General features: G+C 36.3%; 1 long non-coding RNA gene and 1 other non-coding gene across 7 annotated transcripts; both read left to right on the top strand.

Moving 5' to 3' along the window:
- The first annotated feature begins 24,783 nt into the window (after nt 1-24,783).
- On the top strand, nt 24,784-39,069 carry LOC127117663 (uncharacterized). Of its 6 annotated transcripts, none has more exons than XR_007802022.1 (5): nt 24,784-25,056; nt 25,182-25,253; nt 25,368-25,427; nt 25,523-25,598; nt 38,311-39,069. It is a non-coding gene; the product is annotated as an uncharacterized LOC127117663 (long non-coding RNA). The 6 variants fall into 6 exon arrangements; XR_007802020.1 differs by lacking the exon at nt 25,523-25,598 and adding an exon at nt 38,102-38,177; XR_007802018.1 differs by lacking the exons at nt 25,368-25,427; nt 25,523-25,598 and adding exons at nt 37,947-38,006; nt 38,102-38,177.
- Nucleotides 39,070-61,463: 22,394 nt separating this feature from the next.
- On the top strand, nt 61,464-61,570 carry LOC127116159 (small nucleolar RNA R71). Its single transcript, XR_007801138.1, has one exon. It is a non-coding gene; the product is annotated as a small nucleolar RNA R71 (small nucleolar RNA).
- Nucleotides 61,571-72,089: the final 10,519 nt, after the last annotated feature.

Genomic DNA, 72,089 nt, shown 5'->3' on the forward strand with positions numbered 1-72,089 from the left:
ACAATCTCATATCATGGTTCAGCAAGAAGCAGAACTGTGTATCTCTGTCCACTGCAGAGGCTGAATACATAGCGGCTGGAAGCAGTTGTTCTCAACTGGTGTGGATGAAACAGATGCTTACTGAGTACAATGTCTCTCAAAATGTCATGACATTGTTCTGTGATAATCTCAGTGCCATCAATATTTCCAAGAATCCCATCCAACACAGCAGGACCAAACATATTGACATTAGACATCACTTCATCAGAGATCTGGTGGAAGACAAAGTGGTTACCTTGGAACATGTAGCCACTGAACTACAACTGGCTGACATATTTACAAAGGCTCTGGATGCTACTCAGTTTGAAAACCTAAGAGGCAAACTGGGAATATGCCTCTCTGAGGACTTATAGCAACCAATGATGTTTGGGATGTATTGTTTAATATCTCAACCGATTAAACAATTGAAAGTGTGATATGACTAGACAACAGTTCACAGCTATGTTACTTACTGCAAGTATAGTAACAAGATGTTAAGGGGATATCCTAACATAGGTTGGCCTATGTGGCTGCTGGACTTCAAGAAAGTGTTCATGCAGGAGGGGTTCAAGATGTCAGACTCAAAGTCATGGCATCTGATATGGGTGTAAAGAAAGAATGTGTAACTACTTGATCAAAGCTGTGAAGCAAGATCAAGTGGATGATGCCTTGACCAAAGCTGTAAAGCAAGATCAAGAGGGGGTATGCTTGATTGAAACTGTGAAGTAAAATCAAGTCTGTAATTCTGTCATTTGTGTAGTTCTGTTTGTGGTATGTTAGTCTGTAATTTAAAGTGTTGCTTTGGCAACATTTTTGACAAAAAGGGGGAGTAACACCTGTGAGGCCCCAGGACAATAGATTGTTTTGTTAGACAGATATTCAAGATAGATATTCAAAATCCTCTAATCCATCAGAGGTTGTGCTGCAGCTGATGTTCCACTTCTATGAGAGTGAGTATGTGTAGGTGTGCTGCAATTAGAAGTTTTTATTTAACTTCTGTATATGTGCTGTTATGTGAAGTTTTTATTTAACTTCCATATGTGTGAGTGTGCTGCTACTCTGAGTGTATTAGCTAGGTTAATTTCCTGCTATATGTGTGTTTTCCGCTGCTATGGACTCTGTTGTGAGACCAAAGTGTTTTAGCCAAAAATTTGCCAAATGGGGAGTTTGTAGGTGTTTAATTGGCTGCATTGTATGGTAAAACACTAGCTGGATACTAATGTCTTGATTGATGTCATGACATGCTGTGAAGGTGTTTGTTTGACTGCATTGTATGTTAGAATATCTAGCTGTACTCTGATGTCTTGGCTGATGTCATGACATACTTGAGTAGTATACTGCAGGATTAGCTAATACAGGATTTATTGAATATCAAATTGGATGTTATGACATTCATCCCTGTCAGCAGATACTGAGGAATAGAACAGTTGGTGTTCTGTTAGAACTCAGCATTTATTTTCAGTCTGGTTATCAAGGAAATACCAGACCTGGCATAAGGCCTACTGTCTGAATGTCAAACTGGATGTTATGACATTCATCATTGACAGCATATACTGAACAATAGGCAGAGTGGTTTTCTGCTACACTTCAGTATGTATCTCAGTCTGTTCTTCAGGAGGATAACAGACCTGACATAAGGCTAATTGTGTAAATGTCAAATTGGATGTCTTGACATTTACTAATGTACGCTGATACTGAGGTATGGACAGATTGGTCCCGTACAGTTCAGCAAATTTGTACAGTTTATTTTCAGGAAAAACAGACTTAGCATATGGTCCTTGATTTGGATGTCAAACTGAATGGTGTGACATTCATTCCTGACAGTGTATGCTATATTGTAGGTTGTTTAGTTTTTCTATTTCAGCATTTTTCTCAGGCTATTCTTCAGGGATTCAACAGCTGAGAGAAAATCCAGGAAACCAACAACCAAGCTACAATTAATGAACCTAAAAAATAGCCTATTTGTTAGTAACCTAGATGTGGAATTTAAGGGAACTCGCGTGACCTTAATTTCAGGAAAATACAAGTACAAGGCCCAAGTGCTGCAATATAAAAGGATGGCAATCCTTCATTTAGAACTGGGGATTTTTAGGCGTGAAGATTTGGTGTGTCCATCATACTTCACTGCTGTATTTTTGTGTGTCTTGTATTAGACGTATCTTGTAAGCCAAGATATTATCACTGAGATGATTGCATTGGTATAGGGTGTTCATTGAGTTGTAAGTATTGTGTCACTCTAAGCTTTTAAGCGTGAGTGTTGTGTATCTTGATTAAAGCTGGTAAGCACAATCAAGAGTTGTTTGAAGTGTGACTTCACAAGTGTCTTTAATTTTAATTAAAGGTTGTAATCACTGAGGTGATTGAGGGGGAGTGAGTAGGAACTCTGATCTTAGTGTAAGATTGAAATTGCATTGGGTAGGTATTAAGTGGTAGGGTTAAACAGTTGGTTTAAGGTCTGAATTAATACTACTGATAGTGGATTTCCTCCCTGGCTTGGTAGCCCCCAAACGTAGGTCATGTTGGACCGAACTGGGTAAACAATTACTTGTGTTATTTACTGCACTTACATTTTAAGTTCTGCATAATTTTTGTCTGCACAGAATTTCACTAGAATTTCACTCTCGATGCAAACTGGTTTTGTTGTCAAGGGTCCATGATCTTCCAAAAACTACTTCTAGTATGATACGGGTGTCAGGAAACTAGTTGCGGGTTATAGACAGAGGATGGATGAGTTTTTGAATGATATGTAATGCATGCTGATGAATGCAAATGCAATGGTGTATGAATGACTGCAATGTAATGCCATGTATCTTTTTGATTTTTTGGTACATGGGTTAGAAGGTACGAGGTAATGCATGAATCTGATTATTTTCTATAATAGGGTTCTCATCAGGTATGATATAAGGTTTGTGAAACAAAAACCCAGAGCCATATATCCACAAGAATGTTTTCCGCTTATGGCAACTACATGTCATTCGTCAACTTCATCAAGGGGATCTATTCTGAGTGAGGTCTTCGTATCGACCCTTACGAGAACTACATCTCGGGGACCCGTACTACGCAACCATCAACTTTTGTTCTAGACATGGTTCCCATAGTCACAGATTCTCAAGAATGTTTTCCGCTTACAGCAATTGTATGTCGAGCGTCAACTTCATCAAGAGAACTTATTCTAATCGAGGTCTTCGTACCGACCCTTACGAAAACTACATCTTGGGGACCCACACTACACGACCATCATTTATAGTTGGCCAAAAGGTTATATGCTCTACAAAGGTACTTTGAGTCATGGATCCTCACGAAAACATCGAAGGTGATGATAACTACATGTTGGGTGACAACATTTTTAAAGGATCTACTCTAAGTGAGGTTCTCGTGCCGACCCTTACGAGAGCTACATCTCGGGGGCCCGCTCTACTCAACCTCGTCCTATCTCTTGTTTTCACTCTAGACTTAGGTAGAGAGTCTTTCCCACAAGATACACAATTAGAGTAACGATCCAATACCATAATATAATGGAACCAAAACAAACATACTATGTAAATATACAAAAAGAGATAATATGAGCAATAAATAAAAGCCATAAAAATAAATCAATCAAAAGGCACAAAAACAACCTAACTAGGCTTGACTCACTCAGGGAAACATTCCCCAACATATTCGTCATCTGTCGCACCTCAGAAAATGAGAACACGACTTAGCGAAGCACAATCACATGCTCGCGGGATGAACTAAACAGAGTCGCCACCGAACTTTATTTATTCCTAAAAAGGAAAGGGGAAATATTGATAAAAGCCAAGAAAGAAAGACAATGATATTGGTTTTCGCAACCAAATTAGGGTTCAGGAGTAGATTATGCAAGGGGAAGGTATTAGCACCCCTCACGTTTGTTGTACTCAACGGGAACCATTAAGTTTGTTGTGTGTGTTAGAGTTAGCTTAAAAATGTTAGGCTTCTCGAGTTATTAAAAGGGAAAGAAATAGCCTCCCTTTTTTTGTGTATGAGAGGATTTAAGGAAAATGTTACGTGAAGAACATCAAGGCTAATGAAGGATTTTTTTTGTTTTGTTCAAATTTTAAAAGTAAGAGAGGGCCAGTGATTGGAGATGCGCCGTTGTTGGCGTTTTTTGGTTGGTCATGCCTCTCTCTTCTTATCCAGCAAATTCAATATATATATAGGGTTCCAAATAATACAAAAATTCTCTTCTTAGTGATTTTAGTATAAAATAAATTTTAAATAAACTAAAATTAAAATAATTCAAACCAATCTAAATAAATGAAATAAAATTGAAATTAAAACATGGATAATTCTATTTATTTCTCACAAACACCTTGATGAAAAAAAGAAAAATAAAAGGGATTAAAATGAGTAAAATTTGAGTGCGAAAATGCTCGAAAAACTAAAATGAATGCACTAAAATAACCAGTGAGAAATAAAGTTCTTGGAAACATACAAGTTTTGATCAAATTTTGAAGTTTAAAATGATGGGTTAAAAGGTTCAGGCGGGTCAAAATATGACCGAAAAAGTAGTCAAAAAATAAAACGAGCACACTAGGTTAAACTACGCGAAACACAGATTAATAAAATTGATGTCTACAAGCTAGATTTTGAAATTTTTCACCCGCTGATTTGACACACATGTGAAAGTTGATTCAACTGGTCTGTCTGTAGATCCGAAAATTTATTTCGACTGACATTCTAGGAATTATGCGTGATGGAATGTAGCAAATGTTATGCAGAGATGCAAAAGCTATGACAAATGTACTACTTTGGCGATTCAGAGTCAAAATTAGGGTGTGGCCGAAGTTTATTAGCCCTTGGTTATGAAAGTTGTCCAGATAAATATGCTTCTGATGGAAGAGATAAAAAAGCTAAAGGAGGGCTTCAAGTATTTGTACCTGAACATAGCTAGAAGACCTTTATGTAAGCCCATGATCCCAAATATAGTTGGGAAGGAATAACTTTTAAATTCTTCAGGATGGCTACCTTAAATTCATAAAAACAATGTTGGATTCCTATCCTAGTAAATAAGAATTCATAAAACGGGACCATGCAGTTATCGAAAGAACTGCCACTACTACATAAAGCACCTCTCATAACGGTTGGAAAAGGGATACAACCATGTCCGACCAACCGTTGTGAGGTAAGGTGTGATCGTATGAATGATTCTTTCCACCATGGTCGTGTGACCGTGATTTCAAGTCAAGTAGCACGCAACCTATCATAATTGTACTTTAAACAACCATTGTTGTATGTCTCAACCTATCACAACTGTTACTTTAAAAAATCATTGTTGTATGTCTTTTAATAAATAAAAATAAAAATACAGCAGTAGAACAACAAACAAGAAGAACAAGAACAAAAACAAGAACTACAGCAAGAACAACAAGAATAAGAACAAACACAAGAACAACAACAAAAATAACAACAATAACAACAACAAGAGCAACAATAACAACAACAATAATAACAACAAGAATAACAACAACAACAACAAGAACAACACCACCAAAAAGAACAATAAGAATAACAACAACTAACATTGCTAACTTGAACCCATGTTTTCTTGTTTCATTCAAGTTGGAGAAGAGGTGATGGAGTTCTGAAATTTGTTAATGAAAGAAATGATGTTTTTGAGTTTTGTTTATGGAAGAAATGATCTTTTCGAGCTTGGCTTAGTTGAGAAATAAAGTGTCGTAAATGGAAGATGATGTTTGAAGGTAGAAGATGAAGTTCGTCTAAGTAGGAAGTTCTTCTACGTTTTAGGTTTCACGCGGATCACTAATCGTATTGTCTTGAGAATTGATACACACTAAATAGACGACAAAGTTTTGTTTAAGGACGGTGAAGAAACTCAATAAACACGCTGATATTTCCCCATGACTCTGAGTGACTTTTCACCACGGTGGGGAGTTCTAACCATGGTAAAAAGTGGCTTAAAAATAAATAAAAACAAAATTGTTGGTGCTAGGATTCAAACTCATCACCATGCGCCACTTTTCACTACAGTTGGAAGTTCCAACTGTGGTAAAATGTGGCTTAAAAATAAATAAAAAACAAAATTGTAGGTGTTAGGATTCGATCTCATGTCCATGCGCCACTTTTCACCATGGTTGGAAGTTACAATAGTGGTAAAAAGTGGTTTAAAAATAAATAAATAAAAAATTGTAGGTGCTAGGATTCAAACTCATGACCAGACGCTACTTTTCACCATGGTTGGAAGTTCCAACCATGCTAAAAAGTAGCTTAAAAATGAAAATAAAAGGAAAATGCCTAAGAGAATAGATTATACCACGTTGGATACTTTGGCGATAGTGAAATGGCATTATGAAAGGTACTTTTTATAGTAGTTTGCATATCCTCTTTTTCCTTGACAGTGGAAGGACCAGCCACTCCAAAGAATCGCTAACTACAATGTCAACATCGCTTAGGATGGCCTCAGTTCCCATAGCCGAGGAAGCGCCCACTACCTTTGTGTTTACCAGTCATACTTTGACACATCTTACTGATGTATAAGATTTAAATGCTCCAATACCTCAGTGTCGATAGGTTCACAACCTTCTTTCTATATACAAACCTAGATGAAATCTCTTACATGTTCCCTCCTTTTTAAATTGGCCCGTGCCCCCTCTTATGACAATACGCGGGAGGGCATGGGGACCTCGGCACAATGTTTTCTTCCACCAAATTTTATATGAGGGCATCTAACGATGCAAAAGAAGAAGTTTCTTCCTCCAAAAAATTCCCAGATACCCTTTCTGACCCAGAATCATCAGAGATGGGTATAATTTATGATCCTTCATGATCGCTACTAAGAGAAGGTTGGGTAGAATTAAGGGATGACCACAATGAAGTTTCCACTTCAAAAATGCTTACTAAGTCAATATTATTATCACTCATTCTGACTAGAAAATAGGAAATGTTGAAGGTAAAGATTGAGTTAAAAGGGTACTTGCTAAGGCGAGATTAACGAAGCAGGAGGAATGAAAAAGGTGAAAGCTTTAAGAAAATATCTAAATCACTTCTAATGATATTCTCGGGGAAGAAGGAACGAATACATATTTTTGGAAAAGTAACTGAAACTTGAAAGCTAAAAGGTTGTGAAAACTTCCAAATATTCAACTTGTTCTATTTATAAGAAATGACATTTGAAGGATCAACACAAACTATGAACAGAGACAGCAAAATCAGCAGCTATATTTCCACTCATGGATACACACAAACTTGAGTGCATCCAAGTACTCTTTAAACTGCGCCAGACTCTAGCTGGTCACCTCACCACATATGTCATGATTGGGTGACAAAGAATTTCATTGATGGGACCAAATTAAATGTGCATGTTTCCTATTACTTTTTCAAAAGAATGGTCCCAAAAAAATCAATTATATTCCACACCGGTTCCTTCATTACCCAACAAAGCCTTGGGGGAAACTGTTCTGGATTGGCAAAAAGGCCTAGTTGACCAAGGCCTAATCCATCTCAAGCCCACTCTACTCAACCCAATATATATATATAATAGTTCATATGCTATGAGAAGGTACACAATCTCTGATCTCCAATTTTACTATACTCATCCTGAATCTTGAGTTGACTTAACCATGCAAGTTCACAATATGTTGCCATAAAGGATATCGTAGCCACCATTCAAGGTCAATTGTTATCCAACTCTCTTCATTTTTTGTTCCTTCGTGAAGCTAGAACATTTATTTCTGGCATATATACATATATATATATATATATATATATATATATATATAACCCCTTCATCCCACATGTGCCTATCAACATGGTTTGTATATACAGGCAGTAGTGAAACTTCATAAGAGCCTCCTCTAAATAAATTAGGAACATCGGAAACATGTGCATCTACATATTCTGGTGGGGCTTTTAAGACAGACGCAAGTGACACTTGCCTCTAGAAAGACGAAGTTGGAGACACCTGAATTCTAGAAGTTGACACTTCCGCATCAAATGAACTGGAACCAGCCAGTGGTTGTGAGGGTCAGGTTTTATCCCTTCGAGTAAAAGCATGTGGGGACACTCTATTGTGCCTCAATCGTTCTTGGTTGTTAGACATTTTACCTATAATTAAACCAGACAAAGCAGACAATATTAAAGCCATATGACATAATCAAATAAGCAGACAAAGTAGACAAAATTAAACAATCCATAGAAAATACAGAAATGAACTTATGTATTTCATGAAAATCAAATTCAAAGAAAATACGGAAGTGCACTTTCATATTTTCCTAAAACGTATAAATCGAAGAAACCGCATAAATGCCTCTTGCATATGCTCTAAATATCAATGCATGCCTTAATAAACTACATATTATGAGTCTAACTACAATCTAATGTACCTTAATTAACCTATTTAGTAATGTATGCATTACAAATAAAAAAATAAGGGAAATGAGTTTTTTATTTATCAAATATGAGAAATAGAATCTCTTAGATTGAATGGACTTGAGTAGTGATTGATAAAGCTCTTGGATTATGCGCAATGCAATAGAAATTTGAGCAAGGTTGAAAAATGGTAGATTTGGGGGTTCTCACGCACAAATGAGGAAATTTTTCTTAGAGGAAGTTTTGTTGGAAATGAGGAAGGGGGAATGTTTGGCGCGTTAATATGACTCAAAGCCCTTCTAGAGATATATTTCAGTTTTTTTATGAAGAAAAATCTTTGTACTAATTTTTGGCAAAATGAGGATATGGTTAACTTACAAATGGATGTCGTGTGGACTTTCGGTGCATCCAAAAATGTATCTCCGTATTTAATGGGAATTTTTGATTTTTCATAAGGATGCATGAGCAACATAAGGGTGTAATAACAAATTCCCTAAAATATATGTTACATGTTAGGATAAGATATGAACCTTAAAATCAACTTTCTGAAGTGGAGAGACGTACGGAAAAGCCCAAAGGTAGAGAGTTGGATAATTTTCTTAGATTTGGGTCTATGTGTGCCCATACACATACACAAGCATACATGCACACACACCCCACATGCATACGCATACACGCGCATACACACATAATTTCCCTAACCCAAAAAATTACTAGGGAGTCTGGAGAAAGAGGGAAAAAATGAGATCATTGTCGCATGACCACAAAAGAGAGAGAGAGAGAGAGTACTACAAATAACACTTTTAATGTCGCACGTGAAAGAGATGTAACCTCAGTTACCGAGGCGACGTAACGAAGGGTGACATCAAAAGATGCCACTTAACACCCGGTTAATGAAAACCTGAGGGGTGAGATATCTAATCATGGATTTAAACCCCAACATCTACATTTTTATCATTTATAAAGCTAGATGGTGCACCCAACATAACATCTCGGTTTTATTTAAAAATCGAGGTAATAGCCCTATATTATTACCTTAGTTTTATTTAAAAACCGAGGGGTGAATTTTTTTTAATTTTATATATATTCATTTCTACCTTCATAACCATATTTTGCAGATTTCTAAAAGAAAAACATTGAAATTGCATTACAGAACCATATCACAAAAGAACAATAGTTTACAACAAATGCAAATTCAAAATTGAAAAAAACTTATAATTTTACAACAAAACTAAATCAAATGATTAACCAACAAAAGCAACTACCAAAATGGAAAGTCTTGTGGGTTGTCCAAAAGTTCTATAGTAAAATGAATAACAACATTATGAATAACAACACATATAATTTGAACAACAATTTAAACCAATTAGGATAATCAACAACAACATTAAATCTATAGTAAAATGAATAAAACAGAGTAAAATGAATAATTATAAATTACAAAGTGATATAAAACATTTACTTATTAATTTTCCTATATTCTCTCTTTATGATCACGATAAATAACATGCACATCATCTTAATCATTTTCTTCAGACGATTGACGTGCATGTGTTACGAAACAGGGTCTTGTAGTCAAAATCTTGATTTTCACCAGGAAGATATTTTCCTTGAAGTACAATTGACCATATAGTGTTAGAATGATCAGTGACATAAAAAACTTGTTTTGCTTGGGTTGCCATGATGAATGGTTTGTTCTTATAAGTTTCCTTTCGAAGATCAACCCGTGTGAGTCCTAATTCATCGGTTTCTACACCAGTGTTACTGTCAATCCACTTGCATTTAAATAAATTCACTTTAAAATAAACATAATCAATCTCCATAATCTCCTCAATAAATCGAAAGTACGCTCTAGATGCTAGTACAAGATTGTTATCTTTGGCACTAGAGAAGTACATGGATCCAACTTCAACTATAACCCCACTATTTTGACTGGTAATATGATCATCCTTTGATTTTGTATAGAATGAATATCTTGTAATGTCGTATGCACTCTAAGTAATTACATTAAACTTAGGCATACATGACAACCATTTAATTGTCTCTGATGCACAAGTACTCTCTTTAGAAACACTTTCATTAAACCAAGTTATGAATATTTTGTTATATTATATCAACAACCATTTTTCATTCATCTGGAGGTATTTTTCCTTTATAATACTTTTGTGAGCGGCCAAGTAAGGTTGAACTTCAACCAGATTATTCAATATATACAAATGTGCTTGAAGAAGTACATCTCAGCTAAAAGTTTTAACATTTAAACATTGAGTACCTCTACCATTATATATTCCCTCACGACGAGATTCGGGAATTCCTATAGAGTTAGCTTCTAACAAATACATTGTATAAAACTCAATCGCTTCTTTTATGATGTACTGTTCAATGATCGAAGCTTCCATACAGTGATGATTCTTTGTATACCCTTTGAAGATCTTCATGTAACGCTCTACAGGATATATCCACCGTAAATAAACTGGACCATAAATTCTAATCTCCCTTACTAGATGAACAACTAAGTGAACCATAATATCAAAGAATGATAGAGGGAAAAACATCTCTAATTGACACAAGATAATTGCAGCCTCATGTTCTAACTCGTCTAAATTTTCAGGATCAATGACTTTACTACATAAAAAATTGAAGAGTAAGCACAATCTGGATATAATTACCCTTACATTCCATGGTAAAATGTCACGGATAACCACTGGTAGAAGTTGTTGCATCAAGATATGACAATCATGAGATTTTAAGCCAATTAATTTGTGATCGTTCTATGACACAAGTTTCTTCACATTTGATAAGTACCCTTGGGGAACTTTGATACCCTGCAAACAATCATAAAAACTGTTTTTTCTTTTTTAGACAGAATGTGACAAGCTGGGGGCAAATATGTTATATTTCCTACTTCTTTTGGGGCTAACTCTTGTCGTATACCCATCACCATCATATTTTCACGGGATCTCTTAGTATCTTTTGTCTTTCCTTTAATGTTGATAAGTGTTACAGTCAAACTATCACATATATTTTTCTCCACATGCAACACATCAAGATAATGTCTTACATCAAGGCTAGACCAATATGGAAGATCAAAGAACACCGACCTCTTTTTCCAACTATTTTTCTCCATGGACCCTTTTTGTTTACCTTTTAGTTTCTTTCCAAAGACAACCTTAATATGTTGTTGTCTTTTATAAACTTCCTTCCTGGTTTAGGGCTTCAGAGTAAAATCAAACTCCGGCTCTCCATTAGAAGCCTTCCGCAATCTACGATATGGATGATTATGTCTTAAAAAATTTTGATGCTCAAGATAAACATTATTTTTCCATTTTGTAATTGGGGTGGCATGTATCAAATTCACATATAGGACACGCTTTATGTCCCTTGACATTGTACCCAGACAAATTATCATATACAAGAAAGTCAATGGTTGTGCAAAGCAACATGGCACGCAGCTTAAAGTTTTCACATCTATATGCATCATCAACATCAACGCCTTCCTTCCACAAAAGTCTTAAATCTTTAATGAATGAAGTTAAATAAACATCTATGTTGTTCCCTGGTTGTTTTGAACCTGAAATCATCATCGATAACATCATATATTTGCGCTTTATGCACAACCATGGAGTTATAAATTATGAGAAGAACATGGCATAATGTATGGTTAGTACTCAAATTACCAAATGGGTTTATTCTGTCGGTGGAAAGTCCAAGACTAAGGTTCCTTAGTTCTAGTGCAAAATCTGGAAATAAGGAATCAATTTTCTTCCATTATAATGAATCAGTTGCACGAAGAATTTTTCCATCACATACTCTTTCATATGCATGTCATTTAGTATTCTTTGTATCATTTGCATTAGCAAACAATCTCTAGAACATTTGAATTACCGGTAGATACCATATCACCTTGGAAGGATCACTATTTCTTGTTACACTATCATCGTCTTCAACACCATTGACCTTATTCTTGTAGTGTGACTCCCCAAATCTCGGGCACTCCTTCAAGTTTTCATATTCTTTCCTATATAATATACAATCATTACAACATGCATGTATTTTGACATAATCCAAATCCATTTGAACAATATCTTCTTAGCCTTATAACTACGGTTCAACAACGTGTTACCTTTTGGAAGCATTTCTTGCAACAACTCAAGCAACTCAGTTAAAATTTTATCCATCCACCTACCTCTTGCCTTAAGATTAAATAGTCTTAACCCAATTGAAAATCTTATAAAACTTTTGCATCCCGGATACAACGTCTCTTCAATGTCTTTTTACAAAGTATCTACCACATTAGCATTCTTGAAAGCATCTACCTCAATATCACGAATCATGTCTTTTATAGTATCATTCATAAATTCATTTTCATCTTCAACTGTAGGTGACATAGGTCTTTTTTTGTCACTTCACCATGACATACCCATTTCGTGTAATTTTGAATAATTCCATCACAACCTAAATGATTGAATATTTCATCCCTTGGATGTTTGTGCATATTTCAGAAAATTTTACAAGCACACAAAAAAATATCCTTCTCCTTAGGAACGTTTTTTTCCCGCAAAATCAAGAAATTGAATCACTCAATTCTCACACTCTTCACTTAATCTATTGACTCTCATACAACTACGATCCATATACAACTTCTGAAAATAAAATAAAAATACTACACAACCAACAATAACTACTAGAACAACAACAAATACCACAACAACATTATAGTAAACAACATCAACAACCACATATGGCAACAACATCAACGACGAAACAATAATAATAACAACAACAACGATGAAGATGATGACCTACGACTGCAACATCAATAGCGGAAATAATAAACAACAATAATGGATAATTTGTACATATCGGAAATGTGATGAGAGACTCAACGGAGAAGAGTTTGAACTTTTTTCCTCCTCAGAGAAGAAGGGTGGTGGTTCTGAGTATTGGGAAATTCCTTCATTCGATGGAGAAGAATGAGTTCCTTTCATTTTCTAGGATAAAAAAAGTGAATGAGACAAAATATTATAATTCTGAAGGAATAAAAACTGTCTTTAGAGTTTTTATCTCGATTTTCTTCAACAACCGAGGGATAATATTCAACGTAAAATGTATAAAAAATGAATGTGCATTTTTAGTTGTAAATAAAACATAAAATTGCAAGAGTTGTGAATCGAAGCTCAACACTGAACAACATTTTATGCCGGTTTTCGTAGACAATAGGGGGATAATATCTGACGTAAAATGTATAAAAAATAAATGCGTTTTTTAGTTGTAAATAAAACATAAAATATCAGGAGCTGAGAATCGATGCTCAAACATTGAATAACATTTTACGTCGGTTTTCCTAGAAAATCGGGGTTAAATATAAAGTTTCTTTTAAATAAAAAAATAACATATAACGCGTTCTAGGTCATTTGACCTTAATTTTTCAATAACTGAGGTAAAAGTTTCGTCATAAAATGTATTATTTGTAGGTGTGTGTGTGTGCGCGCGCGCGATAAATAGATAGATAGATAGGTAGATAGATAGATAGATAGATAGATAGATAGATAGATAGATAGATAGATAGATAGATAGATAGATAGATAGATAGATAGATAGATAGATAGATAGATAGATAGATAGAGAGAGAGAGAGAGAGAGAGAGAGAGAGACGTCACATCTTCACTTAAAACCTTAAGATATTATGTATATGTGTCATCTCTTGTAAATTCAACATTCTACACAATACAATGTGGTGTGAAACTTGATCACTCGCACTTGAAACTAACAAGAAAATCATTTAAATTGTTTTCAAATTTATTGTTGTTTATTAAACAATGTTATCATCCAATGGATTCTAAGATTTAAGTTTGGAGTTAATTTTATTAAATTTTAAAATATAAATTTTGATTGAAATTAACAATTTATGTGCAATATCTACGATTTTAGGTATTATTATTATTATTATTATTATTATTATTATTATTATTATTATTATTATTATTATTATTATCTTTGATGAGTAGATGCATATTTACACTCATTTTTTGATAAATAATCAAATATACAAAAAGAGGGGAAAAAAGTTATTTGTGATTTGTCCTTATCTTATGGTTATAAATTTCTTGGCTACCAACAAAAGATATAAATAACGCCAATTATTTCAACTTTGGAAAACAAAGTGGAGATTAAAGCATGGAAACAATAAATGTGTTTTATGTGGGGTTGTTAAATATAACCATAGAAGTATGAAGGTACAACTTTTCATTGTTGGTGAGTTGGAATTTGTTTTTATTGCAACTTTTAAATGCTTCTTGTCTATTGATTGGCCCCTCTAAGTTTTAAGCTACTGTTCCATTTACTTACTTGTAAATAATTAAAACACCATTGAAACATCATTACCCAACCAGAACTTAAAATAAATAATGTTTAAAGACAGTTATGTTTCTAGCATTTAAATTAAGCATTTCTATCTAGGGCTTTAATATTTCATGTAATAACAAAATATGTGTTGATATACTTTTATTTCTAATTCAACATGGATACAATTACACTATAAATTAGGGATGACAAAACTGTCCCGTCTTGTTTTAAAATTGTCAAAAAAAGAGTAGGACGAACTAAATCATCAAGTAAAATTATACTTAAAAAGGAGTGGGATGGATTAGTCTATCAAGTGAAATTAATAAACTTTTATATATATTATATTAGATTTTTTTCTTATTGTTTAGACCAATTTTTTATAAAATATCTTTTTAATAAATATATTCAAATAAATATATAAAATAAAATCATCAAGAATTAGAATCAACTAAATTGACAACTAAAAATTTAAAACAATAAAAAAAATTCACTTAAAATAGAACTATCAACAAAAAATTTAAAACTATACTTCAAGTATTAATCTTCAACCAACCGAAATAAATATTGAGTGTTTGATAATTAGATTTGCGGATTGACGGACCAATTCACCTTTTCTTTTTACAGAATTAAGGCATACCAGACTTATGACAGAAAGCTGAACAGATAGACAGATACAAAATTTTAACCCAACCTACTATTTTTGGCAGATAAGCGAGTCGGCTCAGCGGATCACAAACTTTTGAATATTTATTTATAGAGAATGATGTTTATGAAAATATCCTCTGTCTTTATTTTTTGGAGACTTTAGTAAATAAAATTTATTAAAATAAATAAATATCATTGAAATATAATTATTTTAAATTATTAATAGAATCTATTTAGTAATATTTGTTGAGCTGTTTGGTTTGAGGGATTTAGTGTTTATTAAGAGCTGATATTAAAATTTTATAATATGATTATGTGTATTAGTAACTCATTTAAACATCAAAATAAGAAAATTCTTACATTCTTGGTAATCATGTATTTTTAAATAATAAGTACAATTGAAATATTTTTATAAATGTGTTTAGTTTTTATCTAAATATTATTAAACTATCATTTATAAATAAATATATTTCATATTGACTTTTTACTTTTTAGAGTTTAAATTAAACTAATAATATTAATAAAATAACAAATAAATCTTTGTAAACTGTCTTATAAATTAAGAAAAAATAACATTGCGAGTAAACAATTATATCTTACAAATTAAAATTGATAAGCTCAGCGATAACATATAATTTAGCTTATTGAATTTATAGTATTTAATACAATTATTGGTTTGACTAATTTATAAATATAAAATAATATTAATAAATAAATGTAATTAATATTTGTTTTTTAAATTAAAATAATATAAATGAAATTGAAAAACAAAAGCATAAATTATATCAACTTTAAACAATAAATTACTCTAACTAATTTATCAAATAAATTATAAATAAATAAAAGAAATTATAAAGTCATAAAAAAATGTAAAAACATTGCCAATAAATTTTTTTAAACATATAAACTTTTACACTATAAACTATAAATTTTTAAAAAATAACATTATAAAATATTGCTTATATGTTTCAATCATGGGAAAATATGTGTAAGAGTTTCTTAATGTGTTGAACAACAGTTTGAGTCCAAAAAGGTTCCGTTATTCAGTCATCATAACAATTGAGTGTCATGGTGATGGTTGCCTCCGAAACTATTTCAGTTGAAAATTGTAAAGTACTATCATTACAAAGATCATAAGACAGAGACTTTATCTTGTTAGAAAAACAGTACACTCATTTTTTATTCATGAGCAAGAAAAAAACACTGATTTTATAATAATTAATACTGTTATATACCCAAATTACTTTATCGTATTTATTCCTTCAATGATCTTCATCTTTTTATTAAAAAAAATTGATGGAAACAAAAGAACTGTGAACAAAAATGTATGTGAAATTAATATTAATAATATTAATCAATTACTTTGTTTCTATAAATACGGGGAGGTTAGAGTGGTTGATTGTGATAGTTTATAACTTACGTGTAAAGATGACTGATTACTAATAACTTATAATTTATAATTGTTGACTGATGATTGATAGGATTACGTTGATAAATTAATTGAATTATTTGATAAAATTAACGAGTCAACTAATTGACAAATGCAAAAAGACATAAATATAGAACATGATCTTTGGTATTCTTTGCATTTAATACTTGATTGTATTATTTTTAATTAAAATATATTATAAAGGATAAAAATGATTTTAATTAAAATAATAAGGATAAAAGTAGAAGAAATACTACTACAGAAAACACATATTGTAACGGTTGTTGGTTGTACGTCCATTATTAGGTAGCATGTGATTCTATGTATGCTACTTTCTACCACAGACGTGTGACAGTGGTGATAAACTAGATAACATGCTACATATCACAACGGCTATCTTAAAAAACTGTTATTATACATATTTAGATCATTGGTTCGAAACTCAACATCTGCAATTTAAATTGAATAAAATTAACATTTCACCACGGTTATGAAAGATAATCATTGTGGTATGTACACGAGTTTATTATAAAATATGTGGATTACTTGTTTTTTCCTACACCGAACCACTGTTTTTTGAATTCCATGCATCTCGTAACTAATCTCTCGCTCTTTAACATGTAGAGTTTGGTTCAATGACCTAACTTCTTCAGAGCAACGGTTCCTTCGATTCTTGTTTATTTTGAAAAACATCAATTTATTGACAAATTCAGATTCATCATTATCATTGTCATCATAATAATCATCAACGTCATTTAAAATAAATAATGATATTGATAGTGACGATGATGTGTCAGAATTAGTCAACAAATTGATGTTTTTCAAAATAAATTAGAAGAGAAGGAATCGATGATATGAAGAACTTAGGTCATTGAACTACATTCTATACGTTAAAGAGCAAGAGATTAATTATAAGATGCATGCAATTCGAAAAAGATTGATTGATCTAAGTTGATTTTCAAATATAGGTTAATTTTTATATTATTATTTTATAAATCAGTTTAAATGAATGCATTTTTAATGAAGGGTTAGTGAAACAAATAATTTGCATACGATATAATAAACTCAATTGGATCTTCTATTAATCTGCATAAGAAATTAACGTTGCAAGATTGATAAAAACAAAGTATTGCTAAGTCACAAGAAGATTTTTTTCTTGTGACTTAGAAATGTTTTGTTCATGTTTTGAGAAACATTTATTATCAACAACAACATTTATCAATATTTATATAAAAAACAACAACATATCAACTCATAAAATGTTTCACAAACGTACCTTTTATTGAAAAGATTCGTGAAAAATGAAGACGAAGAAATAATCTACTTGTCTCATAATGAACTAAAATTGATCTACTTTGTGTTGCTATGAAGAAAAAAATACAAGGTGGTTGAAGCATCAACAATAACTTCATTCTTTTTGTATTGTTTCTCCATGGCAACATAAATCATTTGTGAACCACACTCATACTTTGTGACTTTGCAATGTTTTATTCTTATTATGAGAAACATTTATCAACAACAACAACATATAGTAACATTTATCAATAAAATCACAATAGCATACAACAACATATCAACTCATAAAATATTTCACAAACATACTTTTTATTGAAAAGTTTCATGGAAAATGAAGACGTTCTTCTTGTATTGTTTCTCCATAGCAACACATGGAACATATATGCTAACTGAGAGAATCCAAAAAACATGAAAATCATGTCAGGTGAAAGCGGAACAATAAAGAAGAAGAAAAAAAAGATATATGGAAGAACCTATACACCACGGCTGTTAACAAAAACCATAATAAAATGTAATTACTATTCACGACGATTTCTGGTAATAATTGTGGTAATAAGTATTTTAATATTAATATATTTATAAGACTATAAGGACAAGCCCTTTTTGTAACGAAAAATATATAAAATTGTTGGTGTTATGAATCAAAGTAAGTAACCTTTCATCTATCACAACAATGGTTATTTATGACCGCGATGAAATGTCTTTCAATAAAATAATAAACAATCCAAACGCGTGAAAATGAGTTATTACTATGATTTTTTAAATATAGTAATATAGTGTTATCAAAGGTATATTTTATAGTAGTGAAAAGATATAAGTTATAAGATATAAGGTAAAATGCTATTTGAAATAATGTATGGAAAATAAACTATAAGATAGTAAAATAAATTATAAATTTATGATGAAAATACCGTTACCAAACAAATTTTTTATTGTCATATGAACTTATAAACTATAAATTATAAGCCCCAAAATATATCATGTCAAACAAAGCTTTAATGTATAATATAACTTTGACAATAAAATGTGATTTTGATGTGTTGTAAATTCATGATAAAGCTTGATTTTATTTTTAGAATTGGTTTTAATTTATAATTATGTGCATTTCATACTTTTTAAGTACTTCATCCCTTTTGGGACTCACACTTAAGAGATTGTGTATATTTCAAAAATGTATGGTATAATCTTTCTAGACTATCTCCCTATTCGGGTGGGAAGTTACCTGCTTTGATTTAATCCGTGTGCGAAAAATGTTTGAAATAATATAGATTATCCATTACACACATGGGCAGAGCATTCATGTCACATAGATGGCTATAAATAGCCGACCTTGGACAAAAAGTTAAAGGATTTTATTTCCATTAATCGCTCTCAAACGGACCCAAAGGCATTAGCCATAATGATAAATGAATCAATCATTAAATACGAGATACTAGGGACCTTATGTAAACCAATTATCACCACATTGAGAAAGACGCAACTGAAAGATATCCTAGGCACATAAATGCTATTTGGTTTGAGATCCTCTCTTGTAGGTATAGTAACTTACGAAGGCTCATCTTATTTGATCCTTGTCCTTCGTTGGGTAAGAAAGTATCGGTTTGGTGGAAATATTTGTGTTCAGTAGAAGCGATGACGGACAATTCTAATTGGTTCAATGACTCTTTAGCTTGCAAACTCAGACAGAGAGTCTTTTGATTTTTAGAAAGATATTTGGTTAGGGGTTGATCCATTGTGCAATCTGTTTGGGTCTGTTTTTCAGGTGGCGGATCCGGATTGCTCCTGTATTACGAAAAACAGCTATTGGACGGACGACATCTGGTATTGGATCGTAGATTTGCTATTAGGACCTCTTCAGCAGGCCATCTCGTTGCAACTAGCATATTTGTATGCAATGTTGTCGTCGTTCAGTTGGCTAAGCAGCAGCCTGACCGGATTGTGTGGTAGTGAAACTCAACAAGTTTTTTCAGTTTCTCATTATTATGACAAAGTTGTTGATTGTTGTAGTGATGGTGAAATTTTGGAAAGGTCTGTGTTGGAGGCTCTTAGGAGTTTATAGCAGACGATTGTTCCTGTCGCTACCGGGGTTAAACATGATAACAAGGAACCGGGACTTTGAACTAATGGATGTCTCCTCGATCGAAGGGAGAAGGAAAAACAGAAGAGTCGCCACTGAATTTTATTTGAGTTCCTCTATCAGAGAGGCGAGGGGAAATGGTTGATAAAACCCTCGAGAAAAGATACCCGCACGGGAAGCGCTAAAAATGGATAAGGAATCCGGTCTCGCAACCAGATTTTTGGTTTGGAAGTCGGTTACGCAAGGGGGAGGTATTAGCACCCCTCACGTCCATGGTACTCCATGGGAACCATTTGGGTTGTTTGCGTATGCGGGTATTTATCACGATTATTGTTTTATTTTTAAAAAAAATGTGTGAAAGAGAGGGATTTTTTTTATAATGGTGCTCGCCAATGATTGTGACCCTTGTGCCTACGTATCACTCATCGGGGATGAGGAATCAGAGCTCCGTAGTTCGGAGTAGAAAATGTTTGTGTGTTTGATTGATTTTACCTTTGAGAAAAGAGTTTTCGGGATGGGTTCCCTAAGGTACAAAAATTAGGTTTGATGGGTTGGTTGGTTTTACCTTGAACCATGGTTTATGAAAAGAATGTTTGTGATTAGATTGCACTAAAGTCTAGGAGCGGAGGTGAATATTCTAGATAACAAGCCAAGCGTATTACATCTAAAATAATCAGAGTGAGGGTAAGAATGCTCCATTCTCACTCATTCTCCACCACTTAAGGCTCGTGGCGCACAATATTAATCTTAGTTACTAAGTATATTAAATTTGATAAGGAAAATGCCACTTGACATTGAATCAAGGGTTTGTTTATTTGATTATGAAATTTGGCTAATGCAACATGAATGCAAGGTAACCAACAAGAAAATAAAGGGTCTCATTATAAGGTAGCCCAAGAGAAAGCCTTATGTGTGCAAAAGTGACCTAAGCTAAACAAAGGATAATGTTCTTACAAACATGTCCCCCTAAGGTGGTGCCATGATGCCATTCTTCCAACCGGATTGTAAGCACAAATGAGACCCAAATTCCACCAAGTATCACAAAGGTAATGCAAAAGGCCTCTAAGCAAAGATCCTAGGATGAGATCCTCTAATTCCAACTTGTTAAGTGAAATGTATTATTTTTTGTCTTATAATTTTATCATGTTTTTGTTGTTTTTAAATTTAATGATAACAATAAAGCAAAGACAAATGATAAAGTATGCATGATGAGTTTGTACAATGATAATGGTGATGAGTACTTAAATGTAAATGACATAAAAGTAAATAACAATGATAGTAACAATAACAAAAGGTTAGTGGTAATAAAGTTAAGTTAAGTTAGTATTATGAACAATGGACCAACACTTGGGGATTATATATCCTTAAGTCAATAGATTCAAAATATGGCGTATCAAGGGATAAGTTATCACTGGTGCAAAGTATGGAAAATGATCAATGGATCAACTTACCATAGATTTGTAACAATGAAATTTATTCAACCCCAAGTCCATCTATCAATAGATTCACAAAAGGAAGACTATACAAAACTCAAGGTTGAAAGTTTAATGATTGATTAAGTTATTAAGTTAGTAGTGTATAAGGTCAAGGTATAATATTGACAAGATAGTAAGGGTTAGTATAAGATATAAACAAATAAATATAATATGTTAGTGGGTTAGTATGAACCAAAAGAAATAACAATGAAATCACAAGTAAGCATATGTACAAGTAAGACTTCAGCCACAAGTCAAATAACTCAAGTTGTTTGAAATAGGGGAAACCTATCCATGCTTCAAAGTACCATGTATGAACACTTTTTCATCCATTAGTAGTGTCGCACCTCGAAAAATACGGTTCCTCGCGATGGTCGCGGAAAAATTAGTTCGAACAGAGTCGCCACCGAACTTTATTTATCCCAATGAAGGAATGGGAAAATATCGATAAAACCTTTGAAAAATTAGAATAATGGTCGTCGCAACCATATTCGGGTTCGGGAGTCGATTACGCAAGGGGAAGGTATTAGCACCCCTCACGTCCGTTGTACTCAACGGGAACCTTTTAGTCTAGTTTGCTATTTGAATGTTAGTTAAATGTTATTTGCTTTCTTCGAGTAATTTAAAATTGATAATAAATATGGATGAAGACCTCAGGAGGGAAAAGGGGAGGTTTTTTATTAGTGTGCTCGCCAAGATCTCGCAATCTCGTGCCTACGTATTCCTTATGGTGTAATAAGGAAATCAGAGCATTCGTAGTTCGGGCAACTACGGTTTTTGTTGGTGTCTTTTAATGAACGACTGTGGAGATCGCGTTCTAAAGGCTAAACGCTGGCTTGTATACTCTCGGCGGAGGCTTAAGCATTGGTTTGTTATGCGCGTTAGAAAGGATTAACAGTGTTCTTTTGAAAAGAATTTTTAAGTTGTTGGTCGCACGGGGGCGAGGAATTAAGTTTGATTTGTGAAGATGTTTTGAATTTATCGATTGTGTTTTAATTTGATGACGAAGATTCGAGCAATGTGGCGTACGCCAATTATTCGAATAATCGAGAGATAATAAAGCGGAAGCTTACTATTCTCCTTTTCATTCAAAATTAATTATTAAAAATAAGGCTTTTAGAATTAATAAATAATTTGGAGGAGTGATATTAATCTTATGGAATTTTTAGGGTTTAAATTGAATGACGAAGATCCGAGCAATATGGCGTACGCCAATTATTCGAATAATCGAGAGATAATGAAGCGGATGCTCACTAATCTCCTTTTCATTCAAGATTAATTTAAAATAATACTTTTAGGATTTGTAATTAATCGAGGGAGTAATTTTAGTTAAGGAGTTTTGGGGTTTTAATTAAATGACAAAAATTCGAGCAATATGGCGTACGCCAATTATCCGAATAATCGAGAGATAGTGAAGCGGATGCTCACTAATCTCCTTTTCATTCAAGATTAATTTAAATAGTGTTTTTAGAATTTGTAATTAATTTGAGAAAATAATCTTAATTTTATAGAATTTTTAGGGTTTTTAATTAAATGACGACAATTCGAGCAATATGGCGTACGCCAATTATTCGAATAGTCGAGAGGTAGTAAAGCGGAAGCTTACTATTCTCCTTTTCATTCAAAATTACATTATTAAATAATTTTAAGAGAATATTAGAATAATTAAATTGGGAAAATGATTTTAATTTTATAGAGTTTTTTAAGGTTTTAATTAAATGACGACAATTCGAGCAATATAGCGTACGCCGATTATTCGAATAGTCGAGAGGTAGTAAAGCGGAAGCTTACTATTCTCCTTTTCATTCAAAATTACATTATTAAATAATTTTAAGAGAATATTAGAATAATTAAATTGGAAAAATGATTTTAATTTTATAGAGTTTTTTAAGGTTTTAATTAAATGACGACAATTCGAGCAATATGGCGTACGCCAATTATTCGAATAGTCGAGAGGTAGTAAAGCGGAAGCTTACTATTCTCCTTTTCATTCAAAATTAAATTATTAAATAATTTTAAGAGGATATTATTTAAGTATGGTGAATTAGGGTTAATGTGTCTGGATAAAGCCTATGTGGTATTAGATCGAGATTGACCTTATTTTAGGAAAAGAAATACTTATTAATACTAATATTTAATCTCCTATTTAATTAATATTCCAACGAAGTAAACAAAGATATGAATTAAAATAAATAATAATCAATAATCAAACTAAATAATATTTCTACTATCTTTAACTAATCATAGTTGTTTTAGTATTTTTTTTATAAAAAATAATACCTAAACCGAATAAGATAAATCAGGATGTATGAGGAATAAGGAGGGGGTGAAGCCCCGAAACACCAAACTATAGAGGCCCAACAGAGTTCTTAAACTAAGAGGGACTCGGAGTTGGCCCTAAGGCCCGCAACTTTCCTACACCAAAAACAATCAATCAGCAAAAAAAAAGAGTGGGCCTTAAGCCCAATTTTAACAATCTGTCTAGAAGCATGAGGAAAGCGAGGGGGCGTCGGTTGAGTGACCGTTTGGTCTTTCCCAAATAATAAATAAAAAAACGCACGCGTGCCTCCTTGAGAATTGCCAACCTTCGCTAATATCCATTAATTTGCCAACTGTTCTCATTAATTAAACATAAAACCAAAAAAAATAAACACTGCTGAAGGATCAGTCTTAAAGCGTAAAAACCAAAAGGGACGACACGTTTCGTCTTCTTCACTCGGCCTCTCGTGGATGCTAAACCATAAAAGGTCATTTCCCTGAACCTTCAATGAAAATCCCCAAAACAAAACTCTAATCTAAGCCTTAAACCTAAATCTAACGAGTAACCAAACATTCGTGTGCTACAGATTCAAACACATGCAAGCAAACTCTAAAGATTCATGATTCAACCACAACAAGCAAACAGCTCACAATGGTATGGTAAACAAGAAGATATACAAACAGAAATATGCAGATTAACAAAGGGGGAAAGTAATATAAAGCCCGCCGGAAAATGGATTTTCCGACGAGCTTACCGGCGATGTAACCGACCTTGAGGTATTTTGATTTCTTCTCCTTTTCTTCCTTCTGAACTTTGGATCCTCCTCTTCTACGCTTCCTCTCCTCTTCCGTTCTTCTTTATGATTTGGGTTTGTCTCGGTTTTGACAGGGATCTAGCTCGAGCTTGTTGAGCTTCGGTGTGAAAATCTCAACAAGTTCAAAACAGAGCTTTTTTAACTAGGGTTTTGGAATGATTTCTCCAGAGTAACGGCGCAGAAATTCGGATCCTTACCCTAACAATGGAGGGTCCTTATATAGAGCTTTGGATGTACGAGGTTTTGAATTCCTCTCTCATGAGCTTGGCAAATTAGTGGGAGAATCATTCCGTTAGGTAGCAGAATTTCTCAGAGTTAGTGGTGCTTCAAATCGGTGTGGTCCTTCAAATGGTAAGGTTTTGTCTGTAGTGAACTTACAATAACCCTCTCTTTTTACTTTTCACTGCAGTAATTGTTCTATTTTAACCACGTATGATATCCTTATGACAAGTTTTTTACTGGTTTGGATTTTACAGCTTTACTCTTCTCAATCTCCCACCAACGGTTCATGATGACTTGTGCATCACACTTCTGAAATGGTTATCAAGGTTGTTTCCATATCATGGGAAAGGAATTTGGTCACGTGTTGCCTATGCCCAGATTGGATCCGCTGTAAATTATGTTGATTTCGCTCTTTCTTATAATTTGTGGTTGTTTTGCAGGTTGGAACATCGCATCGGTTTCATTCACTGCAGTTAGCTTAATTAATCCATAGAGTGGAGGTGAATGACCCCATGACAGGGATACCGCCATGCTATTTTTGTACCATTTGTCTGCAATATTTTGGCTTGATGTAGGCTAGTATTGGCTTCTGCAGGTTTACAATATTCACGTATCGATGCGGTTTTGGCCAATGGTTGTAGGCTTGTGCTCCGTGATTCTATTACCATGAGGTTAGTCATATGCTGAAAAACCTGTTAACTTGAAATGTGATGTTGTTAGCTGTTGTGTTAGAATTTGAATGAAATTTTGCTATGGTAATGATTATTTTTGTTTTGGGTACTGAAATGAATTTCACTTTTGTAGGTTGGTGCTTTTGTAAGGATGCATTTGTGATATGCAGGTTTGGATATTGATTCCCATATCCTTGCTTGGAAATCTAATTTGACAATCTTATTAGCCTCAAAAACTGTTTCCAATGAATTTCCCTGGAAAGCAACCAATCAACAGAGCACACAGAAGCGCTTCAGCACTCTCAATATCAACCTTCTCAGAGTATTTGCCCGACAATACTTCGGGGCAACCTATGCAGGGCTTTCAGCCAATCCAGTCAAGTTTTGACCTTCCCAAATTCTCATATTGAGTTCAAAATCTGTAGGCTTTAACTTTCTTGATTTTTCAGGTTTGGTATCTTTGTGCACGACTCTTGCAAGTCTTTGTTGCTGCTGATGCATTGCTGGATGTTTGTTATGATGTATTTCGGCTAGTGGTTGTAGCACCTGTATCCGGATTCTACAGCAAGATTACGTCACAGCATGCACCTGTTGGAAAAGTTTGGATGATTGTGTGGTTTGTAAATTGACGACGTTATGTGACATGGTATGCTACATTATACCTGCAGCGAGCTGGTCTGTTTTGGATTGTGGCCGTAATCACTCAACTATGTTATGCCATTGTTTTATTTGGTCATGGATAACTTGGCATAGTAATAATGATATCATGCTAGGCGTTTTTGCAGGTTCAATGTCGCACAAGGGGCTTGGCCAAGGCTTGGAGAAAAAGCTGCAAAAAAAAGTGATTCTGAACTCTGGTGATGGAGCATGAACAATTGAGGTTTAGGTCTTTTTTTTTTAGGAAATGGTCAATAGCTGGTTTGTTGGAATTTGGCCAACCTTTGTAGAGGATTTGTCAATTCCTTATGATTTTGTAATGATGATTTTGTAAAATGGAATTTCTCAAATTAGTGTTGTATGCAAGATGCTTTTGCCGGAGGTTGAACCCGGCTGCAATTCGCCTTCGCCGCGACATCATTATTTCACAGCTTGCCTTGTGTTGTAGTTTGGATCATTTGTAGCCTCACCTTGATTTGGCTACGTTTGCTGGTGTGTTCATAGCAGGGCTCACGTTGGCGACACATTACACGGCACGATTACGTTTATGGCCGGATGGTTGGAACAAAGTGTCCACTCACCAATGACTTGTCCAAAGATTTCACTTTCAGAGGTGATTAGAATTAGGATGGATAATTTGGTATAGAGACGGGTTGTATTTTTTTGTAAATAATACCAAACTCCATATTTTTGTTTCAAATGATGCAACTTGACGGATTGTAATGATGTTTGTTTTTTTGAATGAAATTCTATTGGTTTTATTTGGATCTTGATATCTTTGCCACATTATGAACCATTGCACGTAGAGGGATCACAATAAACATGGGAATGGATCAACTTGAGATTTGTGAAGGACCAAAAAATGATGCGCTCACATACCAAACAAGACACTCAAACAAAATAATTTACAACTCGTACTTATAGACCACAGCACCATTTGAAATCAATCCGGGCATTTTGTGAATGGAGTGCGTGACAATATGTGGTGGGGCTATAACATGACAAGAGAGGATGTCCCACAAGCAACTAAGTTTTGTGCCGTGTTGATCATAGAACTTTAAAGGGTTTAGATTCCTATATATGACTTGGCCCAAGTCCATTACAAAGAGATGTGGAAATCAAGGTTTGCTGGTTAAAAATATGTCGTGGTATCCGTGAGAAAAATAAATCAGGACAAAATCGGGGTATGACAGCTGCCCCTATTTAATTACCTTGACACAGAAGGTAAGAATGACTGTAGTCTTCGTACATTCATGGAGGAAGATAATTAAATACGAAAATACCCGGATTTTGTCCTTTGAAATGTGTGGAGGAATGCAGAAAAAATAATGCAAGAAGAAAATGTGGTGAGAAGTATGGTAAGAAAAGGAATTGTCAGCACAATATCTTGGATAATTACAATCGAGGTATCCCATTAAAGGAATGATGTCCTAACTGTATCCAAAACTGTCTGGTAATAAATAGAAAAATGTTCCTAAAACTGAATGAGACTCTTCATGCTGATGAAGCAGCATCTCAAACAGCAAAAGATGAGATTCTCTGTATCGAGTCGAAGCAGCATCTCATATGATAGAATCAAGATATTCCGAACAAGGGAATGATACCTTGATTGAATCTGAGACTCTCCGAGGATACTAGAGCAGTATCTCAAAAGAAAAACTGGAATGAGACTCCTCATATTGACGAGACAGCATCTCAAACAGCAAAAGATGAGATTCTCTGTATCGAGTCGAAGCAGCATCTCATATGATCGAATCAAGATATTCCGAACAAGGGAATGATACCTTGATTGAATCTGAGACTCTCCGAGGATACTAGAGCAGTATCTCAAAAGAAAAACTGGAATGAGACTCCTCATATTGATGAGACAGCATCTCAGACAGCAAAAGATGAGATTCTCTGTATCGAGTCGAAGCAGCATCTCATATGATCGAATCAAGATATTCCGAACAAGGGAATGATACCTTGATTGAATCTGAGACTCTCCGAGGATACTAGAGCAGTATCTCAAAAGAAAAACTGGAATGAGACTCCTCATATTGATGAGACAGCATCTCAGACAGCAAAAGATGAGATTCTCTGTATCGAGTCGAAGCAGCATCTCATATGATCGAATCAAGATATTCCGAACAAGGGAATGATACCTTGATTGAATCTGAGACTCTCCGAGGATACTAGAGCAGTATCTCAAAAGAAAAAACTGGAATGAGACTCCTCATATTGATGAGACAGCATCTCAGACAGCAAAAGATGAGATTCTCTGTATCGAGTCGAAGCAGCATCTCATATGATCGAATCAAGATATTCCGAACAAGGGAATGATACCTTGATTGAATCTGAGACTCTCCGAGGATACTAGAGCAGTATCTCAAAAGAAAAAACTGGAATGAGACTCCTCATATTGATGAGACAGCATCTCAGACAGCAAAAGATGAGATTCTCTGTATCGAGTCGAAGCAGCATCTCATATGATCGAATCAAGATATTCCGAACAAGGGAATGATACCTTGATTGAATCTGAGACTCTCCGAGGATACTAGAGCAGTATCTCAGAAGAAAAACTGGAATGAGACTCCTCATATTGATGAGACAGCATCTCAGACAGCAAAAGATGAGATTCTCTGTATCGAGTCGAAGCAGCATCTCATATGATCAAATCAAGATATTCCGAACAAGGGAATGATACCTTGATTGAATCTGAGACTCTCCGAGGATACTAGAGCAGTATCTCAAAAGAAAAACTGGAATGAGACTCCTCATATTGATGAGACAGCATCTCAAACAGCAAAAGATGAGATTCTCTGTATCAAGTCGAAGCAGCATCTCATATGATCGAATCAAGATATTCCGAACAAGGGAATGATACCTTGATTGAATCTGAGACTCTCCGAGGATACTAGAGCAGTATCTCAAAAGAAAAAACTAGAATGAGACTCCTCATATTGACGAGACAGCATCTCAGACAGCAAAAGATGAGATTCTCTGTATCGAGTCGAAGCAGCATCTCATATGATCGAATCAAGATATTCCGAACAAGGGAATGATACCTTGATTGAATCTGAGACTCTCCGAGGATACTAGAGCAGTATCTCAAAAGAAAAACTAGAATGAGACTCCTCATATTGATGAGACAGCATCTCAAACAGCAAAAGATGACGAAATTCTCCATATAAATGAAGTAATATCTTTAAAGAATGAATGTTTGTTGGGGAGATATTCTTAGAAAAGATTCCTTTTGGAGGAAATATGCTGAAGAAGCCCTGCAGGGGAGAAGCTCATAAGAGACTTTTATGGTAACCTCTGCTTGGGGAGCAACGGTAGCAAAGAAAATGTTGGGAATATCACTATCACCCACGAAGTTGAGAGAAATGACTGGCCAGGAAATGATTCCATGAGCGTATGTAGGGTAATTACTTTATTTGAGAAAATGAGGAAAATCTTGGATAGATGTGAATGACCTTAGATCCTTATCATATTATGTTTGATTTTCGCGTGATGTTCCACTTTGGGTGGGAATGCCATGCATGGGAGGATGCCTGAGGTGTATGCATTATGCATTTGCTGGGGATATTCAACTGTGCATATAGGAATGCGAATCGTATGAGGTTATGCATATGGATGCCAATGATTGATATGATTACTTCTTGGTGAATCTTCCTATTTGGTAGGAAAATTATGTATGTAATTGATGCATATGGCGCATGTGATGCAAGTGGGAATGCAATTGGGTAATTGGAATATTTCTGGATTGATCTCCCTTTTGAAGGTGAGACTTTCTGGGTACCAATGTTGATTGGATTTGAGTTTATGAAGATGCCAGCAAAATGGACTTTCAATGGTCGCTAATATGGACTGGACTTTGGTTTTGGAGGATGCCAACAAAGTGGACTTTTATTTTGGTAGTTGCCAATATGGATTGGACTTTTTTTGGTAATTGCCAATTTGGATTGGACTTTGGTTTGTGAAAGGTTTTGACTTCCCGACATCCGACCTTTTGACGATGTGATGATTGAATGATAGATGTGGATGCTTTTGGTGCCCCAAGTTTGATCATTTGCTGATAGACTCTGTGCTTGTTCTTGAGAGAACCTCAACTTCTTTGCCTGATATGCCTTGATGGTTTATAAATAATTTTGTGAGCGTAGCGACGTAATCAATGCACGATGATTATGCTTTTGCTCTGCCCCAAGGCTCTTTGGAACTTGTCTGCCCCGACCTGTAGGGTTTTTGAAGGAATTCTCCTTTGAAAGGAAACCCTGGGAATGACTATACCATGGACTGAACCAAATTTTGCCCCAGTGTATGAGTCTTGCAGTGTTTTGCCCTTGATTGAGATTTTGAAAGGTGTGCCCCAGATTGACTGAGTATGTCGTAATAATTTGCCTCCTTGATCCACTGATGCTTGGAGATTTCTTTCAGTCTGATCAGTTTCTAATCATTGGATACCATGCCCCTAATCCATAGGGTTAGGAAGTAGTCTTGATTCGGGTCAACATTTGACAAATGATCAAGTTCTTCTCTGATTGCTTCTTTGAAGCTTCTTGACGTCAAGTACTTACTTGCAGTTAAAATTGTTTATTTAATCAATGGTAATTTTAATGCGATATTCATGCAGATTTGAAAAATCATTTATTGAGGTGATGTGATAGTGTGTGACGAATGAACCATTAGTTCAAACGCATTGCTGATTTAGCTAGTGCGAAAGATACAATGAGAATATGATGCCAATACAGGTGATTAGCAAATATTTAGGAGTCAGTTTACGCAACCTTGTTGTAGTATGCTTTCAGAATAAACCCTACCTCAATTAGGTCTTTTGAGGGTTGTAACGTGGCTTGGTTCATGGTTATTGAAACAAAGGATGTAAGGCTCAATTTTTTAACCCACCCCTTCTTCATGATGATCTCCAATCCTACGTTCAGTTAAGTGAACACACACGTTCGACTTTTGGCAGTGTAAAGATGAGGGTCCAAGATTCGCTTGAAATGGCAGTCACCTTATTTTGCTTTTCATGAATGTTGGTGACCCTTTGATTCTTGACATGGTGGTCATTGAAGCTTGTTTTATTTCGTTGAGGTTTTTCATGACCTCTTTTGATTTTCCTTTGATCCCTAACTTTTGCCTGGACTGCTTTTTGAAGCTTTTTAGTCCATCGGGATTGCCCTAATTTTTGCATAAGTCTCCTTTTTGGGTGTTCGACTTAGCGGGCTATTTCTTTGATTTTTTTTTATTATGATTGCCAAGTCAAGGGTCTTTCAAGAACAACCTACATCAATCTTGGGATATTTCAAGGTTCCTTCGACATTTTAGGAAGTGTACGAAGTATGGCATGTAGTTGATCCATATATAAGATATTTTGTCTTGTAATCCAAATGTATAGTTAGATTAACTGAACACTACCCTACCCCGGGTTAAACATAAGGTTTTGTAAATCCGAAAGAACTCCTACTTCTAGGCTCGAAGTGGTTGACTAGGGATTAACTCCTTATCTCTCCAGTGTTTGGGGATTTGAAACAATGCCTGTACATCATCAGCAAGGTTTTATCCGAAAGCATACAATCAACAATTATGGGTATTTCGTTTTCGTCATTCTCCCTTCAATCTTTGCTAAAACAACAGTTTGATAAGTGGATGGGAGAAATATTTTTTATATCAATGGAAAAAATGAGTGAATACGAAAGGATTCGTTCAAAACATGCATAATAATTTCATTAATATTACCATTAAAGGAAATCAACAATACTTGAAAGCAGATAAGTACTTAACATGCAAAGAAAAATACAAATGAAATGCGATGAATAGCCAAATGATTGCCAATGTAGAGGAATCTCTCTCATGCCTGGTTCACTGTTGGGCTATCCTTCTTCATAGTGGTGGTAGCTCTGCTCGTCGAGACTAATATGACAATCATCTTCAGACCTATTCTCGAAAATCTCTTCCACAGTTTGGACTGATGGACCCCCATAGCTAGGCGAAAAAGTATTATTGATTTGCAAGCTTCGAGGCACAAGTGAGAACATCTTGGAATCAATCAGATTTTGTATCTTGCTTTTGAGCACCTTACAGTCTTCAGTTGAATGCCCTTGTGCCCCAGCATGGAAGTCACATCGGGAGTTGGCGTCAAAACTTGGCGGATATGGAGGACTTACTGTCTTTATCTCCTTTGGCACTATCAATCCTCTCTTGATCAAATATGGAAGTAATTGACTGTATGGCATTGGAAGCGGATCAATGTGTCTCTCTGGCTTCCTTGGCCTTTGTTGAGCATGCTGACGATGCTGATGCGGAGTATTCTGCCGTTTGTATGGCTGTTGAGGTGGAATCCATCGTTGATATTGAGGAGGTCCTTGAGTTGTAGGATACTGACCATATGGAGAGAATGTTGTCTGGTGTGAAGCTTGTGGAGCTTCCCAAACTGCATTAATTTCAGCCTCTTCTTCCTTTTGGGAACTGGGAATAGATTCACTCTCTATGCTCTGGCTATTTGAGGCGCATTGGATTTTTCCACCTTTAAGGCCATGCCCGATGCGTTCTCCAATTGATACCAAGTGAGCGAAGTCTGATGCTGCACTGCTAATCATCCTTTCGAAGCAAGGACTTTGCAATGTATCCCTGAATAATTCCATTACTTCTTTGTCTAAGAGTGGTGGTTCAACGCGAGCTGCTAACTCTCTCCATCTTTGGGCATACCCTCTGAAGGATTCGTTGCTTTCCTGAGATAAGGCTCTCAACTGCCTGCGATCGGGAGCCATGTCCAAATTGTATTTGTACTGCTTCAAAAAGGAGTTAGCTAGGTCCAACCATGACTGAATGCGACTCCTTTCTAACTTCATATACCAACTCAATGATGCCCCAGTCAAACTGTCCTGAAAATAATGAATCATTAGCTTATCATCGTGGGCATGAGAGGTCATTTTTCGACAAAACATCACCAAATGGTGCTTTGGACAGCTATCCCCTTTGTACTTCTCAAATTCTGGTATTTTGAATTTTGGGGGTATAACTAGGCCAGGTACCAAACACATGTCTAAGGCACCCTGTTCAATAGTATCTCGTCCTTCTAAGGCTTTGAGCTTTTTCTCTAGCACACGGCATCTTTTAGCAATCTCATCATCTTGTGGTTGTTCAATATTAACCAATAGACTTGTTCCATGTGAATCTGGCACAGAGAATGCAAAGCTATGATACTCAACACCATCATGATATGAGGAACCCTTATCTCGAACAATATGACGTTCTTGTACAACCGAGTTATTAACTGGGGTTTGCACAGGCCGAGGTTGGGTAAGATCATTTATTGGAGGCGGAACTTCATTCTCAATAACTGCGGTCTGTTGAACGTTGTCATCTCTCTTTGCTAAAGCTATCATTGCCTCCACAAGTTGGTCTACCTGGTTTTTTATTGAGTCCACATCTCCTCTCAAAGCAATGTGACTTTGCTCTAATGGATCCATAAGCTTTCCAGAACTACTTCAAGTCTGATACGAATGTCGGGAATCCAACTTGAGGTTATGGACAAATGGTGGGATGAGTTTTTTGTTTACGGAGATGATATGCAATTCATGCTGATGAGATGAGAATGCATGAAATTTTGTATTTAGGTATGCAAAGGAAATGTAATTCAGGTATAGTTAGGATCCAGGATATCACGAGTATCATATGGTACACCCTATAAAGAGGTTCTATGTTCTCTACCCCACACACAAGGATTGCTCTAAGGTTATCCATTTTCATGATAAGAACTTAGAGTCATGGACCAAGTTCAGTCTTCCATCGCAATAATGGGCTAGCCACATTGAAATGGAAGTTCTGAATCGGTCTATTCTAAGTGGGATCCTCGTATTGTACGAACAGGGTGTACACCCTTCGGTTCAATACTACACGATCGCCAATCATGAAGATGGACTTCAGTTTAAGATGAGGTTCCCAGAGTCATGGACCATGTTCAACGTTTCCTCGCAATGATGGGCTAGCCACATTATGATGGAAACCCTGAACAGATCTACTCTAGGTGGAGTTCTCGTATTGTCCCAATGAGGTGTACACCCCCCGGTTCAATACTACACAACTCCGGGTTCTAAGTTCTTCTCAAAGTTCGGGTACGGAGCTCATCTCACGACATATGCCAAGTACCATAGATCACCCAACACAATAGCAGAATAAATTATATAACATAAATAATACATCAAGATATACAAAAGCAAATGAAAGCGATATTCTAACATTCATAGCAAATTGACTAAGTTAGGCTTGGCTCTCTCTAGCTTGGAGCGATGTCCCCAGCAGAGTCGCCATCTGTCGCACCTCGAAAAATACGGTTCCTCGCGATGGTCGCGGAAAAATTAGTTCGAACAGAGTCGCCACCGAACTTTATTTATCCCAATGAAGGAATGGGAAAATATCGATAAAACCTTTGAAAAATTAGAATAATGGTCGTCGCAACCATATTCGGGTTCGGGAGTCGATTACGCAAGGGGAAGGTATTAGCACCCCTCACGTCCGTTGTACTCAACGGGAACCTTTTAGTCTAGTTTGCTATTTGAATGTTAGTTAAATGTTATTTGCTTTCTTCGAGTAATTTAAAATTGATAATAAATATGGATGAAGACCTCAGGAGGGAAAAGGGGAGGTTTTTTATTAGTGTGCTCGCCAAGATCTCGCAATCTCGTGCCTACGTATTCCTTATGGTGTAATAAGGAAATCAGAGCATTCGTAGTTCGGGCAACTACGGTTTTTGTTGGTGTCTTTTAATGAACGACTGTGGAGATCGCGTTCTAAAGGCTAAACGCTGGCTTGTATACTCTCGGCGGAGGCTTAAGCATTGGTTTGTTATGCGCGTTAGAAAGGATTAACAGTGTTCTTTTGAAAAGAATTTTTAAGTTGTTGGTCGCACGGGGGCGAGGAATTAAGTTTGATTTGTGAAGATGTTTTGAATTTATCGATTGTGTTTTAATTTGATGACGAAGATTCGAGCAATGTGGCGTACGCCAATTATTCGAATAATCGAGAGATAATAAAGCGGAAGCTTACTATTCTCCTTTTCATTCAAAATTAATTATTAAAAATAAGGCTTTTAGAATTAATAAATAATTTGGAGGAGTGATATTAATCTTATGGAATTTTTAGGGTTTAAATTGAATGACGAAGATCCGAGCAATATGGCGTACGCCAATTATTCGAATAATCGAGAGATAATGAAGCGGATGCTCACTAATCTCCTTTTCATTCAAGATTAATTTAAAATAATACTTTTAGGATTTGTAATTAATCGAGGGAGTAATTTTAGTTAAGGAGTTTTGGGGTTTTAATTAAATGACAAAAATTCGAGCAATATGGCGTACGCCAATTATCCGAATAATCGAGAGATAGTGAAGCGGATGCTCACTAATCTCCTTTTCATTCAAGATTAATTTAAATAGTGTTTTTAGAATTTGTAATTAATTTGAGAAAATAATCTTAATTTTATAGAATTTTAGGGTTTTTAATTAAATGACGACAATTCGAGCAATATGGCGTACGCCAATTATTCGAATAGTCGAGAGGTAGTAAAGCGGAAGCTTACTATTCTCCTTTTCATTCAAAATTACATTATTAAATAATTTTAAGAGAATATTAGAATAATTAAATTGGGAAAATGATTTTAATTTTATAGAGTTTTTTAAGGTTTTAATTAAATGACGACAATTCGAGCAATATGGCGTACGCCGATTATTCGAATAGTCGAGAGGTAGTAAAGCGGAAGCTTACTATTCTCCTTTTCATTCAAAATTACATTATTAAATAATTTTAAGAGAATATTAGAATAATTAAATTGGAAAAATGATTTTAATTTTATAGAGTTTTTTAAGGTTTTAATTAAATGACGACAATTCGAGCAATATGGCGTACGCCAATTATTCGAATAGTCGAGAGGTAGTAAAGCGGAAGCTTACTATTCTCCTTTTCATTCAAAATTAAATTATTAAATAATTTTAAGAGGATATTATTTAAGTATGGTGAATTAGGGTTAATGTGTCTGGATAAAGCCTATGTGGTATTAGATCGAGATTGACCTTATTTTAGGAAAAGAAATACTTATTAATACTAATATTTAATCTCCTATTTAATTAATATTCCAACGAAGTAAACAAAGATATGAATTAAAATAAATAATAATCAATAATCAAACTAAATAATATTTCTACTATCTTTAACTAATCATAGTTGTTTTAGTATTTTTTTTATAAAAAATAATACCTAAACCGAATAAGATAAATCAGGATGTATGAGGAATAAGGAGGGGGTGAAGCCCCGAAACACCAAACTATAGAGGCCCAACAGAGTTCTTAAACTAAGAGGGACTCGGAGTTGGCCCTAAGGCCCGCAACTTTCCTACACCAAAAACAATCAATCAGCAAAAAAAAAGAGTGGGCCTTAAGCCCAATTTTAACAATCTGTCTAGAAGCATGAGGAAAGCGAGGGGGCGTCGGTTGAGTGACCGTTTGGTCTTTCCCAAATAATAAATAAAAAAACGCACGCGTGCCTCCTTGAGAATTGCCAACCTTCGCTAATATCCATTAATTTGCCAACTGTTCTCATTAATTAAACATAAAACCAAAAAAAATAAACACTGCTGAAGGATCAGTCTTAAAGCGTAAAAACCAAAAGGGACGACACGTTTCGTCTTCTTCACTCGGCCTCTCGTGGATGCTAAACCATAAAAGGTCATTTCCCTGAACCTTCAATGAAAATCCCCAAAACAAAACTCTAATCTAAGCCTTAAACCTAAATCTAACGAGTAACCAAACATTCGTGTGCTACAGATTCAAACACATGCAAGCAAACTCTAAAGATTCATGATTCAACCACAACAAGCAAACAGCTCACAATGGTATGGTAAACAAGAAGATATACAAACAGAAATATGCAGATTAACAAAGGGGGAAAGTAATATAAAGCCCGCCGGAAAATGGATTTTCCGACGAGCTTACCGGCGATGTAACCGACCTTGAGGTATTTTGATTTCTTCTCCTTTTCTTCCTTCTGAACTTTGGATCCTCCTCTTCTACGCTTCCTCTCCTCTTCCGTTCTTCTTTATGATTTGGGTTTGTCTCGGTTTTGACAGGGATCTAGCTCGAGCTTGTTGAGCTTCGGTGTGAAAATCTCAACAAGTTCAAAACAGAGCTTTTTTAACTAGGGTTTGGAATGATTTCTCCAGAGTAACGGCGCAGAAATTCGGATCCTTACCCTAACAATGGAGGGTCCTTATATAGAGCTTTGGATGTACGAGGTTTTGAATTCCTCTCTCATGAGCTTGGCAAATTAGTGGGAGAATCATTCCGTTAGGTAGCAGAATTTCTCAGAGTTAGTGGTGCTTCAAATCGGTGTGGTCCTTCAAATGGTAAGGTTTTGTCTGTAGTGAACTTACAATAACCCTCTCTTTTTACTTTTCACTGCAGTAATTGTTCTATTTTAACCACGTATGATATCCTTATGACAAGTTTTTTACTGGTTTGGATTTTACAGCTTTACTCTTCTCAATCTCCCACCAACGGTTCATGATGACTTGTGCATCACACTTCTGAAATGGTTATCAAGGTTGTTTCCATATCATGGGAAAGGAATTTGGTCACGTGTTGCCTATGCCGAGATTGGATCCGCTGTAAATTATGTTGATTTCGCTCTTTCTTATAATTTGTGGTTGTTTTGCAGGTTGGAACATCGCATCGGTTTCATTCACTGCAGTTAGCTTAATTAATCCATAGAGTGGAGGTGAATGACCCCATGACAGGGATACCGCCATGCTATTTTTGTACCATTTGTCTGCAATATTTTGGCTTGATGTAGGCTAGTATTGGCTTCTGCAGGTTTACAATATTCACGTATCGATGCGGTTTTGGCCAATGGTTGTAGGCTTGTGCTCCGTGATTCTATTACCATGAGGTTAGTCATATGCTGAAAAACCTGTTAACTTGAAATGTGATGTTGTTAGCTGTTGTGTTAGAATTTGAATGAAATTTTGCTATGGTAATGATTATTTTTGTTTTGGGTACTGAAATGAATTTCACTTTTGTAGGTTGGTGCTTTTGTAAGGATGCATTTGTGATATGCAGGTTTGGATATTGATTCCCATATCCTTGCTTGGAAATCTAATTTGACAATCTTATTAGCCTCAAAAACTGTTTCCAATGAATTTCCCTGGAAAGCAACCAATCAACAGAGCACACAGAAGCGCTTCAGCACTCTCAATATCAACCTTCTCAGAGTATTTGCCCGACAATACTTCGGGGCAACCTATGCAGGGCTTTCAGCCAATCCAGTCAAGTTTTGACCTTCCCAAATTCTCATATTGAGTTCAAAATCTGTAGGCTTTAACTTTCTTGATTTTTCAGGTTTGGTATCTTTGTGCACGACTCTTGCAAGTCTTTGTTGCTGCTGATGCATTGCTGGATGTTTGTTATGATGTATTTCGGCTAGTGGTTGTAGCACCTGTATCCGGATTCTACAGCAAGATTACGTCACAGCATGCACCTGTTGGAAAAGTTTGGATGATTGTGTGGTTTGTAAATTGACGACGTTATGTGACATGGTATGCTACATTATACCTGCAGCGAGCTGGTCTGTTTTGGATTGTGGCCGTAATCACTCAACTATGTTATGCCATTGTTTTATTTGGTCATGGATAACTTGGCATAGTAATAATGATATCATGCTAGGCGTTTTTGCAGGTTCAATGTCGCACAAGGGGCTTGGCCAAGGCTTGGAGAAAAAGCTGCAAAAAAAAGTGATTCTGAACTCTGGTGATGGAGCATGAACAATTGAGGTTTAGGTCTTTTTTTTTTTAGGAAATGGTCAATAGCTGGTTTGTTGGAATTTGGCCAACCTTTGTAGAGGATTTGTCAATTCCTTATGATTTTGTAATGATGATTTTGTAAAATGGAATTTCTCAAATTAGTGTTGTATGCAAGATGCTTTTGTCGGAGGTTGAACCCGGCTGCAATTCGCCTTCGCCGCGACATCATTATTTCACAGCTTGCCTTGTGTTGTAGTTTGGATCATTTGTAGCCTCACCTTGATTTGGCTACGTTTGCTGGTGTGTTCATAGCAGGGCTCACGTTGGCGACACATTACACGGCACGATTACGTTTATGGCCGGATGGTTGGAACAAAGTGTCCACTCACCAATGACTTGTCCAAAGATTTCACTTTCAGAGGTGATTAGAATTAGGATGGATAATTTGGTATAGAGACGGGTTGTATTTTTTTGTAAATAATACCAAACTCCATATTTTTGTTTCAAATGATGCAACTTGACGGATTGTAATGATGTTTGTTTTTTGAATGAAATTCTATTGGTTTTATTTGGATCTTGATATCTTTGCCACATTATGAACCATTGCACGTAGAGGGATCACAATAAACATGGGAATGGATCAACTTGAGATTTGTGAAGGACCAAAAAATGATGCGCTCACATACCAAACAAGACACTCAAACAAAATAATTTACAACTCGTACTTATAGACCACAGCACCATTTGAAATCAATCCGGGCATTTTGTGAATGGAGTGCGTGACAATATGTGGTGGGGCTATAACATGACAAGAGAGGATGTCCCACAAGCAACTAAGTTTTGTGCCGTGTTGATCATAGAACTTTAAAGGGTTTAGATTCCTATATATGACTTGGCCCAAGTCCATTACAAAGAGATGTGGAAATCAAGGTTTGCTGGTTAAAAATATGTCGTGGTATCCGTGAGAAAAATAAATCAGGACAAAATCGGGGTATGACAAGTAGGCTTTAAGTATGGAAGGTTTCATCAACCCTAAACCAAACAAATCATGACCTAGGTGGATTTCATTAGCCCATAAGTTCAAGACTCCATAATTCCCTCAAAGAAAATCCAAATGACATGAAATAAGACAAAATCAAATACTAGAGACAAAAATAATATGGGTCCATGTTGGAAATATGTTTAGAATAATAAAAATAGGTGGTCTAAAAAATAAAAGAAATTGGAAATAAAATATGATGAAAATAAACAAAATATATTTGAAATAAAATAAAATGTGACAGAATGCAAATGCGTATGCGGGTATTTATCACGATTTTTGTTTTATTTTTAAAAAAAATGTGTGAAAGAGAGGGATTTTTTTTATAATGGTGCTCACCAATGATTGTGACCCTTGTGCCTACGTATCACTCATCGGGGATGAGGAATCAGAGCTCCGTAGTTCGGAGTAGAAAATGTTTGTGTGTTTGATTGATTTTACCTTCGAGAAAAGAGTTTTCGGGATGGGTGCCCTAAGGTACAAAAATTAGGTTTGATGGGTTGGTTGGTTTTACCTTGAACCATGGTTTATGAAAAGAATGTTTGTGATTAGATTGCACTAAAGTCTAGGAGCGGAGGTGAATATTCTAGATAACAAGCCAAGCGTATTACATCTAAAATAATCAGAGTGAGGGTAAGAATGCTCCATTCTCACTCATTCTCCACCACTTAAGGCTCGTGGCGCACAATATTAATCTTAGTTACTAAGTATATTAAATTTGATAAGGAAAATGCCACTTGACATTGAATCAAGGGTTTGTTTATTTGATTATGAAATTTGGCTAATGCAACATGAATGCAAGGTAACCAACAAGAAAATAAAGGGTCTCATTATAAGGTAGCCCAAGAGAAAGCCTTATGTGTGCAAAAGTGACCTAAGCTAAACAAAGGATAACGGTCTTACAAACATGTCCCCCTAAGGTGGTGCCATGATGTCATTCTTCCAACCGGATTGTAAGCACAAATGAGACCCAAATTCCACCAAGTATCACAAAGGTAATGCAAAAGGCCTCTAAGCAAAGATCCTAGGATGAGATCCTCTAAGTCCAACTTGTTAAGTGAAATGTATTATTTTTGGTCTTATAATTTTATCATGTTTTTGTTGTTTTTAAATTTAATGATAACAATAAAGCAAAGACAAATGATAAAGTATGCATGATGAGTTTGTAATGATAATGGTGATGAGTACTTAAATGTAAATGACATAAAAGTAAATAACAATGATAGTAACAATAATAAAAGGTTAGTGGTAATAAAGTTAAGTTAAGTTAGTATTATGAACAATGGACCAACACTTGAGGATTATATATCCTTAAGTCAATAGATTCAAAATATGGCGTATCAAGGGATAAGTTATCACTGGTGCAAAGTATGGAAAATGATCAATGGATCAACTTACCATAGATTTGTAACAATGAAATTTATTCAACCCCAAGTCCATCTATCAATAGATTCACAAAAGGAAGACTATACAAAACTCAAGGTTGAAAGTTTAATGATTGATTAAGTTATTAAGTTAGTAGTGTATAAGATCAAGGTATAATATTGACAAGATAGTAAGGGTTAGTATAAGATATAAACAAATAAATATAATATGTTAGTGGGTTAGTATGAACCAAAAGAAATAACAATGAAATCACAAGTAAGCATATGTACAAGTAAGACTTCAGCCACAAGTCAAATAACTCAAGTTGTTTGAAATAGGGGCAACTTATCCATGCTTCAAAGTACCATGTATGAACACTTTTTCATCCATTAGTAGGCTTTAAGTATGGAAGGTTTCATCAACCCTAAACCAAACAAATTATGACCTAAGTGGATTTCATTAGCCCATAAGTTCAAGACTCCATAATTCCCTCAAAGAAAATCCAAATGACATGAAATAAGACAAAATCAAATACTAGAGACAAAAATAATATGGGTCCATGTTGGAAATATGTTTAGAATAATAAAAATAGGTGGTCTAAACAATAAAAGAAATTGGAAATAAAATATGATGAAAATAAACAAAATATATTTGAAATAAAATAAAATGGGACAGAATGCAAATGCTAAGGGTTGAACCCCTGACCTTGGGGTCAAGGGGGATCAACCCCCTCTCCCACTGGGTCAAGCGCTCGGTGGTGTTAACCAAACGCGCTCAAAGGAATAAAGAATGAAACAATAATTAAAAATGAAAACGCGCGCTAATGAACCCATCAGAACACAACAACATAAAAATTCAAATTTAAACGCGGGCATAACTTCATCTTCTATCCCGAATCAACTCAAAATCAAAATCACTAAATACAAGTTTTTCATTGGATTTGATTAGAGAAATAGCTTGCAAGCACATATTCGAACCAACCTTCACACTCAGGAGCCATTGGTTGGATTTGAGTGTGGATTATTTCAAAAAAACCTAGATGAACAAGTTAACCTAATTTAAAAATTAAATGCTGGATAAGGGTTAACAAAGCTTAAAGTGTTGGTGTAAGTCCTAAAGTCCAATACTTTTGGTACTTGTATCAAATTATTTATTAATAATAAAAGGCTTTTTCTTTATTATATTTGTTTAATAAAGTCCCTAGAATAGCTAGTCTGTTTAATGTATCAAGTATGACTTAATCATGATATCCCATTAAACATATGGACACTATTCTTAAAGTATCCATAGTTGAGCTTTATTATGAAGTAAGATAATATTAAAGCATTAAGACTGTTATGTATATAGACTGATGATCACATCTCATGGATCATGGATAAGGAGTTATCAAGTCTTAAACATAGGTATGAATATTAGGAGTAATATTTATACTGGATTGAGCCGTTATGAGAATACTACATAAAATTTTATGCAAAGTGTCATAAGTTATTCTCATGGTGATAATGGTGTATACCACCCTTCGACCTGAAACCACTATGGATCCTAGATGTAGAGCCGAGTGCTTTATTGTTGATCAAACATCATCCGTAATTAGATGACCATAAAGACAGTTGATGGGTACTCCACGAAGCATGCTGAGGGACATGAGTGACCTAGATGGAATTTGTCCATCCTGCGTAACAGGATAAATGTCTATGGGCCCAATATTGAACTGGACAAGGATGACACAGTCTATGCTTTGTGTTCAATATAGACATAAGGGCAAAAGGGTAATTGTACACACAAGTATTATCACAAAAAATGATTTGTCAGATCACATGACACTTTCGTGTCTTGCGTAGCAGTGATGTGTTGCTAGATATCGCTCACTGTTTATTATGTTAAATACGTGATTTAATATAATTTCCAATGTCGCGAAAACCTACAGGGTCACACACAAAAGGATGGATTGATGAGAGATAGAGTAAATAAGGAACACCGTAAGGTACGATACACTTAAGTGAATTATAGAACATCGTAAGGTACGGTGCACTTAAGTAGAATACAGAATCTAGTAAGGTATTAGGTGCTTAAGTGATTTTCAGTATACCATAAGATATGGGCCACATACACTTAAGTGGACTTTTTAGCTTGCAGCCCACACAAGTAGTACTATAAATAGAACCCTTGTGCAAAAACATTTCACTTGATAAAAATTTGTTTCTCTCTTTATCTCTCTCACTCACTCACTCAAAGCCTTCATTCATAGCAACTAGTACTGAGATTGAAGGAATCTGTTTGTGTGGACTGAGTAGAGGCGTTGTCACCATTCAACACCCGTGACCACTCCTTAGATCTGTATCAAAGGTTTCAATCGCCACAAGAGGTAACAGTTTCTATCACTGATCAGGCCCATTCGCAAGGATCACTAAAGATATTTTTTTTTAATTTTCCGCTGCATTTTGGATCGTAATTTTCCTTCAGTGGTATCAGAGCCACTTACGAAACCATGCATCTGATAGCTATTTATTTTATATACTAATACGATTAAAAGACAGAATGAATCAAATAATAAATGAGTAATAAAATTTGGCATCATATGTGTATGATTTGGATGATTGATGTTGACTATGTTTCGGAATCTGACGTTAGTATGGCGAAGTAGCGATATATCGATCGTCCATAGGTTACACAAATGAGATCGATCAATTTATATATATGATATAAGTAATTCTGATGCAAAATATGGTATATATGATATATTGTTTCTATTTCGTTTATTCAAACACTTAATGATTGTTATTCCTTTTAGCGATCAATGGTCATTTACTTCGGAATCCGACATTAGTATGGTGAAGTAATGACGTGTTGATCAATCATATTGAATTATCAATCGAGGTGTGTTTGACGGTATGAAATTGCTGCATTAGGGTTCATGATGGTACATAGGTTGTGTTGTCAAAGAGTTATGTGATTAGGATTGTGACTGCGCAAGAGTTGTGCTTTAAAGTATCAAGTGTTGATGAAAAAAATAACATCGATTTCAAATGAATTGTTCATTAAAATTTTGTGTCGGGGCGCTGTCACCGGCTAACTCTGCGTAGTGTGATCAATCGCCGAAATTTAATTTGGTTTGTTTAATTAACAAAATTTAAATTAATAATAATATTCTATTTATTATTATTGTCTTGTGGTGATCGGTTATGGCCTTAGTTTTCCTTTATTTTGTTTTTGGAATTTTAAAATACGCCCTGTGTGTCATGTGTAAGACCCTAATTTGACCCTAAGATCCCTAATGCAATCTCATCATTTGCATTGGCTTTGGGATCACAACTTGGCACCCTCCTCACCCCTCATTCATTGGGTTTGCATTGGAAGAGATTACCAAACATATTTGATTGTATCATAATTTATTTTCATTTGTTTACTAGCCAAAATACCAAAAATATGTCTATGTACGTCTTTGTTCCTTTTGTAGGTGTGTGTGTCCATCTGTGCCTCATCAAGCTCATACTTAGGGTTTGAGACCCTCAATGCAAAGAGATCAATCCAATAATGGTCCACATTGGTTATAATCATCATATATGGATCCCCATGTTATTTATTTGTCAATTTGATCAAGAATTCATCAAGAGTTTAAAGCTTGTTTGCCTTGGAAGCTCTAATTCATCTAGGTATCTTGTGTGACTTCCTCAGCAAGCTTCTTCATCAATTGGTCAAAGATATCAAGGGATACTTCATTTTAAATCATATAAAGCATATATGATTCCCCATGAGTCCCAAAGATCAAGATAACTTCAAGTTTGCTAGTTGGTTCAAGGAGGTTGACCAGAGAAAGTCAACTAGTCAAAACTAGGGTTCCTTACACCCTATCTCCTACACGTTTTTGTTGGTGTAAGCCCTAGAGGCCAATACTTTTGGTACTTGTATCGAATTATCTATTAATAATAAAAGGCTTTTTCTTTATTATGTTTGTTTAATAAAGTCCCTAGAATAACTAGTCCGTTTAATGTATCAAGTATGACTTAATCATGAGATCACATTAAACATAAGGACACTATTCTAAAAGCATCTGTAGTCGAGTTTTATTGTGAAGTGGGATAACATTAAAGCATTAAGACTATTATGTTTGTAGATTGATGATCACATCTTATGGATCATGGATAAAGAGTTATCAAGTCTTAAACATAGGTATGAATATTAAGAGTAATATTTATATTGTATTGACCCGCTATGAGAATACTATATAGAATGTTATGCAAAGTGCCATAAGTTATTCTCATGGTGATAATGGTGTATACCACTCTTCGACCTGAAACCACTATGGACCCTAGATGTAGAGTCGAGTGCTTTATTGATGATCCAACGTTGTCCGTAACTGGATAACCATAAAGACAGTTGATGGGTACTCCACGAAGCATGCTGAGGGACATGAGTGACCTAGATGGAATTTGTCCATCCTGCATAACAGGATAAATGTTTATGGGCCCAATATTGAACTGGACAAGGATGACACGGTCTATGCTTTATGTTCAATATAGACATAAGGGCAAAAGGGTAATTATACATATAATTATTATCACAGAAGGATTTGTCAGATCACATGACATTTTCGTGTCTTGGGTAGCAGTGATGTGTTGCTAGATACCGCTCACTGTTTATTATGTTAAATGCATGATTTAATATAATTGCCAACGTCGCGAAAACCTACAGGGTCACACACAAAGGATGGATTGATGAGAGATAGAGTAACTAAGGAACACCGTAAGGTACGGTGCACTTAAGTGGAATACGAAATATGGTAAGGTACCACACGCTTAAGTGATTTTGGGCATATTATAAGATATGGGCCAAAATACACTTAAGTGGGCTTTTTAGCTTGAAGCCCACACAAGTGGTTCTATAAATAGAACCCTTGGGTAGAAGCATTGTCTCTCTAATTGGAATTTCGTTTCTCTCTCTCACTCAAAGCCTTCATTCATTGCAGCTAGCACTGAGATTGAAGGAACCCGTCCGTGTGGACTGAGTAGAGACGTTGTCATCGTTCAACATTCGTGATCGCCACAAGAGGTAACGATTCTATCACTGATCATGCTCATTCGTAAGGATTACTAAATGGAGAAATTTTTAAACTCCGCTGCGCCTTGGATGGCAATTCTGCTTCAGTGGTATCAGAGCCACTTACGAAACCATGAATCTGATAATTGTTTTTTTTCTGTATTAATATGATTAAAGACAGAATGAATCAAAGATTAAATTGAGATCGATCAAGTTATATATATGATATATGTAATCCTAATGCAAAATACATTATATATGATATAGTGTTCTCGTTTCGTTCATTCAAACACTCAATGGTTGTTTTCCTTTGAGCGATCAATGGTCGTTTGCTTCATGATCCGACATTAGTATGGTGAAGCAATGACGTGTTGATTAATCATACTGAATCAACAATCGAGAAGTGTTTGACGGTCTGAAATTTGTGCATTAGGGTTAGTGACGGCATAAGGGTTGTGTTGTCAGAGAGTTATGCGATTGGGGTTGTGACTGCACAAGAGTTGTGCTTTCTAAATACTTTTTCGAACAGTGTTAACCGGTTAACGCATATGGTTAACCGGTTAACGCATATGGTTAACCGGTTAACGCAAGACGAAATACAACTTTCTAATTTTTCAAACAGTGTTAACCGGTTAACGTATTTGGTTAACCGGTTAACGCAAGACAGAAAACAAATTTTGAACAGATTTTCAAATAGTGTTAACCGGTTAACGCATTTGGTTAACCGGTTAACGCAAGACAGAAAGAAAATTTTCTAATAGTTTTTCAACAGTGTTAACCGGTTAACGCATTTGGTTAACCGGTTAACGCAAGGCAAAATTCACCCGTTCGGCTAACTCTGCGTAATGTGATCGATCGTCGAGATTTAATTTGGTTTTAATTGATTAAAAGAATTAAAATTGATAATAATAATAATGTGTTTATTATTGTCTTGTGGTGATCGGTTATAGCCTTAGTTTCCTTTATTTTGTTTTGGGTTTTAAAATACGACCTGCGTGTCGTGCCTCTCTTTTAATCTCTCAATGTAACTTCTTTTCTCATCTCGCTCCCTCGTATGTAAAACGAGTTTCTTTATGTAATGTAATGTTATGAAGAAAGCAATAAAGTCAGTGCCAAAGGAGGACAACCTTGAAGATCTTGCTTGAAGAAGCTTAGATCGTTATTAGGTTAACTTAGGTTCTCTCATTGGCTTGGGAGAAAAATTGCGCTAGGGGCCATAACTGTTTCATTATGTATGTATGTATGTTGATGCATGTGAATGTATATTGATGCATGTGAGAGACGATTTATATGATAAATAAGCCGGTGAGATCAGAAAAATTGCAATTCCCTCAAATTAAATATTAAGTTTACGCTTTCCAAGTTTTAACACTCATCAAGACTAGTATCGGATAATTTAGGTTTCGCCTACGCGAGGTGCATGTTCTATATTAGTAAGGTGCGATGGGATAATTGTAATATTCAATTGTTAAAACAATGGGTCAAACTTAACTAAACAAATTATAATAATATTATATATGTTTGCTTTCCAAGTTTTAGCACTCATCAAGACTAGTATCGGACAATGTAGGTTTCGCCTACGCGAGGGGCATTTTCTATATTGGTAAGGTGCGATGGGATAATTGTAATATCCAACTGCTAAAACGATGGGTCAAACTTAATTATAATAATATTATATATGTTTAGAAACAAGAGTTGGGAATGATCCATATGATGGATTGGAATAAGGAGTTATTCACCCAACTGAAATTTTTGAGAGTTGTATGAGATACAACTGGAAGGAGTTCCTACCTAAATAACCTAGTTTTGTGTAATCCGCCTACGCGGACTTAGAACGAAGTGAAGTATGGATCTCGACCCACTAGAAAATCTTCCAACGGGATTTTCCGAATCAAATGATGAGGGTCATTTGTTTTGAGTAAAATAGTGGGAGCATATTTAATTAAAGGCCTAATTAAATATGTCAATGATACTTATATTTTCATTAATCCTTATGTAGATTACCATGACAACAAACACCTCTAACAACATCTTGCGATCAATCCTTGAGAAGGAAAAATTGTCTGGGACAAATTTTCTGAATTGGTACCAAAACATGAGGATTGTCCTCAAACATGATAAAGGGAAAGGCAAGGAAGTTGTCAAACCCAAACCCACTATTGCTGCTTTGAAGCCTAGTGGAGGCATAGCAAAAGAAGGCACCTGCTTCCATTGCGGTAAGATCGGACACTGGAAGAGGAACTGCCCAAAGTACCTGGAAGATAGGAAGAATGGAGTAGAGACTTCAACTTCAGGTATTTTTGTTATTGAAATTAATTTATCTACTTCTGCATCATGGGTATTAGATACTGGATGCGGTTCTCACATTTGTACAAATGTGCATGGACTAAAAAGGAGTAGAGATTTGGCAAAAGGTGAAGTCGACCTACGAGTTGGTAATGGAGCAAAGGTTGCTGCTTTAGCCGTAGGAACTTATGTATTGACTTTACCTAGTGGTTTAATAATTCAGTTAGAGAACTGTTATTATGTACCTGCAATTAGCAGGAATATTATTTCCGTTTCTTGTTTGGACAAGTTTGGTTTTTCATTCATAATAAAGAACAATTGTTGTTCAATTTATTTGAATGATATATTCTATGCTACTGCCCAAATGAACAATGGACTATATGTCCTTGATCTTGAAATGCCTATTTATAACATTAATACTAAAAGGATGAAACCTAATGAGTTAAATCCAACTTACCTTTGGCATTGTCGATTAGGCCACATAAATGAGAAACGCATTTCCAAACTCCATAAAGATGGACTCTTGAACTCTTTTGATTATGAATCATATGAGACATATAAATCTTGTTTAATTGGAAAGATGACAAAGTCTCCATTCACAGGAAAAGGTGAAAGAGCTAATGATCTTTTGGCCCTCATACATACTAATGTATGTGGACCACTGAACATACCAGCCAGAGGAGGTTTTCAGTATTTCATCACATTCACTGATGATTTCAGTAGATATGGTTATGTGTATTTAATGAAACACAAATCAGAGTCCTTTGGAAAGTTCAAGGAATTCAAGAATGAAGTACAAAACCAACTAGGTAAGAATATTAAAACTCTTCGATCAGATCGAGGTGGTGAGTATTTAAGCCTAGAGTTTGATGACCATCTGAAAGAGTGTGGATCCTATCCCAACTCACTCCTCCTGGAACACCCCAATAGAATGGTGTATCTGAGAGAAGAAATCAAACCCTATTAGACATGGTCCGATCCATGATGAGTCACGCCGATCTTCCAAACTTCTTTTGGGGACATGCACTATTGACAGCAGCTTACACACTTAACCGTGTTCCATCCAAAAAGGTTGAGAAGACACCATATGAGATACGGAGTGGTAAGAAACCACATATGTCTTACATGAAGATTTGAGGTTGCGAAGTTTATGTGAAACGACAAATTTCAACTAAGCTTGAGCCCAAATCTGACAAATGCTTATTTGTGGGGTATCCTAAAGAAACAAGAGGGTATTACTTCTACAATCCTTCTGAGGGCAAAGTGTTTGTCGCTCGAACTGGAGTTTTCCTAGAAAAGGATTTTATTTCCAAAGGAATCAGTGGGAGGAAAGTAGAGCTTGAAGAAATTCAAGAATCACAAAGCATCGATACACCTATGGAGGAATTAGAGCAGGAAACACAAGTGGTTGTGGAAGAGCAACCTGCTCAAGTAGAACAAGACCAACGTAGGTCAAGCAGGATACATCACCTACCTGAGAGATATGGATATCTCATAACAGATCAAGGTGATGTATTACTCATAGATCAAGATGAGCCTGTTGATGTGTGCTTTTCGCAAGTATACGAACGCGTCAGAGTAATATAAAAGATTATCGAATCCACAGAGACCAAGTGTCAAGCTATCGTTATCTATTGTTATGGTGTTTATCAAAGGTAATTGAAATAGGTGTTTTCAGAGTGTGCGCTGAAAATTAAAGTGTTAAATAAAGATTAATTAATAAAGACAGGGTCGAATGTAATTCACATAATTAATTGATAATCCAAGTACTTGCTAATAGAGCTACTTATGGGCAGTGTTTCCTACTTTGAAAAGAACTAATTTAACGGGAACTGTCGCTTTCGCGTATTCAGAACCGAGTTGTACTCCCTAATCGAACCCTCTTATTGTCACTTATAAAAAGGCGCGCATTACGTTAGAGTATTAAACCTATTTTTAAGAAATATAGTATCTTGACTAGGTTGAAAAGTATTATAACTTGGATTTCTTAACCAAAAGAGGTTCTTACGAACCAGACTCTAAACTTATAAACGCGTCCGAAAATAGTTTTAAAATCTCTTTTCTTCTTAATGTTAAAAACTCCTAATGAACTAAACAAAGCGCTTTCGCTGTTTTTGAAATAGTTAAAAACAATTAAGTTTAAATAGACGTTGGACGGCTTTCGATCTTACCCAACGGAATTGAAGTGCGGGAAAACTTAAGTTGAAAGTTAAAATAACCCTTAAGTGTTTCTACGAACAATTGTACGGATTATCAGTTCAATTATGATCCTCACATTCTAACCTTATAGATTTAGTTAGTCATGATAAAGTAAAAGTGCATTAATTTAAATAAAAATAGTGCGAGTGCGGAAAGTAAATAAAAGTAGTGCGAGTGCGGGAAGTAAATAATTTAAAGCGAGTGCGAGGAAATAAATAATTTAAAGCGAGTGCGGGAAATAAACAAAAGTAAAGCGAGTGCGAGGAAATAAATAATTTAAAGCGAGTGTGAGGAAATAAATAAAAGTAAAGCGAGTGCGAGGAAATAAATAATATAAAGCGAGTGCGAGAAATAAACAAAGTAAAGCGAGTGCGGGAAATAAATAAGATAAAGACAAGTAATAAAAACCTGCTCCAATCAGAGGGGTGAGTAAATTGCAATGTGGAAATGAAAATGGCGGCAGGATTAACTTCCTTCCAAAGTGCTCCAAACTCGATTACAGACTCTATCACAGACTTGATTACACAATTGTGGTAACACTCCAATGCGAAGCGATTACCACTATAAAATACTGAATATATGCCTAAGTGAAACAAATTTGCTTCTGAGTTTGCCTCTGTTCTATGTTTGGATGATTGTAAAAGTGAATTCGCGTTTCTATTTATAAGCAAGTAAAAAGATGGAAATGACTTGGATGCCCTTCAACTTGAAAATAGGAGGGAACCGTTTTTCCTCTTGTGGCGCCCGCCACAAGGCCATGGCGCCCGCCACAAGCACAATATGGGGCGCCTTAGTGGAAGTAGTGGGAAAACGTGGGAGTTGATGGAAGTTGAATTTGACACGTCATGGCAGGGTCTATGGCGCCAGCCATGGGGTAGGCCACAAGAACAAAATGCTGAATTTTAGGGTTTTTAGCCCTTTTTCACTCCTTTTCTCGATCAGGGCTCCGATTAAAGTAAAAACCTGAAAACAAAGGAAAACATAGAAATAACACAACAAAATGACAATAAAACAACTAGAATGCATGTGAAATCGGAGTCGAAAATACGTAAATTTCAGTGTTATCAAACTCTCCCACACTTAAACCTTTGCTTGTCCTCAAGCAAAACATTATAAAGCTCGTTAAAGAAAAACTGGTGTAAACGAGTGCTTCAGGTAAAAATTCTAAGTTCAAGTCGGGATGCAGTGATAGGTACTAACTGAGTGAACTAAGGGTATCATGATGACACTAATCCGCAAATACGGACATAAACTTCGTTCCTATATTAACCAACCCATATTATCCCACAACACCTAGGCTTGCCTCTTCATCTCTTTTTATATCCTTTTCATTCAGGCGCAATCACATTAAGCCCGTTATCCGTACATGCTTCTTAGTAGAGTGGCTTGTTAGTGATTATGATCTGAGCATGGGATTTCTGGCACATAATTATGTGTAAACCCTTTTATTGGACCCAACTGTAGTTGTGGGGGATCGGATCGTAATCCGCCCTACCGAGTTCAGTGCCAGATACCTCTGAACCAACTAATAGTGGGTAAGTTTTTCTTTTTCTTTTTTTTTTCTTTTTCTTTTTGTAGCAAATTTTTACAATTCTTTGGTTTAAATGACATTGTGAGGGTCACCTATACCGGAGTTGCCTTTTTGCTTTCTTTTATTTTTTTGTTTTCTGGATCATTCACTTATTTGCATCGATCCCCTACGTAGAGGATGCGTAGGCCGGAGCTGACTGCTGAGATAAACTACTGAGGACTTATACGGAAATGATGATTAAGGCCATGGTATATGGGGTTTCGGGAAAGATTCCTATATTTACGAAGCTTATGGTGCTAAAACAGATACTGATGTTTCGCAAAGTTCTCTCAAGTCACCGCATCCTTACTCAAAACATGTCTTTAAAACCTGAAAACTTTCGGAATAACACTATTTTCTTTTGCAAAAAAATTTGGTGGGGCTAAAGGTATGGGGAGGTAGGATTGTACTAAAGATCTACTGTATTTGGTGACTCGTCAGACTCATGCATTATACTAAGAAAGCAAAATAAACAACTAAAAGGAAATAACAATAAATAAACTATCTAAAAACAACAAATAAAAACTGGAAATAAAAGGAAAACGATAAATGCTCCTCCCACACTTAAATCGAACATTGTCCCCAATGTTTCGAAATAAGATAAGGGAAGAGTTACCTGGCAACCTATTGCTGACCACTAGTGCCCTCGCCATCCTGAGGTGGACGACGGGATCGGGTACGACGACGGTCTCTCTGATCCATCCTCGCCTGCAGAGCATCCTGAGCGGTTCTCACCTCTCGAAGGTTACCTAAAATGGAACCTTGAGTAGCTTCGATGAGTGCAATATGCTGATGGTGGTGGTGTTGTTGACGGGCCTGTGTATCTGTGATCGTTTGCAGGGACTGTAGAACAGTGTTGTAGGACCTGTCTGTCCTCCGCTGTGACTCTTGCATAAAGCTCTTGTTGTCCGCCATTTGTTGCTGGATGGTAGAGAGGAGGTCATCTCGCCTTTGCTCTCTAGCCATGTGGTCACACCACATCTCCTCTGTAATATAGAAGCCAGGAGTGGTACCTGAAGAAGAAGAAGATGGTGCGGTGTGTGATGGTGAAGGATGATGGGGGGACATATGGGGTATGGGAGATCTCTCTCTCCGATCATATTCATCATCAGTGTCTGGTCCCGCCTCATCAGGAATGTTAGGACGAAGAGGACCCAAAACAGGTGGAGCGTCTAAATCGTAGGTCCAATTCCTCTCATCTCGTATATCTGTACGTCTAGTGCAAGGTAGGACAATAGATGGGATGGCTACACCATGAACCATAAGTGTATAACCTCCTTATCTCCTTGAACGGAACAATTTCATGTCTCTTAGAAATTTTAGGTTAATTGTGCAAGGAGGTAAGGGGTCTAGGGTAGCCAACTCATTGTTTAGGTTAAGTGCCCGAGCAATAGACGTAATCAATCCACCAAAATAAATCGGTCCCGCTTTATTCAAAGTTAAAATCATATGGGCAAGCATGAACGGAACCGAATTAATTCGCCTATTTGTGAGGCTTCCTTGCAAATATAGAAGCTCTCTAGAGTTAACCTTATTTGGATTCTCCCGGCCAAAAATAGTGCATGCCAACAGATATCTAAAAACTCTGATGGTCGAGTTATGGATAGTTGAGGCAAGAACTCCTTCAAAAGAGTTTATGGAAGTGTTTGATAAACGCTCCCAGAAGGAAAATACCTCAACAGACCATTCGAAATCCAAAGGGGCCTCACAAATAGCACCTTCCCCATGAGGGATCCCTAACAAGCTGGCTAGTTCGTCGGTACTGAACTCGTATTCAACAACAAACATTCTAAATTTGATAGTACCAACTGTGCTAGCAGTGTTAGGGTTGACAATATAGATTAAGGAACTCAGAAATTCAATTGTCAACCCCTCATAGGTTGGTTCTTTGATGGTAAAGAAATTATGCAAACCTAAGTTATCTAATAAATGGAAAATGCTATGATAGATACCTAAAGCGTAGAGACAGTTTTCGTCAACATACCTTGTCGGGAGGATTTCCCGATTTTGCAACCGTTCAATAATTTTTCTTTGTCTCTCCCCCGGATTTTTTCTTTGTCTCTCCCCTTAAAGAAATTTTTCTTTGTCTCTCCCCCGGAGACAGTTTTCGTCAACATACCTTGGTGAAAAGGTTGGATTTTTACAAAATCCGACGGATGAAATCGAAAATGGAAAGTGGATTAATGATTTGTGTGGTATGGTGGTTAGGAAAGTATGAGCTTTTTGTGGGTTCAAGGACTTTTTTCCAAGGTGAAAAAATGGGTGTGGGAGGTTGTAAGTTGCAAAAATGGTGAAGAAAAGGGGTCTGCCCCGACCATTTAGAGACGCTGTGGCGGGCCCCACAAGGCAAAATCTGGTTGGGCCGGATTTTGGTCCTTTGGTTTGGGCTCCTCTTGTCTTTTGGCTTTGAGGGGTCTGGATAGCATTTGTCTTGTGATTCTCCTAGTTTCTTTGACTTGCATAATATTATAAAAGTAAAAACGAAAATAAAAAATAAAACTGAAACAAAAACAAAAACCGAAATTAAATATAAATAAATAAATAACTGAAAAATTAAAATGCAAATAAAATAAATATAAAACACATATAGATAAAAATAGAAATACTAATGTATAGTAGTGGTTTATATAATATTCTAAATGTTATAATATAAAATAGATTATGTAAATACGATAAATATATAAAAGAGAAATAAAATGAAATGAAATGGTGAGATCAGGTAGTAGGGGTGTCGTCTGCCTGAGTGGATCCACAGAGCACGGCTATCTCCTGCCTGAGCTCTGCGATCTTCTGATATAGACAATCGGCTTCAGTAGCATGGGTGAGATCAGACACTCCCATCTGCAAAGTTAGGTCCGCCACTTCCTGTCTAAGCTCTGCAATCTCTCTACGCCACTCAGCAATCTGGGTGCGTATGTCGGGTGTCTGCAATGAATGATTATTAGATAAAACAGTGATTCTAGGAGATGGTGGTGTAGGCGTGTATTCAGCAGCGGGTGGTGATCTCGATGCCTCGACGGTCTCTCCCTGACCCTCTAGAGCATAACTCCAATTCGCTGGATCATGCACACTGGTCATCATAGGGTCTGGCAGTTTGAAATAAGGGATGGCCTCACTGTCGACTAGCAATCGGAACTGACATGGGTGGAAAGAGGCTTTCCTCATCAATCCTCTGGTCAAACAGAAATTGATGTCCATGGTAGTGTATCCACAGTAGATCCGAAGATGTGACAGTTTGCGAGACAGACCTAAAGCGACAGCAATCTGTGTGATGATTCCACCCACATGGATGACTCCTTCGGTGGATCTGGAGATACCGCTGAGACTGTATAATAAAAAGTTCCCACATGCTACTGGACGAGACTGGGATGCACAAAATAATAGGAAGATCTCCTCTTCACTCAATAGTGTATCTGCATCCGGTCTTCCCAAGAAGGAATGTGCTAATATCATCTGAAAATATCTGAAGGTTAGGTTATGTATGACATAAGATAGCTGCATAGATGGATCTTGGCTTCCGCCACCTGATATATCACTCCAAAACTTCTCCACCTCCTTACCCAGAAAATATCCCATAGGTGTCTCCGGGATAGCATCAGGAGTGGTCTGGAAACCCAACAGGTCGCCGAACTCTTTCTGGCTGAAGGAGTACTCAACTCCGAAAAGTCTGAAAGCAGCATACCCATCTGGTCCAGAGTATGGGTCATAGTCGAATGAACTCAGGAACTCCAAAGTTAGGTTCCTATATGTGTTACTCAAGTCATCAGCAAATTCGTCCCAGTGGAGCTGGTGGCTAAGGAATCGGATACTCGGCTCGATACCCAGTGCCTCCATACAGTGTTGATCAGGGTAACGTGTGGGTGCCATAGGGCGCTGATACAAAGCAATGTAGCGCTCTTTCTGAGCATTATCTCTATAGGCCACATGCATGTCATCGAAACCCTGTATCTTGTAAACGTTAAGAAAGTGATCCTGAAAATACAAATCATTCAAATTTTTAGTCTCGATGCAAAATATGATAAAATAAAATAAAAATAAAAATAAATAAATGCGAAAAGGTAAAATGAAAGAAAAACCATGGGTTGCCTCCCACGCAACGCTTGTTTAACGTCATTAGCTTGACGATTAGAATTTATACACCTGTAGTAGTAGGGATTGGTGGATCAATCAGGGTGTGGCTTGAGTAGTATGCTGGAATGTCTCCTCCTTCGTAGAGCTTCAGTCTTTGTATATTTACAATGAATGGACTACAGGTTTTGTTCTTGATTTCTACGGCTCCGGATCTCAGAATCTTGGATACTTTGAAAGGACCAGTCCATCTTGAACGTAGCTTTCCAGGGAAGAGTCGTAACCTAGTGTTGAAAAGGAGAACAGAATCGCCTACATTGAAGTTTTTCTTTACTATTCTTTTGTCGTGATAGGCTTTTGTCCTCTCTTTATATATTTTTGCATTCTCGTAGGCCGATTGCCTAAGTTCTTCTAATTTATGAATGTCTAGGGTACGTTTTTCTCCAGCGGCTAGGTAGTCTAAATTCAAAGTTTTAATGGCCCAATAGGCTTTATGCTCTAACTCGAACGGTAAGTGACAGGATTTTCCATAGACTAGTTGGTAAGGGGTAGTTCCTATACGGGTTTTGAAAGCGGTTCTATAGGCCCATAATGCTTCTTGAAGCTTCTGAGACCAGTCTCTCCTAGAAATAGAAACAGTTTTCTCTAGGATTTGTTTTATCTCCCTATTAGATACTTCTACTTGGCCACTAGTTTGTGGATGGTATGGTGTTGCTACTCTGTGTTTAACTCCATATTTTCTTAAAAGTTTGTCAAATATTCTCGATATAAAGTGTGATCCTCCATCGCTTATGACTAAATGTGGTGTTCCAAATCTAGGGAATATATAGTTTTTAAATAATTTGATTACTACCCTAGTGTCGTTTGTGGGTGCGGCTATAGCTTCAATCCACTTAGACACATAGTCTACAGCTACTAAGATATACCTATTTCCTAAGGATGGTGGAAAAGGTCCCATGAAATCTATACCCCCATACGTCAAAGAGTTTTACTTCCTGAATGTTTCTTAGAGGCATTTCATCACGTCCTGAAATGTTTCCAGTGCGTTGGCATCTATCACATTTGACAATGTAAGCATAGACATCACGCCACATGGTAGGCCATAATAAGCCAACTTGAAGAATTTTGGCGTATGTCTTAGAGGTGCTCGCATGTCCACCATAGGGTGCAGAATGACAATGCTCGATAATATTATTTACCTCTTCTTCTGGAACGCAACGGCGAAAAATGCCATCTTTACCCCTTTTGAAAAGGAGCGGTTCGTCCCAATAGAAGTTTCTCACATCGTGGAAGAATTTCTTCTTGCGGTGGTAGTCAAGATCAGGGGGTACTATATCAGCAGCTAGGTAATTAACGAAATCTGCATACCAGGGTACGTTACTTATTGCTAAGGAATTTTGGGAATGCTCATAAAGATCTAGGTTATTATCTTCAATGGTTTCTACTCTGGCTATCAGTCTATCATAGGCGAAATCATCATTTATGGGTACTAGTTCAGGTTTTAGATGTTCTAGCCTAGAAAGGTGATCGGCTACTACATTTTTAGTGCCTTTTTTAATCTCTTATGTCTAAATCAAACTCTTGTAGTAATAGAATCCATCGGAGTAACCTGGGCTTGACATCTTTTTTACTTAATAGGTAACGAATGGCAGCATGATCGGTGTAAACTATAATTTTTTCTCCTACTAGATAAGATCTAAATTTGTCTATAGCGAAAACTACCGCGAGTAATTCTTTTTCAGTTGTTGTGTAGTTAAGTTGGGTAGCATCTAGGGTTCTACTGGCATAATAAATGGCATGTAATTTTTTATCTTTCCTCTGTCCTATAACGGCTCCAACTGCATAATCACTAGCATCGCACATTATCTCAAAAGGTTCCGACCAATCAGGTGGTTTCATAATGGGTGCAGATACTAATGCTTGCTTTAAAAGATTAAATGCGTCATTACATTTTTCATCAAAAATGAATTCAGCATCTTTCATTAAAAGTCCGGTTAAAGGTTTTGTTATTTTGGAGAAGTCCTTAATAAAATGCCGGTAGAATCCAGCGTGTCCAAGAAAGCTTCGAACTTCTCTGATGGTTTTTGGGGGTTTTAGGTTTTCTATAACTTCTATTTTGGCTTTATCTACCTCTATGCCTTTTTCGGAAACTATATGTCCTAAAACTATTCCTTCGGTTACCATGAAATGACATTTTTCCCAGTTTAGCACGAGGTTAACTTTCACACATCTCTCCAGGATTTTCTCAAGGTTAGCAAGACAATTGTGAAAATCGAATCCGCAAACCGAGAAATCATCCATAAACACTTCCATGATACCATCTAGGTAATCTGCAAAGATTGACATCATGCAGCGTTGAAAAGTAGCTGGAGCGTTACAGAGGCCGAATGGCATTCGTCTGTAGGCAAAGGTTCCATAAGGGCATGTATAGGTAGTTTTTTCTTGATCTTCGGGGTGAATAGGTATTTGGAAGAATCCAGAGTATCCATCTAGATAATAGAAGTAAGAGTGTCTGGCTAGACGCTCCAACATTTGGTCTATAAATGGTAAAGGGAAATGGTCCTTCCTAGTTGCTTTATTTAATTTTCTATAATCTATACACATCCGCCATCCTCCTTCTAAACGTTTCGCTACATGTTCGCCTTTATCGTTTTGCACGACTGTGATGCCTCCCTTTTTTGGTACTACATGCACAGGGCTCACCCACTTACTATCCGAGATCTGATGATTATACCTGCCTCAAGTAACTTAAGAACTTCCTTCTTAACAACATCACTCATTATAGGGTTTATTCTTCTCTGATGCTCCCTAGAGGGTTTTGAATCTTCTTCGAGCGAAATCCGATGCACGCATACGGATGGACTTATACCTTTCAGGTCAGAGATATTATATCCTAAGGCTGAGGGGTGTCTTCGTAAAACGTCTAAAAGTTGGTTCGTTTCCTCATGGCTCAAGGTAGCGCTAACTATCACTGGACGGTTCATCTTTTCATCGAGGAACTCATATCTCAGGTTCTTAGGCAGTTCCTTAAGTTCTAAGGTTGGTTTCTTAGGGCATGGCATAGGATCTGGGGTAAGGGATAAACATTCGTAAAGGTTATCATCGATGTAAGGTTCTTTAAAGTCATCATCTTCCTTTATGGGGGTTGATGGTAACTTAATTGTTTTTATAATTTCTTTTTGTTCTAATTCTCTAACACATTCATCAATGATATCTAAGGCATAACATGAGTCTCCCATCACAGGTGCCATAAGAAATTTCGAAAGTATAAATTCTATTTTCTCGTCACCTACCTCAAATGTCAACTTTCCTTTCTTGACATCTATTATGGCTCCTGCAGTCGATAAGAATGGTCTACCTAGAAGGATTGGTATATCATTGTCCTCTTTGATGTCCATGACAACAAAATCAGTAGGGATAAACAGCTGACCTATCCTAACAGGAACATCTTCTAAAATGCCTATCGGATATTTAACAGATCTATCGGCTAACTGAAGTGACATCTTAGTGGGTTGTAATTCTCCTAAGTTTAACCTCTCACAAACTGCTAAGGGCATTAAGCTCACACTAGCTCCTAAGTCTAGAAAAGCTTTATCAATGATATGATTACCCAAAAGGCAAGGAATGGAGAAATTTCCAGGGTCTTTATCTTTCTTTGCTAATTTGTCCTCGGAAATAGCATTACATTCCAAAGGCTTCGGATCGTCAAGTCTACGTTTGTTGGTAAGGATGTCTTTCAGAAACTTTGCATAAGAAGGTATTTGGGTGATGGCTTCTATGAAAGGGATTTCTACATGAAGTTTTTCTATAACTTTAATTAATTTTTGATACTATTTATTGGTCTGGGTTTGTTTGAGTCTTTGCGGATATGGTATAGGTGGTTTATATGGCGGGGGCGGTATGTAAATTTTATCTTTAGGTTCTTCTCCTTTCTCTCGACCTTCCTGGTTTTCAGATTCCTCTGGTTCCTTTACTTTGTCCGGGGGTTTGGTACATTCCTTAGAAGTTTCGGGTTCACTCAATCTTGGGTTTGGTGGCTCATCATAAGCGTTCCCACTTCGTAGGGTAATGGCATTGGCTTGTCCTCTCAGATTTTGTTGAGGTTGTCCAGGGAACTGTCCTCCAGGTGTAGTCTGAGAGGCTTGGTTTAAAGCTACCTGAGAGATCTGGGTTTCAAGCATCTTGGTATGAGTAACTATTTGGTCAACCTTGGTTCCTAACTGAGTAATCAATTCATTAACATGAATGTTTTGGTTCATGAACTCCTTGTTTTGTTGGGTTTGAGCGGTGATAAAATTTTCCATTATTTTCTCAAGACTCGGCTTTGGTGGCACAGGTTGCATAGGTTGATTTGATCTAGGGGCTTGATAACTAGGTCTCGGAGGTGCATTATTTTGGATAGGGTTATTGTTTTTATAGGAGAAGTTCGGGTGATTCCTCCATCCAGGGTTATAGGTATTCGAGTATGGGTTCCCTTGGGTGTAGTTCACTTGCTCAGAGTGGGTTTCGTTTAATAGACTGCATTCTGCAGATTGGTGTCCTTTGGTTCCATATATCTCACAATCCGACGAAACTGCGGCTACAGTATTCGGGTTTATGCACATATGCTCGACTTTGAGGGCTAATGCGTCCATTTTAGCTTGCATCATGTCTATAGAGCTTAGTTCATGCACTCCTCCTTGGGCTTCCTTCTTCCCAACTGTCGCTCGTTCGACTCCCCATGATTGATGGTTTTGAGCCATATCTTCGATGAGGGCACTAGCTTCAGGATAAGGTTTGTTCATCAGAGTACCGCCTGCGGCAGCGTCGATGGTCATCTTTGTGTTGTAATGAAGTCCATTATAGAAGGTTTGAATGATTAACCAATTTTCTAAACCATGATGTGAGCATGCTCATAACAACTCTTTATATCTCTCCCAAGCTTCAAACAGCGATTCTCCTTGGTTTTGGGTAAATCTAGTTATATGGTTTCGAAGAACGGCGGTCTTACTCGGGGGAAAATATCTAGCAAGAAAAACTCTTCTAAGGTTATCCCAAGTCGTAATGGAATTGGGTGGAAGGGAATCTAACCATGATAGGGCTTTATCTCTGAGGAAAAAGGAAATAATCTTAAACGTATTGCCTCAGGAGAAGCTCCATTGGTTTTAAAAGTATCTGCTAATTGAAGAAATATTTTTAAATGTTGGTTAGGGTTCTCGGTAGCGAGACCCGCGAATTGTCTCTGTTGCACTAGTTGCAACAGGGATGGTTTAAGTTCAAAATTATTAGCTGGGATGGTTGGGTTTACTATACTAGAACTAGGTTCTTCATTTTATGGTTGAGCGAAGTCCTTAAGAGGTCTTTGGTTTTGATCTTCGGCCATAGCTCTCTTAATTCTATGAAAGAATAAACGTGCGCGAGCGTAACGTTCAGGTTCCGCCAGAGGGTTTACTAAATTTAAACTTTCGGTGCTGCGAGTTCTTCGCATTGACCGGCGGGAAATAACCTAAGTCTAAACGATATAACAACAGGAAAATGAAATTTGATGAAATTGATCCCCGACAACGGCGCCAAAAACTTGATGCGTGCTTTTCGCAAGTATACGAACGCGTCAGAGTAATATAAAAGATTATCGAATCCACAGAGACCAAGTGTCAAGCTATCATTATTTATTGTTATGGTGTTTATCAAAGGTAATTGAAATAGGTGTTTTCAGAGTGTGCGCTAAAAATTAAAGTGTTAAATAAAGATTAATTAATAAAGACAGGGTCGAAAGTAATTCACATAATTAATTGATAATCCAAGTACTTGCTAATAGAGCTACTTATGGGCAGTGTTTCCTACTTTGAAAAGAACTAATTTAACGGGAACTGTCGCTTTCGCGTATTCAGAACCGAGTTGTGCTCCCTAATCGAACCCTCTTATTGTCACTTATAAAAAGGTGCGCATTGCGTTAGAGTAGTAAACCTATTTTTAAGAAATATAGTATCTTGACTAGGTTGAAAAGTATTATAACCTGGATTTCTTAACCAAAAGAGATTCTTACGAACCAGACTCTAAACTTATAAACGCGTCCGAAAATAGTTTTAAAATCTCTTTTCTTCTTAATGTTAAAAACTCCTAATGAACTAAACAAAGCGCTTTCGCTGTTTTTGAAATAGTTAAAAACAATTAAGTTTAAATAGACGTTGGACGGCTTTCGATCTTACCCAACGGAATTGAAGTGCGGGAAAACTTAAGTTGAAAGTTAAAATAGCCCTTAAGTGTTTCTACGAACAATTGTACGGATTATCGGTTCAATTATGATCCTCACATTCTAACCTTATAGATTTAGTTAGACATGATAAAGTAAAAGTGCATTAATTTAAATAAAAGTAGTGCGAGTGCGGAAAGTAAATAAAAGTAGTGCGAGTGCGGGAAGTAAATAATTTAAAGCGAGTGCGAGGAAATAAATAATTTAAAGCGAGTGCGGGAAATAAACAAAAGTAAAGCGAGTGCGAGGAAATAAATAATTTAAAGCGAGTGCGAGGAAATAAATAAAAGTAAAGCGAGTGCGAGGAAATAAATAATTTAAAGCGAGTGCGAGAAATAAACAAAGTAAAGCGAGTGCGGGAAATAAATAAGATAAAGACAAGTAATAAAAACCTGCTCCAATCGGAGGGGTGAGAAAATTGCAATGCGGAAATGAAAATGGCGGCAGGATTAACTTCCTTCCAAAGTGCTCCAAACTCGATTACAGACTCTATCACAGACTTGATTACACAATCATGGTAACACCCCAATGCGAAGCAATACTGAATATATGCCTAAGTGAAACAAATTTGCTTCTGAGTTTGCCTCTATTCTAAGTTTGGATGATTGTAAAAGTGAATTCGCGTTTCTATTTATAAGCAAGTAAAAAGATGGAAATGACTTGGATGCCCTTCAACTTAAAAATAGGAGGGAACCGTTTTTCCTCTTGTGGCGCCCGCCACAAGGCCATGGCGCCCGCCACAAGCACAATATGGGGCGCCTTAGTGGAAGTAGTGGGAAAACGTGGGAGTTGATGGAAGTTGAATTTGACACGTCATGGCAGGGTCTATGGCGCCAGCCATGGGGTAGGCCACAAGAACAAAATGCTGAATTTTAGGATTTTTAGTCCTTTTTCACTCTTTTTCTCGATCGGGGCTCTGATTAAAGTAAAAACCTAAAAACAAAGGAAAACATAGAAATAACACAACAAAATGACAATAAAACAACTAGAATGCATGTGAAATCGGAGTCGAAAATACGTAAATTTCAGTGTTATCACCTGTGACCTACCAAGAGGCCATAATTGGTCCCGAGTCTGAGAAGTGGCTAGAAGCCATGAAATCTGAAATGGATTCCATGTACACAAACCAAGTTTGGACCTTGGTAGAGCCTCCTGTAGGAGTTAACCCTATAGGATGCAAGTGGGTCTTCAAAAAGAAGATTGACATGGATGGTAAGGTACATACCTATAAGGCAAGACTGGTTGCAAAAGGATATAAACAAATTCATGGGGTTGACTATGATGAAACCTTTTCACCAGTTGCAATGCTTAAATCTGTTCGGATTTTACTTGCTATCGCTGCATATCATGATTATGAAATATGGAAGATGGATGTCAAAACTGCTTTCCTTAATGGGAATCTTCTTGAGGATGTGTACATGACACAACCTGAAGGATTTGACATACCAGAAGAAGCCCAAAAGATATGTAAGTTACAAAGGTCAATCTATGGATTGAAGCAAGCTTCCAGAAGCTGGAATCTTCGTTTTGATGAAACAATAAAACAATATGGATTCATCAAGAACGAAGATGAGCCTTATGTCTACAAGAAGGTTAGTGGGAGCATGATCGTGTTCCTGGTATTATATGTAGATGACATATTACTCATTGGAAACGATGTCCCTACCCTGCAACAAGTAAAGTCTTGGTTGGGGAAATGCTTTTCTATGAAGGACCTAGGTGAAGCAGCCTATATATTAGGAATCAGAATCTATAGAGATAGATCACAAAAACTGCTTGGCCTAAGTCAGAGTACGTACATAGACAAAGTGCTGAGACGCTTTAACATGCATGATTCCAAGAAAGGATTCATACCTATGCAACATGGCCCGTGTCTGTCAAAAACACAATCCCCTTCAACTAAGGAAGAAAGGGATCGCATGAATAAGATTCCATATGCATCTGCAATAGGATCTATCATGTATGCCATGTTATGTACTCGACCAGATGTCTTGTATGCTTTAAGTGTAATGAGTGGGTACCAATCTGATCCTGGTGATGCCCATTGGGTAGCTGTCAAGAATATCCTTAAGTACTTGAGAAGGACTAAGGACTCATTCTTAATATATGGAGGTTAGGAAGAGTTGGCTGTAATTGGATACACCGATGCCAGCTTCCAGACAGATAAGGATGACTTTAGATCGCAATCTGGTTATGTGTTTTGCTTAAACGGTGGCGCTGTGAGCTGGAAAAGTTCAAAGCAAGATACAGTTGCTGAATCTACAACCGAGGCCGAGTATATTGCTGCCTCAAGTGCAACAAAGGAAGCTGTTTGGATCAAAAAGTTCATTAGTGAACTTGACATAGTTCCTAGCATTGTGGATCCCATTGGTCTCTATTGTGATAACAATGGTGCTATCGCACAAGCTAAGGAGCCTAGATCTCACCAACGTTCCAAACACATACTTAGGCGTTATCACCTCATTCGAGAGATAATAGATAGAGGAGATGTGAAAATATGTAGAGTACCTACACTTGACAATATTGCTGACCCACTGACAAAGCCTCTTGCGCAGCAGAAGCATGATGGCCATACTAGATCTATGGGCATTAGGGGTATGCCTGATTGGCTCTAGTGCTAGTGGGAGATTGTTGGTGTAAACCCTAGAGGCCAATACTTTTGGTACTTGTATCGAATTATTTATTAATAATAAAAGGCTTTTTCTTTATTATGTTTGTTTAATAAAGTCCCTAGAATAGCTAGTCCGTTTAATGTATCAAGTATGACTTAATCATGAGATCACATTAAACATATGGACACTATTCTTAAAGTATCCGTAGTCGAGCTTTATTGTGAAGTGAGATAACATTAAAGCATTAAGACTATTATGTTTGTAGATTGATGATCACATCTCATGGATCATGGATAAAGAGTTATCAAGTCTTAAACATAGGTATGAATATTAAGAGTAATATTTATAATGGATTGACCCGCTATGAGAATACTATATAGAATGTTATGCAAAGTGTCATAAGTTATTCTCATGGTGATAATGGTGTATACCACTCTTCGACCTGAAACCACTATGGACCCTAGATGTAGAGTCGAGTGCTTTATTGCTGATCCAACGTTGTCCGTAACTGGATAACCATAAAGACAGTTGATGGGTACTCCACGAAGCATGCTGAGGGACATGAGTGACCTAGATGGAATTTGTCCATCCTACGTAACAGGATAAACGTCTATGGGCCCAATATTAAATTGGACAAGGATGACACGGTCTATGCTTTGTGTTCAATATAGACATAAGGGCAAAAGGGTAATTATACACATAATTATTATCACAGAAGGATTTGTCAGATCACATGACATTTTCGTGTCTTGGGTAGCAGTGATGTGTTTCTAGATACCGCTCACTATTTATTATGTTAAATGCATGATTTAATATAATTGCCAACGTCGCGAAAACCTACAGGGTCAGACACAAAGGATGGATTGATGAGAGATAGAGTAACTAAGGAACACCGTAAGGTACGGTGCACTTAAGTGGAATACGAAATATGGTAAGGTACCACACGCTTAAGTGATTTTGGGCATATTATAAGATATGGGCCAAAATACACTTAAGTGGGCTTTTTAGCTTGAAGCCCACACAAATGGTTCTATAAATAGAACCCTTGGGTAGAAGCATTGTCTCTCTAATTGGAATTTCATTTCTCTCCCTCTCACTCAAAGCCTTCATTCATAGCAGCTAGCACTAAGATTGAAGGAACCCGTTCGTGTGGACTGAGTAGAGACGTTGTCATCGTTCAACGTTCGTGATCGCCACAAGAGGTAACGATTCTATCACTGATCATGCTCATTCATAAGGATCACTAAATGGAGAAATTTTTAAATTCCGCTGCGCCTTGGATGACAATTCTTCTTCAGTTTTATCATATGAAATTATTACAAGAGAAACTTTACTCCTTATGATATTCCAAACAACTTTTATGTTGTCATCAAGAGCTAATTTTGCTTGTAAAGTCATTGTTTATGGTGAAAAATTATTGGTCATTTTGTTTGTGCCCTAGTTAGGAGGTCAACTTCCAAGGACCATAACTTGCTCAATATTTATGATATGAAGGCAATACAAGTTTCATGATTAATTTCAAGATTTATTATCCAACTTTTATTCTTTGAGAAATTTCAAATTCTACTTGCAAGGGCATGTGCCAAGAGGAAACATTATAGGTCATTTTGTGTTATTACCATTGAACAAGAAATTTTCCTCAACTTCTAAAATCCATAACTACCTCATGAAAAATCCAAATGGTGTCAAATTTGTGACAAAATTGAATAGGAATTAAATATCTACAACTTTGGTGAATAAACCATTTTCATTTGAAGCTCATAAAAAAAGTTATTCAAGGTGGAAGAAGTAGTCATTTGACTTGGTACTTATAAAATTTTCAACCATGATCCAAGTTCCAAATGAAAAAGTCTTGAACATCAAAGTTGTTCCCCTTGATGTCAACTTTCCAAAACATCCAAGATCACTCCATTTTTGACAAGAATTGAGGGACTTGCGCATGGCTCTTTTGTTTGGTTTATTTTGGCAACTCTTGCAATCAAGTGATTAATTCCTTTTGCATGCTTCCATGTAATGGCTTCAACATCAATTGCACACGAATTGGAAGTGGATTGCATCATTGGTTGGGCCTACTTCTATGCCCATGCACCCATGCACAGTATTGCTATTTCTGGCCAAATTCGAAATGGTGCAAAGTTGAATTCCATAGCCTATAAATACAAGTGCATTGCTTCAGAAATGGGAGACACACCCTGCCCAAGCCTTGCCAAGCAAACTCAGAACCCTACTCCATAGAATTCCTCGAGGATTTCGTTGAAATTGAGTTCTTGACTCAACTTCTGTTTATGAATAAGAACTCCAAGGTTTCATAGTCATTTTCATCTCAATTGATCATTGCAAGAAATAGGAGGAAGAACCAATTGGAATTGCATCAAGATCCAGTCAAATCACTGATACCGAAGGTGATTTTCCAAAACTTCAAGCCTTCGATGCTCACTCAATTCTCCACCATTCTACTTGTTTATTGGTTGTCTGAAGTCCAACCAATGTAGGCAACAAGATTGAGTTGCTTTGAGGTTAAATCGAAGCAACTCATATCGTGTACCTCAAAATTCAATTCCTCGTATATCTCTATATATTTGGAATTAGGTGAAATTGAGTCCAGATTCAAGCTCCTGAGCTTTTTCTCTTTAAAATAGTGTCCTTACTTTTCATTTTCTTGATGGTTGGTGGTGGACCAGTCCGGTGAGGTCCACCAGAGAAGATAACCAGAGTTAGGGCTCCGGTGATGTGTTGTCACATCTTCTGGCCATCTGATCTATTTTAAATTTTTTAATCTGAATCGCTCCTTTTAATTACCAAGCCTATGATGCGTTGCCTGAGGCTCACCATGGAACGCGTGCACTTGGCCATCAGATCTGCCACCTCAATTCATGAGGGAGATCTGATGGCCCTCATTTTCTCTATTTTCTTTTTTAATTCTGATTTTTCATTTAATCCATTTATTTTGTTTAGTTCATATTAATTTCATTTTAAATCTAAAAACTATGGGACTTTCACAAAAAATATTTAAATATTTTCCTCTTTCATATTTTGAATTAAAATATTTTTTTGGATTAATATTTATATTTTTCATGAATTAAATGATTGTTGACTTGTTTTAAATATTTTTAAAATACTTCCGACTTTCCAAAAATCATGATTTTTTTGTCTAAGGTCCTTTGACCTTATTTGACCTAGGATAAACCCTTTAGCCATTTATTTGGTGTTTTGAAGGGATTTGAGATTTTGTCCATTTTAAAATGCATTTTAATTCATTTTTAATTTGATTTTTAATTGAATAATTGTTTGAAAATTATGTTGAGCCATTTGTATGGTCTTGTGATGTTTGAATTTTTGTTTGGCCTTGATCATGGTTGATTTGAATTTTGTTTGACCAATACTATTGGATTTAGGGGAATGATGAAATGTACATTTTATCTCCCAAACTGAATGGATAGTTTTGATCAGATGAAATTCCTCATATGATACATTTAGGTTTATATTTCCCCTTTTTTCTTCAGCTTCATTCTTATTCTTCCCCAATCCATCATTGACCAATGAATTCTCTTCATGTCTAATGCTAGTTGATTCATCAATGACCTTGTGTCAGATGAATCAACATGAGCCAGAGTGAGATAGGTCTCTCCCATTTTTCTTTAGTGTGTGGTATGTTTTAGGAGTTTGGTTCTTTGTACCAAATCTCTATCATACATTAACACCTATATTTTTATTGCCCGACCTCAGATAGTTGTGACTTCTACATAAGTCCAATTACGATTGCTTAACATAGAGCTAAATCTGTCCCAAAAGGCATAGCATTCTTGTAAGTAAGATTGTAAGTCTCCCATTCTTCATGGCATTGTGTGAAAACTTAACCTTTTTTCCTTTCATGAGAGCTAGTGGCATACTTGTTAATTTATCCAAGTTGGAGCCCGTCTCATGGATGATGTCTTGGTTCATGTATTCATACTTGTGAATGAATGGTTGAGTGTTCTCCAAAGAATGACTTAATCAATTAAAACTCTTCACTAACATTTGACTAACACTTTATTAATTTTGCTTTACTTTCAAGTTATTTAATTAATGCAATTTAAATTTCAGTACATTTATCATTCATCTGTCATTTACATTTCATTTAACATACTTAGTGATTTACGTTTGCAATCAAAAATAAAGGAAAGCACATTGGAGTGAATCCAGAAATCTTCATTCATCCTTTAAATGTAAATAATATGACTTAAAAATACATAAAAATTGAAAAGTACAAGTAGCGTAGACAAATAAGCAGACTAAATGTCGACCCTAAAAGTGTCCCCTTGAGTCTTGCGAAGAGCCTCAATGTCTGTGATGAGTTCGGCCATCGTCTTCTTGCAAAATTTGACGAAATGGTAGACCACTTCAGGGGTATTATCTGGGCACATGATTAGATATACCTCCTTCAACTTGTTGGGAAAGTCTTGGAAGGCATAGTTAGTCAGCACTGCCATGTTGGCGTATTTCTCTCTCCACTCATTGTAGAGAGTTTGGAGGTTATGGATGATTTCATCCCTTTGAGTAATGGAAGCTTCGACTCCTCCCAATATTTGCAATTTTTTTGCAACTCCACATATGCTTGATCATACATACCCATCTTCAGATTTTTGATTTGATCGCAAGCACGCCCTAGGTTGAACTGCTCGCGCAAGAGGCTTTTGTGAACCTTCTCCCTCTCTAGTTATTCCTTAGCCAATAAGTTCTTACACTCCTTTAGAGTGGTCCTAAGCTTAAGGATTTGGGCTTCGTAATCCTCCCTAACTTCTTTCTTCATAGCATTAGACCTCTCAACGGTCTTCTCAAGGTCCCTAATGACTTGGTACGCTTGATCCAACTTGTCATTGCCAAAGTCTAGCTCAGAATTAGCTCCTTTTAGAGCTTCACTAACCCAAACTCTCCGGCCTTCGACTTCTCGGAGCCTCTTCTTGCTATCTCTGAACTTCTCACGGACTTTCTTACCCTTACCTTCCAAGACGTGGTTACGTTCCTTGGCACGGTTGATTTGGAATCGTAGTTGAGTGTTTTCCAACTCAAGCTCTTTAGTTTGGTTGGTAAGTTTGTCCATGTCCTCTTGTAGGATAGGCTCGGGCTCGGGCATCAACGAGAATGAAGAAGGGTCAAACAGAAAAGGCATCTTGACAACCCTAGCCTTTTTTTTACCCACACAAAGTAGGGCTCCTTGGCTAGGATATTCTTCTTACCCCATTCTTGGTCAATCCAGACTATATTCGTCCAAGCTTTTTGCACTCTCTTTACATTTAAATCAAGCGGATCTACAGTATTGACTATGAAAGGAATAAAGCCTTTCTCCTTGGTAGGACTCAACATGGTGTACCCAAAGTGTCTCTTGAGTAAAGCGGGGTTGTAGTTGATACAACCTTGCATTCCTATTAAGGGTACGTTTCAGAACCCTCCATATTTCGCAATGACATCTTTTGTATCCCATTATCTCTTGTACCATAGAACTGAATTGGCGGAGGAGATGCGAACTTTTGATACCATGTCAGATTGCTTTGAGAAAAAGGTCCATGTTGAGGCAACCGGGCTCTCATCCACAAGTGCAACAGGGGAGCACAACAGAGGAAGGTCCCTCCTTTCTTCTGATGCCTTGTATGATTGTGTCAGTAAAAATTCTTGTAATTCTACATTTGAACAAACAAAAATCGTAAGAGATTTTCTAATTAGTTTGGTGATGAATGAATGTGCGTATGTATGAATGATTGGTTTTTATTAATTTCCATGGAACTTAGGCACGAGTTTAAAGTTTCATACCATCGTGACGAAGTGTGAGGTTTAATAATGACTGATTTTCAAACCAAGGTTCTCGCTTTGTATGATCTAGGGATTTTGAGAAATTGGGTGTAATACATTTCCCCAAGAGTCATGGACTCCCTTAATTGTCAGTCGCTTATGTCAATTTACTTGCCAGGCGGCTGCTCCATGAAGGTCATCTACTCTAAGTGAGATCTTTGTATAGAACCCTATGAGGAAGGCACCTCGGGGACCTATACTACGCGACCATCGGTCTAGGTTGGCCATGGATAAATGTTCTAAAAGGGGGTCTTAGGGTCACAGACTCTAATAAAGGAAAGTATGCTTACGCCGAAAGCACAACGATCATCAACCCCCTTAAGAGCGTCTACCACTAAATGAGTTTCTCGTACGACCCTTACGAAGAAGGCACCTTGGGGACCAATACTACTCAACCTCTCCTATCTCAAGAAAACTCTCAGACTCGGGTGGAGAGTCTTTCACACAAGGTTTTTATTGCAGTCATTATTACCTTCAAACTTTCTTCGTCATAAAACCATGGTTTCGGACCAACAGACAAACAAAGAAAATATGTACAAGTTAGCAATAAAACCCATATATATATATATATATATATATATATATATATATATATATATATATATATATATATATATATATATATATATATATATATATATAGAAAAAGGTAAAAGGATAAATCCCCACACACACAAAAAGGAGAACAACCCTAACTATGCTAGACTTGCTTAAGGAATCTATCTTTTCCCGGCAGAGTCCCCAAGTGTCGCTACTAGGGCTAAATGCGATAACAAGGAATCGAGAATTTGAACTAATGGATGCCTCCTCGATCGAAGAGACAGGAAA

This window comes from Lathyrus oleraceus, chromosome 1 (genome assembly GCF_024323335.1).
Source record: "Lathyrus oleraceus cultivar Zhongwan6 chromosome 1, CAAS_Psat_ZW6_1.0, whole genome shotgun sequence".
NCBI lineage: Eukaryota > Viridiplantae > Streptophyta > Magnoliopsida > Fabales > Fabaceae > Lathyrus > Lathyrus oleraceus.